General features: G+C 44.6%; 8 protein-coding genes across 14 annotated transcripts; 4 read left to right on the top strand and 4 right to left on the bottom strand.

The window, feature by feature from the left end:
- Positions 1–17626: 17626 nt before the first annotated feature.
- On the top strand, positions 17627–19003 carry tsen15 (TSEN15 tRNA splicing endonuclease subunit). Of its 2 annotated transcripts, none has more exons than XM_030364959.1 (4): positions 17627–17841; positions 17943–18024; positions 18118–18253; positions 18354–19003. In XM_030364959.1, exons 1-4 carry the CDS (start codon positions 17743–17745, stop codon positions 18523–18525), a joined length of 489 nt encoding a protein of 162 aa, XP_030220819.1. In that variant the 5' UTR covers positions 17627–17742; the 3' UTR covers positions 18526–19003. The 2 variants fall into 2 exon arrangements, with proteins under 2 accessions (XP_030220819.1, XP_030220820.1); XM_030364960.1 differs by having other exon boundaries at positions 17629–17841; positions 17927–18024; positions 18354–18948.
- Positions 18878–23058, bottom strand: LOC115549643 (uncharacterized protein C1orf21 homolog). 2 transcript variants are annotated; one of them, XM_030364963.1, is made up of 6 exons: positions 22889–23058; positions 21806–21941; positions 20475–20557; positions 20299–20363; positions 20148–20208; positions 18878–20006 (listed from the first exon to the last, which is right to left on the bottom strand). In XM_030364963.1, exons 2-6 carry the CDS (start codon positions 21894–21896, stop codon positions 19968–19970), a joined length of 339 nt encoding a protein of 112 aa, XP_030220823.1. In that variant the 5' UTR covers positions 21897–21941; positions 22889–23058; the 3' UTR covers positions 18878–19967. The 2 variants fall into 2 exon arrangements, with proteins under 2 accessions (XP_030220823.1, XP_030220822.1); XM_030364962.1 differs by having other exon boundaries at positions 20148–20211; positions 22889–23055.
- Positions 23059–25538: 2480 nt separating this feature from the next.
- On the top strand, positions 25539–28521 carry sec22ba (SEC22 homolog B, vesicle trafficking protein a). The gene is made up of 5 exons (XM_030364956.1): positions 25539–25757; positions 25870–25979; positions 26087–26247; positions 26509–26655; positions 27588–28521. Exons 1-5 carry the CDS (start codon positions 25683–25685, stop codon positions 27740–27742), a joined length of 648 nt encoding a protein of 215 aa, XP_030220816.1. The 5' UTR covers positions 25539–25682; the 3' UTR covers positions 27743–28521.
- On the bottom strand, positions 28385–34318 carry imp3 (IMP U3 small nucleolar ribonucleoprotein 3). The gene is made up of 7 exons (XM_030364958.1): positions 34056–34318; positions 33608–33715; positions 30113–30187; positions 29764–29843; positions 29345–29396; positions 29190–29262; positions 28385–29047 (listed from the first exon to the last, which is right to left on the bottom strand). The coding sequence occupies exons 1-7, from the start codon at positions 34190–34192 to the stop codon at positions 29021–29023; spliced, it is 552 nt and encodes a 183-aa protein (XP_030220818.1). The 5' UTR covers positions 34193–34318; the 3' UTR covers positions 28385–29020.
- Positions 34319–34967: 649 nt separating this feature from the next.
- LOC115549623 (UDP-N-acetylglucosamine transporter) lies at positions 34968–43439 on the top strand. Of its 2 annotated transcripts, none has more exons than XM_030364940.1 (8): positions 34968–35074; positions 37631–37901; positions 38782–38936; positions 39506–39628; positions 40236–40398; positions 40849–40967; positions 41554–41687; positions 41896–43439. In XM_030364940.1, the coding sequence occupies exons 2-8, from the start codon at positions 37700–37702 to the stop codon at positions 41984–41986; spliced, it is 987 nt and encodes a 328-aa protein (XP_030220800.1). In that variant the 5' UTR covers positions 34968–35074; positions 37631–37699; the 3' UTR covers positions 41987–43439. The 2 variants fall into 2 exon arrangements, with proteins under 2 accessions (XP_030220800.1, XP_030220799.1); XM_030364939.1 differs by lacking the exon at positions 34968–35074 and adding an exon at positions 35683–35929.
- A 288-nt stretch (positions 43440–43727) lies between these two features.
- fam78ba (family with sequence similarity 78 member Ba) lies at positions 43728–47974 on the bottom strand. The gene is made up of 3 exons (XM_030364952.1): positions 46675–47974; positions 45970–46249; positions 43728–45119 (listed from the first exon to the last, which is right to left on the bottom strand). The coding sequence occupies exons 1-3, from the start codon at positions 47010–47012 to the stop codon at positions 44877–44879; spliced, it is 861 nt and encodes a 286-aa protein (XP_030220812.1). The 5' UTR covers positions 47013–47974; the 3' UTR covers positions 43728–44876.
- Positions 47975–48218: 244 nt separating this feature from the next.
- On the top strand, positions 48219–57601 carry cmpk (cytidylate kinase). The gene is made up of 6 exons (XM_030364955.1): positions 48219–48506; positions 49871–50017; positions 50700–50852; positions 51561–51637; positions 53128–53224; positions 56623–57601. The coding sequence occupies exons 1-6, from the start codon at positions 48363–48365 to the stop codon at positions 56662–56664; spliced, it is 660 nt and encodes a 219-aa protein (XP_030220815.1). The 5' UTR covers positions 48219–48362; the 3' UTR covers positions 56665–57601.
- Positions 57602–58810: 1209 nt separating this feature from the next.
- On the bottom strand, positions 58811–64598 carry bcl6ab (BCL6A transcription repressor b). 4 transcript variants are annotated; one of them, XM_030364921.1, is made up of 9 exons: positions 64504–64598; positions 62989–63160; positions 62549–62770; positions 61575–62468; positions 61204–61334; positions 60247–60414; positions 59970–60100; positions 59504–59641; positions 58811–59067 (listed from the first exon to the last, which is right to left on the bottom strand). In XM_030364921.1, exons 1-9 carry the CDS (start codon positions 64532–64534, stop codon positions 58930–58932), a joined length of 2025 nt encoding a protein of 674 aa, XP_030220781.1. In that variant the 5' UTR covers positions 64535–64598; the 3' UTR covers positions 58811–58929. The 4 variants fall into 4 exon arrangements, with proteins under 4 accessions (XP_030220781.1, XP_030220782.1, XP_030220783.1 ...); XM_030364922.1 differs by having other exon boundaries at positions 61575–62459; XM_030364923.1 differs by lacking the exon at positions 64504–64598 and adding an exon at positions 63879–64468.
- Positions 64599–68208: the final 3610 nt, after the last annotated feature.

The raw sequence follows: 68208 nt of genomic DNA, 5'->3' as shown, positions 1-68208 counted from the left end.
CTCGTGCGCACCAGATACTTTTAAACGTTTTTTTTTTTTTTTTTTCATGTCCCTTTACGGGTGCCGTACAACTATCATTCTGGGGAGTTGTTAAGCTAAGTATATAAATATGTCCTCAGTTGTATATATAAATTGTGTCTATTCTGTACCCAAGTTCACAGGAGGGAGGCAGTATAATTATCGGTTACATGCTGCCATTCAGACATGCCGCCAGTCCGACATGCCGCCATTCCGACATGCCCCCATTTCGACATGCCCCCATTCCGACACCTTATAGTACCGCCATTCCAACAGTCTATCAATCAGTGGCGGCAACTTCAGGTCAACATTGGGGATCATAAATATTTTGTTCAAATGTTCAAAAACAATGTGACGGGGAGTGAACTTACATGCCCTGGAAATGTATAAATCATCTGTGAAACTTAAAACTTGGACAATTTATTCGTTAGAGTTGGATTTAAACATTTTGGACCTCTATTGGAGTGGATCGGACGAACAGTGCGAATCAAGGAATGGGCACAGTTAACTTCATATCGGCCCAAAGGCAATACAACTCGCTTTACAAAGGAGAAAGGCGAGAATATATGTGTGTGTGTGTGTGCGTGTGCGTGCGTGCATGCGTGCGTGCGTGCGTGTGTGCGTGTGTAAGACGTCAACCTCGTAGACAAACGCTCTTCAAAGCCTACACATATTTGAAGGAGTGAATTTGCTCCAAAATAGATTTGTTTGCTCAGTGGCGTAGCATAGTTGTGCTAGGCCTCGGGGCAAGATCACGATGGAGAGTATGGCCAATCCACTCGACCGCTCCTATGCCATGGCGCTCCTTAGGTAAGTCTTTATCAATTTGAGCTTTGAAAATGACCGCTCTGCCGTGGCTACAGTCACTGGTATGGTGAGGTACAGGAAAAACGCTGTGCAAACATCACTGAATGATGGTGCCAAAGAGCTGTGATCGACAATGAGTATTTTAGCCATATCCTTAATTGATGGTCCTTTTGCAAATTCAGCCTTAAACAAGCTCTGAAGGCAATGAGTTGGCTCAGGAAACATGGGCTTAAGTCCCTGTTGTAGTGATCAGCAAGGCGCTTTGTGTGCTCATACAGGACATCATCGGGGGCACTATTCAGTTCTGAGGGTTGGATAGCCTGGAAAAGTACACTGGTTTGACGCAGGGAAACAAACCTCTACAGTAGCTGGTCGATAATAATGTACAGGCTGGCATTAAATACATTGACCCTGAAGTGACTTTCAGGGTCACTGAACCTCTCATCTTCGCAGAGCTCATCGTTATGCTGGCTCACACTCCTTGCTCGAACTTGGGTGAACTCACATCGTACTCCCCACTTTTGCGCAACGGCTTGAGCGCTCCTTTTGACCTCGGTGAAGTCCTCTCTGTCCTCTCTGCCACGATTGTGTCGTAAAAGTTGCCCATTTCAGTATTGTCCTTAACAGAGTCATTTAGTGCCAAATTGAGGTTATGCGCGGCCCAATGCACGTATTTTGCAAGTGGCTCCATCTCCTTTATACGTGCCTGGACGCCTGAATAGACACCGCTCATATTAGCAGCGCCATCGTATCCTTGTCCTCGACACTTTGACAGGTCAAACCCATTGCCTGTAATGTTGTCGAGTATTTTCGTTTCCAATGCACCAGCTGAGGTTTCCAGGGTTTCTTCAAACCCCCAAAAGGCCTCCCTAATCAAAATATCTGGGTTAGGGTTAGGGTTAGGGTTAGCGTGTGACTCTATAATATCGCTCAAATGTTTCCAGTCTCGCACACCTCTGGCCCATGCATCATTGTAAAAAGGTGCACTTCTGTCTGCAAACAACCAGCAGGGTTCACAATATGCTCTGTCCAAGATGGGCGAATAACGTGGAAGTTTGATACCTGCCCTCATTGTAGTTAGGGAGTGGTCCGCAGGGCTTGTATGGCAGTGTTTCCCCCAGCACTGTGTTGTTAAGGCGGCCGCCTTATCAACAATAGGGCCCCGCCTTGACTACCAATGTATATAAAATAAATAAAAAAAAATATCAAAAAAAAAAAAAATATATATATTTTTTTTAATTATTATGCATTAACAAAGTAGAAAACTCTCGTAGGGAAAGAAAACATACTTCCATCAGGTGTAAAAATAAAGATCAATAATGCATCGGTGTTCACAACAATGGTCGTGACATCAAGCTTTTTTAATTGGGTTAGACCCCCCCCCCCCCCCCCCCCCCCCCCCCCCGCTCCTTGACCACCTTAACTAAGACATTTACTGGGGGAAACACTGTATGGCTACAACATAGCTCCTCACAGGAGTTTCCGGGACCTCCTGAGCACCATAGAGTCCCCTATCGGTCGACCGAACACTAGCAGCAATAGCACCACTGGTCACGTTGCATTCCAAACCTTTGGGATGGAGGGGGGTCTCGGGCTGACCCGTTGACGTTTCTGGTTCAGTGGAGCAGGAGCAAGAGGGCACTGAGTTGGTGGCAGTGGGCTCCAAGTCGGACTCCTGAACATTGCTAACATTGGTGGTGGTAGTTCTAGAAGTGACCGCCGGAGGTGGTAGAAAAGAAAATCTGTCTAATTTCGGCAATTTCGAACTGCGCACATCCAGGTCTTTCTTCTCTTTACGTTTTTTAGCACCACTTTTTAGCTTGCTAAACATTGCAATGGTATGGCTTAGCTTTTAACAATATGTTAGAGTTGGAGACACTCACTCTCAAGAAGACAACCCTAGCATTAACGTGCCAGCACGTAGCCTATGATCAGAAACATCACGTTGATTGGTCGAACAGATTTCCCAGCAGGCCCTATTCTTTTGTAAATGTTGAAATAAAATAAAATAAATGAATTAGCCTAAGTGCGATTGTATATACTTTTTTATTCGTGGCCAAAATATCACTACTGTAACCAAATTACATACATTAAGGAAGAGGAAGAGAAAATATATATTTCGTAAGGATATTTCCCTTTTACTTGTAAAGAACAATTTCTTAATACATTTTCGGATCCAAAAATTTGTCGTAAACCAACCGGCTCAACAACGACTGATTAATGACATGTTGACACGTCTATTAACCTTCTGACCTCCGATTGGCTCCAACCCTAACCCTCCTACTATCCTTGGAGTCAATTCTTTCTATTATTTTATTTATACTTGAGATCATTGACCCCACTCAATGTCTAGAATCTTTCAATGCATGTTTTTTGCTTCATATTTAATGCATTTTAATACTTCTATTGTTAGGGGAGCGATAGCTGCTGGACCCAAGAGCAGAACACGGAGAGAGTACAGGAGTTGGAGTGACGGTGAACAGGTTTATTGAGTAAAACCAGGAGTGAGGCAGGAGGTAGGTTGGAGAGTGGGTCGTATCAGGCTGGAGGGAGTGAAGACTGCAGGCTGGAGGGAGTGAAGAATGCAGGCTGGAGGTGACGCTCCAAAAACTATAGGCAAGAGAAAACAAAGGTTAGGCACAAGAACTCAACAAGAGAAGACACTAGAGAGAGTATACACTGGAGCCAGGAACGAGTAACTAGCACAGTATCTCGAAGTACTATCTGTCGATGACTGCAGGGAAACCAGGTGTATTTGAAGGGGAGTTGATGAGTTGATGCAGGCCAAGTGCAAGCAGTTGAGTGGCAGGCAAAGCACAGCGACAGACAGGGGGTGTGGCCAACACAGGGGGAGAAGAGACAGCACCACAACAGTGGCCATGACATCTATAAGGACAACTACAAAGGTAAGAAGTTGTCTAGAATTAATTAAATTTCACTATAATATTTAAAAGTTTTGTCTCTGAAATAGGAAACCCCAAGGGAACCACCCCCACAGGCAATTAGCATCAATGTTTCAATTGTACATAGACCTATCCAGTGTTCAAGTTATAATCTGAGCTTTGTGGGGGTCTCAAGAATAAATAATAAATTAAATAAATAAATAGTAAATGCAATCATCTTACCGTTACGAAGACAGAGTAGACCAAAGTGGTCTGTTTTCAGCAGGCTTTGGTCGCGGTCCCGGAAACCAAGATGTTGAAGGCCGGTGTGTGTGTCCTTTCTTTAGCCAAGATTGGATGAACGGGAGAGGGTCAAATTAGTCCATAGGAGGCCCATTGAGGTCCACGAACCACAGGGCAGTAAGGCTCCTGACTCAAAGCCGGTTCTTGTTCTTACAGTCAGTGTCGTTACATGCAGATAAAACCCTCTCACACTCTGCGGAGGTCGGGAGAACAGTGTTGCTGGCCACTATACGTTTTTTCAAGGTTTTTCCCTGCCTTTCCTTGCCTTCTAACTTCCAGTCTCTGAACTTACTGACAGCTTCAGTGACGGACTCCCCGAGAAGTTTAGCAAACTTCCTCACCTCACTCTCTCAAAAAGTTTGTTTCTCTCTTTTGGTCAGTGCTGATCAAGAGGCTTCAATATTGTTACCAGCTCACTATCAGGGAGACGCCTGGTCAGATTATCGATTATTGATTGGTAGACCTGAGATTTTTTTATTTTAGGTATAGTTTCGGTGGGATCAACACCTCTGAAGTCGCCGCTGCTTATGCTTTCATTTGCTTTCAGCTCTGTTTTCCCCCCTTGGTCTTTCTTCCTGGCTTTGACCAGGGATCCGTCTCTTTTCTGTAGTTTCAAGAAGGGACTTTGAAGCTTGCGTACTACATATTTCATTGTCGCTAAATCTGCAACAAATCCAGTTGAAGTCAGATGCTTAAGTAAACCGGTGTACTTGGCCTTCTCCACACCAGGACGGGAGACGTCTTCGCCTGCGGACTTAAAGTGATGTGCTAACACCTGGAATTTGTTTAGCTTTGACAATGCGGAAACTGCTTGACGCCCATCTTATAGTTAACACCTGTCCGATCTTCACAATTTGCATGTTTATTCCGCAGCTGCTTCCAATAACTCCCTTGCGTTTTTAGAGGACTGGTGGTAAAGAGAGTAGAGTTTTTGAGATAAAAAACTCTAAATTATTGCCGCCAGCCACCGCCTTTTAAGGAGTCGTTTACGGCTAATTCTAAGCGATCTGCTCCTGAAGCCGAGGGAAATCTTCTTTCAGTCTAGCTATGAGACCTGTCTTCCTCCCGGTTAGTAAAGAAGCTCCGTCTGTTGCTATGCTTAATAGCTTTTTTCAAAGAAATTCTTCGTCCATTCCCGCTTCCTGAAGTTTGTTTTTCAGTGCACTACACAGCGACTCTGAGGTTGTGCCCTGGTCCGGTTCAACGATTTCGAAAAACACATTGTCTACATCCCCATTTCCAGTGAAATCGCATCTTAATCACGTAAGCACGTCCATGAATTGTACTTTCGTCCAGTGTAATGCCAGTCGGGGAATCAAGTGATTTGACATTAGAGTTACATTTCTTTGTAATCTCTCAATGTGCTCAGCAATCTGGGCACATAAATGATCAGATCGGTGAGCCACTCCGACGGCCGCTCCATTCATTTCATTAAGTTTCATAATGGGATGCAACTTTGTGTAAGACAACCTTACTTTAGCAACAGTATAGGCTTCCCTGAACGAATTAGATGTCTCCTTAAACAAGCTTAACTCTGTAACTTTATTCTGAAAAATTGTCCTTGTATTTGAGCTTTTCTATTTCAACAGCTTGTTTATGAGCAATGATGTTGCGGTGTATGTAAAGAATTTTGCATCGTCTGTAGTACCAGAGCTACAGCTGCATATTTGTCCAAGGCCGAGCCCTCACTTGCCTTAATGTGTAGATAAACTTTATTGATCATATTCCTCGGGAATTTCAGTTATTACAGAAATGCAGGCCTCAGATGTAGTGGAAAAAGTCAATACAAATTCAAGTAAAAAAAATATATAAGCCTACAAACCTTTCACAGATTTCCTAGAATACACAGAGGCATTTTATAGTAAGGCCTATTTTGGCAGGTCAAAAGTAGTCACGCCACGTCCTGCTACGCGGTCCAACACCCCCATCTAGTGGCCACTTGACGCCACTGTACCTCCTTTCTGGGGCTCCCCTCCCTGGTAGCCACCTGTTCAATCTCTCTCGTCCCAAACGTTGTCTCCCCCCGCTCCGCCCTCACCTCCACCCAGGGTCATCGACAACCACCCGGCGACCCATGGACAGTCCATCTCCTTCTGGAGGTACGACGCCGCGGCCTGGGACACCAATACCTCATCGACTGGGTGGGGTACGGTCCTGAGGAGCGCTCCTGGGTTCCCCGGAGTCGTATTCTGGATGCCTCGCTCGTCCGGGACTTCCATCGGGATCACCCGTCTGTTGTTGGGCGTCCGTAGGGGGCGTCTCCATCTATTGGCCACTTGACGCCACTGTAGGCCTACCTCATTCTTCCGTCACACCTGTCTTCAATCATCAATCTCCACTTCCTACTTCAGCCGGGGATCTCCATCCAGCCGGCGCCTGTTCGTCGTTTACAGCTACCCAGTTCGTATCGGTCCTACCAGCATTCTCTAGACCCAGTTCAGTGTTCCCGTTCTCTTGATAACCCTCTCCCCTCTTACCTAGTTCTCCATCTGTCACTCTGACTACCTGTCGCGGAACCCCTGACTGCCTGACTACCCGCCTGTCGCCGAGTCCTTGCCTGCCTGACTGACTCCCTGTTGCCGAACCCTCGCCTGCCTGACTACCGCTTGCTTCGCCCCAGCTTGTCACCTACCCCGTGTCCCAATAAGCCCTGTTTCCTTTAACCCCGTCTCGGCCTCCCTGTGTCCAGCGCTTGGGTCCCCTCGCCCTGTTCCTTAGAATATGTGCCCCCCCCAAGCCCCCAATAATTTTGGCTAGGAAAGAAGAAACATGTTCATATAAAATAAAGCACTTGATGGTAGGACAGAGTGTGCATTTTAAGTAGGGTTGTCCCCCTGTAACTTTGGATAGGAAAGAAGGAACATGTTTATATTCTCTTCCCTAAAATGAAAAGGGTAAAATCATAAAAGTAAAAAAAAAGTAAAATGGTACATAAAAAGTACATACAACACTTATACCTTTTTAATTGTAGCTTGTTTTATTCATGGTAAGCGCTTACCTAGGGTTTTGTTACCCGATCCTAATTGGCTGATAAACAGGACAAATATGACCCATTCAGAGTTCAGGGGGTGAGAATGCTGCTATCTTGTGGCAAGGTGAGGGAGTGACGTGGCTGGCGCTGTGGATGTTGTGTTGGCAGAGGGAAGAGCATGTGGGTCGTTGGAGAGGTGTGGAGGGGAGTTCAAAGATTAAAAGTTTAATTTAAGATAATAAAAAGAATAAAAAAGTAAAAGCTAAGATATTAAAAAAAGGATTCCAGATCTACGTCCCTAGGGGGATGAGAGACAGGTGGGTAGCTCAGAGTTCAGCAGAACACGGGCAAGGTGTGTCTCTGTATGGATTAAAGGTGGATGAAAAGAAGGGGATGTTCAAAAATATAAAACATGCATAATGGCCCGAGGTTGGGGGAGCCCAAACGCACCACACAGACGAGGGCTGTAACAGTTAAAATGTTATGGAATGTTATTTGATGGGAATGAGATGGGGCTTGCATCCTCACTGATGCGAACCAAGTGCATTGCGAAAGTCCTGTTTAGACCTGATGGTGGCGCATTGCAGGGGGATAAAGCCTGAGTCAATGAGAGGCAGTGAATATTACATTTTGACGGTAATGTCATTGAGTTTGCAGAAGTCGATACTGGGGTGAAGGGTCTTGTCCTTTTTTGCCACAAAGAACCCTGCCCCTACTGACGAGGAGGAGGGACGGAAAACACCTGCCACGAGCGAGTCCTGGATGTACCCCTCCATAGCCCTCTGCTCAGGCCAGGAGAGGTTGAACGGAGGGCTGCTGGGTAGTGGCGCAGCCGGCAACAGGGCGATGGTGCAGTCGTGGGGGGCGATGTGGCGATGTAGTGGCAACGATAAGGCGCATTGCTTGTCGAACAGCACTCCTAGTTCATAATAGAACCGGGGGACTGCGCTGAGGTCCCGGGGTTCTGGAACGGACTGGGGAGGAACTGCTGCAGGTGCTGATGCAGAGCGGAGGCAGTTAGAAAGGCAGAGTGTGCTCAAGGCGGTTATCTTACCCGTTGCCCAATCGATGCTGGGAGTGTGTATACGAAGCCAGGGGTGACCCAGCACCAGAGGATTCTGTGGCGAGTCAATATGGAACTCGAACAAACGCTGCTCAGCCTCCCGTCCCCGGACTGGGTGATCGAAAGGCTGTCGCAGTGCCTCCTAGAAAGCCTCGTAGGTGGGGGACTCCAATGAGACGCAGAGGCCATGGTGAGTGCTACTCCTCGTAGACAAACAATAAGGGAAGGCGATGGGAGAGGCCTTGGTGGCGTAAGTGAGCGGCTGGCGTTCACCTACAGGAGGAAACCGTTGCAGCCTCCGGGTGGCCCAATGGCATTGGAGCAGGAACGTGGGACTCTCGGCGGGCAAAAGGCGTCGGTAAAAGCGGTCCGGTAGCCGGGGTTAGGCTTGGTGGTAGCCGAGCCTCAAAGGTAGCCAGAATGGACGGTGAAGCAGGTGTGGGCTGAAGCGACCTCTCATAGGTTCTGCATGTGTTCTTCCACCAGAACACCCAGGCGGTGAATCTCCAGGGCCGCTGACGGCGCCACTTGTGTCGGCTGGGGCCATTCTTGGCTAGATCGTGTTGTTACAGCCCAAGTGGGGGAACCCAAACAGACGACACAGACCAGGGTTGTAAGAGTTTGAATGTTTATTTGATGGGAATGAGTGGAGGCAAGAGGCCAGCGGGGTCGGAGGAGGAACCAGGAAGTCGGTGTTGAGGACCCGCGGTGAGCAGGGCCGAGCTCTCTGAGTGGCCAACGACGTGCGTCGCGACCTAGGTCGCATTGGTCGCGACGTAGGTCGCTTTGGTCGCGACGTAGGTCGCTTTGGTCGCTGTGTTGGTCGCACGTCTAGCTGCCGTTTTGGTCGCTGGCTGGCTCGGTCGCTCAAAGTCTATGGGCGGTCCTTAATCAGTTAATTTGCATGTTATTAACAGGTTTTTTTCGACAGTTGAAGTACCAGAAAGGACGAAAGCTACCTACAGCTCTATATTGCTAATATTGTTTTAATATTTCTATATTGAAGTACAGTTTAAAATGATAAAATCGTTGGTCTATCAGTCTATCAGTCAAATAAGGAATTTTATATCTCATATATAGCCTATATATTTGTTTTGTTAAATGTCATTAAGCCTAATAAGGTATATTATGCACAAAGCACTTCGTTATAGAGTGATATATTAGTTGTAATTTGGGGCATATTGAAATAATGTATTTTCGAAATTATACATAGCCTATTTGTTTTGTTAAATATCATAAAGCCTGATAAAGTATAGGTACAAAGTTCTTCGTTATAGAGTTATATTGTTTAATAAAAGTTCAACGACAAAATGGCAATGGCACAGTGGTACAAGTGGTAGTGGCCCTAGGTTGGTAATCATCACAATGGCTGTTCGATACGATCAGGTATATATTTGCCATTTTACTCAAACTCGTAATCGTAATCGGTCTCTTTCATTTGAACATTTTTGTATGATTTAGTACGATGGTATGATAATCATACGACGTAATGACGGGCAGCAACGCCTGGCTGGTATCGGCTGGCTAGCTGCGACGACAGGCCAGCCGCGCTGGCTGCCACTGGCCGCGCTGGCTGCCACTGGCCGCGCTGGCTGCCACTGGCTGCCACTGGCCGCGCTGGCTGCCACTGGCTCTGGCAGGCTGCCACTGGCTCTGGCAGGCTGCCACTGGCTCTGGCAGGCTGACCGACTAGGTCGCGACCATAAAAGCGTCGCGACCCTTTTGGCGGCAAATAGGTCGCAACCAACCAGAGGTATGGCTGAATGAGCGACCTGTGGCAGCCAGCCATTGTCACCATGGCTGCTACCACAACCAAAAGCCTATGTTATCAGTTAAAGGCCCACTATGCAACTTTTTTAGCCAAAATTACATTAAGTATGCAGGTTGAGAGTTATGCTGATGGTTCTGCATCCATTTCTGGGTTGATTGGTGGGTGTGTCATTTACCCATGTCGCCTCTCCAGTGAAAAAGCGCATATGCAACTTGATCTGTTCGGACCGACACAATCCGGATGTGACGCAGCGGAAGTATCCCGATAATGTAGTCAGATTGTAGTTTCGAGAATGCTTTACGGGACAGACACACACCCAAACATGGCACCGGCTAGATATAAACAGCCAGTTGCGAGGCAATTGTTGTCCGAGGTAGGAAACCCAAACGCCGCCGTGTTTGGGTGCATGATAGAGTTTAGATCGGGTTAGATTAAATAATCTCGGATATAAATAACGATCTCATCTCATCGTCATCCGTTTATCCGGGGTCTGGGGCGCGGGGGGAGCAGCTCAAGCAGGGGGCTCCAGACTTCCCTTTCCCGGGCCACATTGACCAGCTCTGACGGGGGGATCCCGAGGCGTTCCCAGGCCAGTGTTGAGATATAATCTCTCCACCTAGTCCTGGGTCTTCCCCGAGGTCTCCTCCCCAATGGACGTGCCTGAAACACCTCCAAAGGGAGGCGCCCAGTAGGCATCCTTGCCAGATGCCCGAACCACCTCAGCTGACTCCTTTCTAAGTAAAGGAGCAGCGGCTCTAATCCGAGTTCCTCACGGATTACTGAGCTTCTCACCCTATCCCGAGACGCCAGCCACCCTTTTGAGAAAACTCATCTCGCCCAGTTTTACCCGCGATCTCGTCCTTTCGGTCATCACCCAACCCTCATGACCATAGGTGAGGATAGGAACGAAGATCGACCGGTAGATCGAGAGCTTTGCCTTGCGGCTCAGCTCTCTTTTCGTAACAACGGTGCGGTAAAGCGAACGCAATACCGCCCCCGCTGCTCTGATTCTCCGGCCAATCTCACGCTCCATAGTACCCTCACTCGCGAACAAGACCCCGAGGTACTTGAACTCCTTCACTTGGGCTAAGGACTCATAAATAACGATAATCGGGTTAAATAACTTCGCATGGTGTGTCTGGTGTGTTTCCAGCATTCGTAGTGTTGATCAGCAGAGAAATAGTCCGCCAAGACGTTGAGGTTGCTTAGCAGCCAGAGACTCTGTCCATGCAAGTGAACGGAGCGTTCACTCTTCGTCATAACTATCAAACCAAACATCCTTCACATTCACCGAGCGAACATTCTGAAAGTAAAATGCACATTTCTCGCTAAAAATGTTTCCATAAACGCATTTAATGGCGTAACTATGTTACTATTTCCACCCAGAAAAAAGAAAGATGTCGGCCGTATGCTTCTGTGCAAGGGTCACTACTATGGTCACTACAGTAACGAATTGCTTTACGGCACAGACCCACAAACACGGAACCGGCTCGATATAAACACAAGTAACTAATGGATTGTTATATTCATCATAGATCAGCCGACTAAAAAGAGACAGAGAAACCCAATGTCGGAGGAACAGAAGAAGAGAAAAGGGAGACAGACCGACAGAGAGGCCAGACACGAGTAAACGTTGGGCAAGCTTTTCAGGAATAGCGTGAACTGAAAGAAAAAGAAGACTGCAAATCAGACGCCGACTCGGCCGTGTTGCTTTTGAAATTGAAAGTACCCTTGGGTGAACCTTGTCTGCGTAATATTCTTGATTCTGATAGTCTCTGTACACATGTGTTTGCTCAACCATTTTTTTGAGCCCTGTAAAAATGGTTTTCTCGACCGTTTTGTTGTGAGCCCTGTTTGTTTCTAGCTTGCTTGGTTGCAGCCATATAAACACCTTTGTTTCCATGGGTGTTTTGCTGTTCGTATGTCTCGTCCCCCAGATACAGACTGAATCCCCGAATCCAGGTTCTTGTTTATTTCGATTATTAGGTTGGCCAAACCTCTTACACTGATTGTTCTGTTCAACCTAAGATAAAATAATTATAACCTAGGGTATAAATTCTCCCCGTCAACTATAAAAAATTATGGATTTATGTTTATTGCAATGCAAATACACCATTTTAAAAATGTATAACCTTGCCTACACTTTATGAACATCTATTTCGGACATGGCTCCGCGCATTCGCCGGCTTCTTTGAAAACAAATGCACATGGCTCGCGTAGAAGAGCATGGGGAAGGGACGTCAACGAGTTGTTACGACAGTGTTGTGAAATATCTACTACGAAGCTTTAGGGGGCGCTGTGTAGAGAAATGTGCGTGCCAAAACCAAGAAAACAGCGAAGAAATGCCCGAAGTTGCATAGTGGGCCTTTAACATCTCATTGAACAGAATAAATATAGGCTACGTGCGTCAGTGTAATAAAAACGTACATGCAATAATATATAGCTTAGATATTGATAGACCAATATGCCTTTTTATAATATAAAAATAAATAGGCCTTTTGGTCTATCCATCTATAATTAATTTTAAATTAACTTTGAAATACAGTGATGCGTATGAATTTGTATTGATTATATTGTAGCCTATAGCCTTTTCTTTTTTAAATGTCAAAGACTAATGAAATATCCCATGAAGCAAATTATAGTGTAATATAGTTCTATAAAAAGTGTAACGGTGTCTATCATAAAAGCCATAGTGGTGTCATTGATTCTAAGTGTAACGGTGTTTCCCTTGTTAGCCACAGTGGTGTAAGTGGTAGCGATGCTAGATTAGTTATCAAGGGTTCGTGGGTTCGAATTTATTCACAATCAGATAGATTTTTGCTCTTTTAGTCAAACTTATTGACGCTGGCTATGGCTGGCTGCCACAGGTCGCTCATTCAGCCATACCTCTGGTTGGTTGCGACCTATTTGACGCCAAAAGGGTCGCGACGCTTTTATGGTCGCGACCTGGTCGGTCAGCCTGCCAGAGCTAGTGCCAGCGACCAGCGGCAGTTGCCAGCGGCAGCCAGCGGCTGGCCTGTCGTCGCAGCCAGCCAACCGACCCAGCCAGCGTCGCAGCCCGTCATTACGTCGTATAATTATCATAACATTGTACTAAATCCTGCTAAAATGTTAAAATGAAAGAGGCCGATTGCGTCAATAAGTTTGACTAAAAGAGCAAAAATCTATCTGACTGTGAATAAATTCGTACTCACATCCCCTTGATTACTAACCTAGCATCGCTACCACTTACACCACTGTGGCTAACATGACCAACTGGTACACCACTGTGACTTCTATAATAGACACGTTACACTTTTTATAGAACTATATTACACTATAATTTGCTTCATAGGATATTTTATTAGTCTTTGACATTTAAAAAAGAAAAGGCTATGCAATATAATCAATACAAATTCATACGCATCACTGTATTACAAAGTTAATTTAAAATTAATTATAGATGGATATACCAAAAGGCCTATTTATTTTTATATTATAAAAAGGCATATTGGTCTATCAATATCTAAGCTAGGCTATATATTATTGCATGTACGTTTTTATTACACTGACACACGTAGCCCATATTTATTCTGTTCAATGAGATGTTAACTGATAACATAGGCTTTTGGTTGTGGTAGCAGCCATGGTGACAATGGCTGGCTGCCACAGGTCGCTCATTCAGCCATACCTCTGGTTGGTTGCGACCTATTTGCCGCCAAAAGGGTCGCGACGCTTTTATGGTCGCGACCTAGTCGGTCAGCCTGCCAGAGCCAGTGGCAGCCAGCGCGGCCAGTGGCAGCCAGCGCGGCCAGTGGCAGCCAGCGCGGCCAGTGGCAGCCAGCGCGGCCAGTGGCAGCCAGCGCGGCCAGTGGCAGCCAGCGCGGCCAGTGGCAGTCAGCGCGGACAGTGGCCTGTCGTCGCAGCTAGCCAGCCGATACCAGCCAGCGTCGCAGCCCGTCATATAATTATCATACCATCGTAGTAAATCATACAAAAATGTTAAATGAAAGAGGCCGATTGCGTCAATAAGTTTGACTAAAAGAGCAAAAATGAATCAGTCCGTGGAGAGAATAGAACACCGGCCTTCAGGATCAATAACTTAGCGTCACTATACCGCTTGTACCACAGCTTGCGCCACTGTAGCATTGATTTCAAACTATTCCTCTTATATTAAAGTATAGCCTATCGCTCTATAACGAAGAACTTTGTGCATAATATACCTTATTAGGCTCAATGACATTTAACAAAACAAATATATAGGCTATATAAGATATAAAATACAATTAAATAAATTATTTGAATACGCCCCAAATTACAACTTATGTATTTAATTGATACTGATAGACCAACGATTTCATCATTTTAAACTGTACTTCAATATAAAAATATTAAAACAATATTAGCAATAAAGAGCTGTAGGTAGCTTTCGCCAGAGAGCATGGCTTTCTGGTAGGCCTACTTCAACTGTCGCAAAAAACCCGTTAATAACATGCAAATTAACTGATTAAGGACCGCCCATAGACTTTGAGCGACCGAGCCAGACGAGAAAACGGCAGCCAGACGAGCGACCAACACAGCGACCAATGCGACCTACGTCGCGACCAATGCGACCTAGGTCGCGACGCACGTCGTTGGCCACTCGAAGAGCTCGGCCCTACTGCCCGCGGTAGTGAGATGGTGTTGATTAAGATGATCATCAGGTGTGTCTGATTGGGGCGGAGAAAGGAGGAGTCCGCAGAAGCTGGAGTCCACTAGCTCCTCCTATAACATGTAACACACACAGACAAACCACACAGTGAACTTAGCACCCGATAGGATCCATGGCAGACGACGTAACAAATATAGCCTACCCCGATTATAGTCCCTCGAAACCCCCAAATAAGCCTGAAAAACGCCACGAGCAGTAGACTAACTAAACATATACAATTAAATAAAACTACTGCGTTTTAAGCTTTGGACCAACGTTATAGCCTACTAAATGTTGGTGTGAGACTGGGTTTAAGTGATTCGTTTTCAGTTTTTGAGGAGGTCTTCAAAAATCCGAAAAATCCGATTATTGTTGTGACGTAGCCATTACTCATGCACCCCGAACTCCATTCTGAAGTCGATAAAAAATCTCCACATGAAATACATAGGTTTAAATGTCGTTTTGTGACGTGTGGCAGGCGCGTCGTTAGACCTGGGCATTCGGGGCTATAGCCCCGGATCTTTTGGGATCAGCCCCGGATCTCTGCCGTAAAAAAAATAATAATAATTAAAAAGAAAACGTGTATATATATATATATATATATATATATATATATATATATATATAATAGCTGCTTTCATACACGTAAGTACTGGCTGCTCTTTTGAATATATGCTGCATTGTTGCAGCAACATTGAAGACGATCGCGTTGACTTCTGCGGTCTGTTCTGCCTCCGTGCTGAGTGACAGCGGCCGCACTTATCCCGCCTCCTGCGAATTTACGTAATATCCCTCTCCTTGCAATGCCGGCGCTGGCACTGGCCGCGGGAGCAAGATGTTATTCAAACAAAAATGCATCAATCATTGTTTTATTCTTTCATTACACAATTTCTTTCATTCTTATAAATAAAAAAATAATATAAATACATATATAAATCTAGCCAACTTGGTGTCGCTAAACAAATTCTGGTGTTGCCATGGCAACACCCTGGCGCCCGCCACTTCTCAGAGGTCTTCTCAGGTCAAGTACAGTTATAAAATATCGTTGATAAGAGATGGATATAAGAAAATTCTTTGGGAAGAAAAGGGCAGAGCAAGAACAAGCGGTGGAGAGTGTGGCATCATCTCCCGCAACCCCTGATGAGAACACTTCGATCAGCTCAGGTAGTTGAAAAGCAGCCAGTCGATAGCTTAATTTTGATTGATTAATGCTGGTCTGGTGTTACTACCTAGTAGCTAACATAGTAGCGCCGCCTGTCTTGTCTCTCTAGTGGTCGTTCATTCTAAAACACTACAATCTTTTGAGAAGCAAATGGTTGCAGCCTCTATAGGCTTACTGTGGCGCTGATGTGAGTACTGTATGCATGCTACTCATAGAAAAAAATCGGAGAGGGTTGGGAAACAGTGGGTTGACAATCCATTCTAGCTTGGTACCTCATTTTGAAATCCCCAAAAAGGAAACTACACATAGGACTGTTCTTTCAATTTTTAATACATTGCTTTGGAGGTTTTCAATCTAACATCCCAATGGTTTGATTTTACCTAAGATAATTTCTTTTATTTTTTAAAGCATCCACAGCAGCCATAATAATGAGATTATGAGACAATGAGAATGAAGCGGCAACAGTGTGACTGTGCAGTGTGAGAGAGATGGCTTCAATGGATGACCAGGGTTTGGTGGTGGCGTTACCCAGGAAGGGCGGCTGTAGTTAACTGCAAGCAACAGAACATGAATAGTGAAGTGGAGGAAGGAGTCGAAATGAGACTTCATTAACAGATTCATTTACAGCTCAGATTTATATGCAGATAAGCTTCTTACACAACTTGCATACAGCATAAGCAAGTAACAGAAACAGTCTGGGAAGATTATTTGTTCATTATTTAAATCTACGTCCTGGCTACAGGTCGCGTGATAGCGCATATCATTTCATGCAAGCGAGTGTTTACTTCCTGGTTACAGGTCGTGCGATAGCACATATCATCTCATGCGATCTTAAAGAGAACATGACGTGAACAGTTTAGGAACGCATATTCCGGGAAAACATTAGAACTCTGAAATGCTGACTAAATATAAAGCATGTTTTTATCTGAAACATTAAACCTACACTGACAACAAGTAATAACTTAAAAATGAAACATAAAAGCAGACAACTACTTACTTGCCGTTGCCTGGCTGGGGGAAAAAGGTCCGTCGGAGCAGCGATGGCTTCTTGACATCGGGTAGGTGCATGCAGGCTATATAGGCTATTCTAATGTCTCATTTTTGCTGATGGTGCTGATAGGCGACCTATGTGTTGGGGGCGCCCTTAATTAATTAATCAATTAATTAATTAATCAATTAAGATACCGTAGCACGAAGGAGTCAGGATGGTGCTCCCCCCCGGGCTTAAGCCCCGGATGTTTTCAATTGCTAACGACGCGCCTGTGTGGCACGAAACGATCAGAGAAACGCTCCCATTCAAAATGCATGGGTTGGGTCGTGTAAGGGTCTAGGACAGGATTAAATATATTAATCTCGTTATACTGGGAGACGGACAGGAAAAAAACTGTCTGGCATAGTAAACAATTGTTTAGTATGTACTAAACGTGAACACTCCAAAAATAAACAAGATAACACTTTGTGCCGGGATTTATTTGTTTTTATCAGCGGTTTATTTATTTTTTTAAGAGTAACGAGACAGACATTTTACAATGAAAACAATATCCTGAGTTTGAGATCTCAATCATGGGAAATTGCCCAATATCCCGAGATAGCGAACAAATCAAATTGCCTCAAATTAGGAGGTTCACATGTAACGTATAGGCTACTAATATGTGATGTGCACTGTGCACAGGTGAAGTGGACGATAGAATAGCCGATACTATCATAGCGCTATCTATCGTTGAACTTCTGAACTTCATAAATGTATAAAAGTGAGATTTAGACCTCTGAATTAGATGTTGTTTAATTTAACTTTCTTCCTTAGCTCTCTGTTGGGTTGTTACTATTATTCAACTAAATATTTAGCATATATTTAGCGTTTTGTGGTTAAATATATTTATAAACATAATCCATGGATACATATTTTGACGGAAATAAACGGCGGGGATAAACCCTTTTATTAAACGAAGTCCAAGCGTTTGGGAAAACGTTTCCACCCGGATACTTTATCATGTTGCGCATCGGCAAACCAATACAAATGGCTCGAAGCAGAACTTGTGGACACATGGCCCGGTCCCAAGCGTTTATGTCATAAAGATGTGTTTAGGAATGAATTAATGAATGAAGTCACCGAGATGACGGAATCAACAGATACGTTATGCGTTGATGATGTTGATGACCTTTTCCCTCACAACTGGATCCTTCACCACCCAATGGTAAATGCAACAGAAAATGATGACATCTGGGATATCAATTACTGTTGACTAACAGTAAAAAAATAAAATATCTAATGTTTTGAAGTTCCCCTCCTTATTAGTATCTGCGGATGCAGAGTTTGGACGTGGACGACGGTGCTCAGGTCCACGCAGCTTTCCTTGTTTACATGGATCTAACCGAGGGTGAGTCTGACCAGCCTGCTCAAAGTCCTTCACAACTGTCTTAAATGAACGATGCCTGTCCATCTCAAACATCGGTTTATTCTGCCGTTCTAGTGCGTCACTGGAAGGACGTTTCTAGCCTTAAATGTCCCGAGCTACAGGTGGTGTTGTTGGAAGGACGGGAGAAGGAGGGGGCCCCCATGCAGAGCATCCTACCCCTTCCCGTTCACCAGTATCTGAACCACAAAAGGTGACGTAGAAAAGTGCTCAAGGTAGTATTGTTTTGTAAATCCATAGATTCGTGTTTTTTGTCCCTATTAATTTTCCCCTTATCTTTTGTATTTCCTAAGTGTGCGTACCGTCTTGGGCCGCGGCTTCCCTGTGTTGCTGTGTGTGGTCGCGTCTGACTCCACCCTGGTTTACCAGAGGATGACTGATGGCTTTGTGACGCCGGACCCTCCCGCTGGCCAAATCCAGGACCACGGTCGCCGGCAGCACCGCAAAAGACACCAGCAACATTGATCATCAGAGAGCAGAAAGTAAAGCACTGTTGCAATCCTGTTTTGGAACCATGGTAACGAACCATGTTTCCATGATCCATCCTTGTGAAGTAAAAATGAGACAGAAAATTGCAGCCTGTGTGAGGGGAACCCTAATGGTTTACTTTAAATCATGTTGGAAATTATATTTTAAGAGAAAACAAAGCCATGGGTGATGTTCATAAGTATGGCCAACTGTGACGAGGACTGGAATGTTATTGTTAAGGATAGAAACTGAAGGCACTTCATGTGCACATCATATAGTCGATTATCGTTTTAGGCGCATAGCCTTGGTTGTCTTGTTGTGAATTAATTTCCTATTCTGAATCCCAATGTCATTGGCCTTGGAAACACTTTTATTTTTACAAAAAAAACAAAAAACAAATCAAACATACTTACAAAAACATTCACTGTGGCATTATTCTGGTGAGAGAAATACAGAAATGAGAAAGAAAATGCAACTTATGTGTATATTTGCGATTCAAACTGATACTGGAAAGGGGCATTATCTGCCAACTGGTAGTGTCTGCAAATGTGAGTGCGTCTTCTCATTTCATGGTGGTAAAAGTGAGGCGAAGACTTGACTCCATGAGACCACAATAAGTACAAATGAACCCTGAGACTTATTTGAAACACCCTACACCTCAACATAAATAGACATGGACGGGATAACACATATGTACATTTATGGCTGACATACTGTATAAAATACATACTGTATAGAAGGGTAATACTGGCAAAACAAAATGTTTGGAATGCAAGAAGTGCACTACCCATTGATTATTATTCTTAAACATGGTTGCATTTAGAGATTACATCATCTTGACAGCTAGGGACGTTACGTTCTGTAGTTTTGCTGGATTGACATTGGGAATACATTTACATCTCCTGCAAGTTGGTTTACGCTAACACCGATAACGTCAACGCCCTCGCGTCTTGGGTGCTATTCATCAAGTCCGCTAACGATATTGGAGGGGGGTGAATGCGTTCCCAGGTTGCTTTGTGTCTTATTCCTCGTATTGACATGGTTTTTATTGTAAAAGTAAAGGTGTCCTTGTGCGCTTCTCAGGGTAGGATGTGGGAAGGACACGGCAAGACGTTCTAAAATATTCTAGCAAAGAGTCCTCATCACCATGATGACGAAAGCTGCTCGTGATCGGAGAACCCTGCTTCAGGAGTCCAGGGGAACAGCCAAGCAGATATTGAGGTGCTAACGACCCCCCCCCCCCCCTCCTCCAAACAAGGGGTTGCAGGTAGAAGAGAAACGGTGAAAAGGTGCTTGAGTTGCAGTCAGTCAACCATGTGTTCTCAGTGGGCTCGCCTACAAGGGGCCAGCGGACATGGGAAGGTGTCGGGACAGTTCAACCCCCATGCCACTGGCAGGACTAGAAGGTCCTCTTGACACTAGAGGGGCAGACCACAGTGTTATGTCAGGTCTTCTCCTTCAGAGCAGTAGTCTTGCCCCTGTGTAGGGAAAAACAAAACAAGACATTTTTTATTTTAAAGGGTGAAGGAATACACTAATCCTAGGCCTTGTATGTCGTTTGGAATAGATAAAAGGGGGGCTGGAAATGACTGACATTTAAACGGTTTTCTTAGTTTTACCTTTTCAATTTTCTCGTCTAACATACGGAAGAATTCCTGCTGGCTCTCTGAGGAGTGGATGCTTCTGCGAGGAATCGGAACAGCAAGTCAGTCAAAGAGATATAGCGTCAATCATGAGCAGCTTATCATCGCCCAGGTGTCAGGCACTTACAGTATCTTTCCATTGGATCCATTATCCTCCGTGTGCTGGCCTTTACCCAGCAGGGCACTTTTCTCCTGGGCACATTCGAACAACACAATAAAAGCACAATCAACACCATTTCGAAACACAGGGAAACGGCGGTTCTTTGTAAAACAGTTGAAACACCAGTTAAGACCACACCGTACCGTGCAGTCCTCCTGACCGTCCTCTCGCTCCTGCTCCCCGCCGGCATACCTCTCTTGCTCGGCCCCTTTCATCCTGTACTCGTCTGGGCCGCAGATGGTTGAGAGAACAGGAGTGGTGAGTGAAAGAGAATGGGGCGAGGGACGAAAAGGGAGAGAGGAGAGTTAGAAAAGAAGGGAGCATTGAGAAAAGGGCGAGAGAAAAAAACATGGCGGTGGAGGCTCTGTTCACGTGGGACATCAGCGGCACTGTATGGTTAAGGCGGCCGCCATAACAACAATAGGGCCCCACCTTGACTACCAATGTATAAAAATCTATCTATATATATATATTTTTTTATTATAATGCATTAACAAAGTACAAAACTCATAGGGTAAGGAAACATACTTCCACCAGCTACAAAGAATAGAGATAAGAATGGAATTTAAATGGCAGCGGACCCCCCCTGCTCCTCGACCAGCTTGATGCCCCCCACCCGCCCCCGCTCCTCGACCACCTTGACTAAGACATTTGCTGGGGGAACACACAGGGTGGGCTAGCTGTGGACCCATCAGCGGTGGGCTAGCTGTGGACCCCTCCACTGATCCACGGTGGGCTAGCTGGACCCCTCCACTCATCAGCGGTGGGCTAGCTGGAGCCCTCCCCTCATCAGCGGTGGGCTAGCTGGACCCCTCCACCCATCAGCGGTGGGCTAGCTGGACCCCTCCACCCATCAGCGGTGGGCTAGCTGGACCCCTCATCAGTGGTGGGCTAGCTGGACCCCTCCCCTTGTCAGGGCATATCATCAGCAGAATCCGGCTCAGTGAGGCCCCGCTGCCCCCGCTACTTGGCAAAGTAATTATGTGCTTGCATTATGACGCTTAGAAAGTAAATCCTCTTTCAACAACGGTTGGCAGCTTACAACCATTTTTTTCCTCTTCCTCATTCTCTCTACAAGGCTTTCTCTTCCACTAACTTGGAGGGAAAATTAGAGAGTAGAGCAATATTGCAGGGCAATATAATAGCTCTAACCCTACTAACTCATTTCTCAGGGCTTCTCAGCCATGCATAATCAATAAATCTGATTATATTTATGTAATTTGTGAGTATTATGAATCTGCCATCAGTTGAAATTAAACAAAGTAGATTTGCTAGTAACTAGAATCTGGCCATGATGTTTGCACAACTACATACATTATTAGCTAGTATACAAACTTGACCTTTTCACAAGGTTCGAACCTGATACGGTGTGAAATAATTTTGATGGAGACAAATTTCTGGCCATATCTGCCGCACCCATGTGTATCCAAGGCGGATAGCTGGCAGGGGTAACCGTCTCCACCGGTCCACTCACCTGAGAGGATCTCCCCATTGCTCTGGGCTTTATTCCGGCCATCTTCACCGTTGGGCACGGCCGACACCTGCTTGGCCGAAGTGCAGCCCATCTCCTGCTTAGCCGCTCCCCTCACGCCGGGGCATTATAGGCCGACCTGGGGAGGGGAATACGGCGGGACCGATGACATGGATCACGGGTATTGAAAATATAAGCATGGTACCGGAAATTCCTCACGTGTAAAAAAAAATAAAAGATCTTTAATAGAGCTAGATTATAGGAAAAACGAAATGAACAGTTGATCGGAGAATCAATTATTGCAATAGAAACAAAATACAACCGGGTGACCTATAGATTTTAGCCGGCTCATTCACTGCAATTGATGCATTTCTCTGGGCAGACCCATCACAACACACGGTGTCGCCAGCTGCACCGTAGGCTGCACAATGGCTCTTTCAACATATTGGCCATGCCACGGTGCCAGCACTCCGGGAAATGTTATGAGTGAATGGGGGGTTTCTCTGCCACTTAGCAGATGAATGTGTCCGCGCACAATCAGCCCCTTCGCTCTCTTTAAAGGCCCCAAACACCAAGACCGATCTGAAACCCTATGTCTAGACGTATACAGCAGACAGCAGTAGTAGTTCTTGCATAGAAAATCGCCCCAAGAAGGAGTGACGCTCCAGTCCGAGATCTGGATGGTGAACCCCCACAGCGGAAACACCGGGCTACAGTCAGCTGGTCTGGTCACATCTTAATAACCTGATATAGCAAATCCAATATGTGAATTATAGATAAGAGCTTCGGCTACTGACGACACAGCATATGAACTGACCTACATCATTCACCACAACACACCATTGGAGTTGACCTGCATTAATAGGGTTATAATATCTGTTATACCACTTGCAGAAGCAAGGCCTATCAATTGATAAGCGGTGTTATTTTAACAGATCTGAAGCGATTGAACAACAAGCAAATTCCTTTTAAATACAAGAAAATGCGGAAAAACAACCGTTGCGGAGCCATATTATAAGACATGCTAAACCACACACACAGACACACACCTATAACAAAACACAAGCTAATGCAAGGTAACATTACCGTTTTGTGCAGGATTTGTCCATGGATAATGTGAGCCTACGTGCTATTTTAGTGTAAAGTATAATTTCGTGAAGGCTGTAGGCGAGCGCCCGTATCAAGAGAGCGCATCTGCATCTCACAGACCAGAGCAATCGAGCAGCGTTTGTCGGTCAGCTCAGAGCCAGAGAGAGAGAGAAGAGTTGCGACACTCTGTGATCTCGCCGGCGGGGTGGTCACGTCGTTCATGTTGCCTCTATAGTTCCAAACACGCCGCGCCATGTAATTGAATCGTAAATATAAATTAAAAAAAACACATAGGCTACCCAAGTACTTTCCTGAATATTGTTGCATATTTGTAAATTTGAGTTTTACAATTGGAGTGGAAGGGTGGTCTGTTCGAAGACGATTCAAGAAGTCAATTTTTGCGCAACTAGACTTTTGGATCTCCTTGATTTTTCTTGTAATTCCGATTCAATCTCCGACGACACCCGTGTCAGAGAGCGATTGAGAAAGCAGAGTAGAAACAGTCCATTTAGCATTTCGTTCCCAATGACAACTTCTTCTGACGAGGCAGGAGCTGACCACACTATATATATATATATATATATATATATATATATATATATATATATATATATATATATATATATATATATATATATATATATATATATATATATATATATATATATATATATATATATATATATATATATATAGTGTTAACGAGAGGAATACGGTGAGGAAAGGAGACAATTAAAGTAGTGATACAAATAAAGTGGACCACTGGTTAAAACCCTCCAGCTAATGCAGATTTCACTGCCTAACATCTGCACGTACGCTGCAAAGGAGGATGCCGCATGCAAGCTGGAGCCAGGAGTCAAGTGTTTGAGATGCTGAGTGGTTTGGAAAAAAAACTCTCCACATATATCAGGCTCAGGTTTGTTGAACCAAAAACAAGTGGGAACAAGAATGACTAAGAACAACGAAGCAAACATACAGCAAGTGTGAACAAGCAAAGTAGAGCCAGGGGGTATCAAATAAAACAAAGTAGTCATGTGTGGAAGAAGAGCAACAAATGTGTGAACAGGTGTGCGTGTACATCTTATTTGAAAAACAAGAACAGGGAGGAATATTTTAAGTTATTAATAAACAAACAAAATACATCAGGCTGAGGTTAAGGATAGCGAAGTGCATCAGGTCATAAGGAAGGACAACAATCGCAGCCGTCGCCGCCGTCATCACCAGTAGTCGCCACCACCAACAGCCGTCGCCAGCACAAGCCGCCACCACTAGCTGCAGAAGTCGACAGCACCATCCTTTACCACAGCAACCAGCTCAGGCAGCCATCGCCTCTAGCAGCAACAACCTGCAACAGCAGTGTTTGCCAGCTCAAGCCACCAGTCACCGCCAGCAGCATCCACCATCAGCAGCAGCCACCAGCTAGAGCACCAGCAGCCACCACCTGCAGGAGAGCGAAAATAATTAGACAAGACCTTGAATAGCCTGTAGGTCAATGAGTTTCCCCACACATGGCCGAATTGCTGCCAACTTGGGGAAGGGATGGACGCTTACATTATGAAAAAAATAATGACACTGTCTGTGTCATACCATTTGAAAGCTCTGACTTATATTTTTTGTGTGGAATAATTTGTATTCATATATGTAATCCAACAGCCTTTACAGGGGTATAATTAAAAGCAACCTTATTTAGCATCAGACATGCAGTACTCAGCTGACTAGCTAACACCGTCAGGTTCAGCAGATTAAACCCGTCGTTATTCAACCTTATTGATCCTAGTAATCCTACATCAATAACTGACTAAATAAAAGTTGTCAGTGATTCAGTAGGCTACTTAACTTCACGGTGCAGTGATACCTTCACAGCTGGCGAAATCGAGCTGACTATAGCAGGCAATGACTGAAAATCGGTCGTTTACCAAGATAATATATATATATATATATATATATATATATATATATATATATATATAAATATATATATATAATTACGCTGTGCCGGTCTGTGGACCCCTAGAAGCGGGCTTTGAAATATTTTCAGAAAAAATAGATAAAATTACAATTTAGGCTATAAGTCATGTTATTTCCTCCAACACTTGCATGCCATACACTTAAATCTCAGGTGCCTTTTTCTTGTGTTTCTCTTATGAATTGTAGTTTTTATAATAGGCCTATTATAATATTCATGCTGTAGCTTAAATTGTAATTTATTAATTATTATTTTTTACCGAAAAACATTTGGAAAACGTTGAAAAACAACGGGGAGAAAATCGAGTAGGCTACCGGTCCTCCAAAAATGTTTAGGGATATGCCGGCCTTTGGGGTTGCACCGTACGGTACACCCCCCATGGTTTCATAACATGGAGCCTGTCCTGTACGGTACACCCCCCCGGGTCACTATGGAGCCTGGTACATTGCACCTAGGGTTAAAGGCATCAAATCACTGTTAATAATGAAAATAATTCCTGAAACAATAAAAAAGTGTATGTTTTGTTTTATGCAAATACATTTTTGATTCATGAGTAGGCCTATGTATTGCTGATCATATGATTGTTTACAACATTATTTGAGTGACAGTGTTTTTTAAATGAACTTAGTAACCTTATATCTCTTAACTTGTAGACATGAGTTCCTGCACGGAGCCACTTGGTCGACACACGCCACATTTCCGGTCAACTTTTTTGTTCCTGTATCCTCAAACTTGACAGCTAACACCGGGAATTTTCACCCTTTACTTTTTGACCCAGGATTCGACTAATTGTTGCAAAAAAACCAACCAAGGTTATCCGTTAAAATGGTTTTATTCACGATGATCGCCCGTGTGGCAGACGGCCTGCCGCTGGCCGCCTCCATGCAGGAGAACGAACAGGTAAGGATGGAGTACCTTCACCACCATCTCATATGGTCATGTTGTCGGAAAACGTCCATTCTGTGGAATGAGCAAGTAAACCGCTGTTCTGTCCCAAACCTTGCCCCATCAGCCAGGAAGAGACCTGCAGAAATATCAGAACCAAGCCAAACAACTGTTCCGAAAACTGAACGAGCAGAGCCCTGACAGGTGTACTCTGGAGGCCGGTGACGTGTCTTTTCAGTGAGTGCACAGAAAGGGTTATACATGCGTTTAAACAGCCCCCCTTTCACATGGCAACATTACGGATGACTTTTGACAACAATAATGTAAACAAAACCTTTTTCCAGCTATTTGATAGAACATGGCGTGTGCTACCTGACCCTCTGTGAGGCTGTTTACCCCAAGAAGATGGCCTTTGGGTTCCTGGAGGACCTTCAAACTGAGTTCTATGACAACTACGGCAGGAAAGTGCCCACAGTAACCAGACCATATTCCTTCATTGAATTTGGTAATTATAAAAACGTTTTACACGTGTAGTGTCAATCATGAGCAGCTTATCATTGCCCAGATCTGGTCCCTCAAGGTGCTCCATGCTTATATACATTTTACACCTTTTTATATATTTTAATTAAACTGGTCCATATATTCTCTACATTAATTTGATATCTTCTACAGTAAAATCAAGCTTTCCTGTCAAGAAAACATTATCTGATTTTGATTATTTGTTGTAATTGACCGTGACGTTTTCAACACGTGTCCACTAAACTAGACACGTACATTCAGAAGATGAAGAAGTCCTACATTGACAGCAGGACCAGGAGGAATTTTGGCAGCATCAACACAGAGCTACAGGACGTCCAGAGAATTATGGTGGCTAACATTGAGGAGGTTCTGCAACGCGGAGAAGCTCTCTCTGGCAAGTACACTTGGTTAACTTATCAATTGATTTTCTCCATTATAGTCTTTTAGATTATTCTTAGAAGCAAATGTTGCTGATACATAACCACACTTTCACTGTACCATGTTTTAAGATTTGAATGTATCTTTCTAAAAATAGACGATGCACATAATCAACATACATATGATCAAGATTTAGATAGGTGGTTGATGGAAAGAAGACGGGACGAAAAATACATAACAGGACCAAACTTTGCAAGTTATAAAATGTCCACAGTATTGCTTTAAATTACCACACTGCATGCATTTTTGAACAACCAATAATCTGGTTATGGCGGTGTTGGCAAATGAAAGAAGAGATGTTATGTCAATCTGTTGGTATGGGGTTCCAGATGTTAGGGGGCAGTATTCTTGGAGGCCCTTTTTTAAAATGTATATGAACAGAGTGGAGGGAGGCCAAATACATTTTTTTTATAGCAGAGGTTTTTTTATCGCAGACCTTTAGTGTTTGCCAATAGCCTTTCAATTGGCTTTAGTGTAGACTCGCAAGCTTGCCCAGCTAGTGAGACGCAATCACACATCCCCAACATAAAAACTTGAAGCCTCCATGGTAAGATTATATATTATGTACTGGACCTTTTCCAGATTAAATCAGATTCTGATTGCCAAAGTCTTAATCTTCAGAACAGTGATCTGTCGTCCCAACGGTCGTGAGGATGAACAGCATTTTACTTGACTCTAGCTGACCAGCAGCTTGACCAGTAGATAACCCAGCTCTAGCCCCGCATTACTTTCAATGTTTCCTAACCAAAATATGGGTAGAAATCTCATATGAAGATACATGGGTTTATCCTCAATCTGTTAATTATAACCTTTTTCATTAAGTATTGAACACAAATGGTTAATTTATTCCTTGTCGCTAAGATGCGTGAATTTCCTCTTTTCTTCCAGCCCTGGACACTAAAGCCAGCAATCTGACCAGCCTCTCCAAGAAGTATAGAAGCGATGCCAAGTACCTGAACACCAGGTCCACATATGCCAAGGTGGCTGCCGGGGCCTTGTTCCTCATCACACTCATCATATATGTGCGTTTCTGGTGGCTCTGAGGAACCATACAAAGGACTAAGGAGTGGACCCATCTACCATCTCGCCTTTCGAAGGCCACCAGTTACATGTGTTTTCCTTTACTATTTACGGCTATACCTCTTTTACAGCAAGACAAGATCCTGTATGGGGCGATATTTGAAGAGTTGTCAGTTATAGTATGTTTACATGAACTACTTCTCTAACTCGTTAATGATGTGAAAGTCATGTGTGCCGATTTGTAAGAAGGGTACCCTCTATCCGTGGAAACCCTGGAAGATATGTTTACATGTTCCACATGTACACCAACCCTCTAACCCTACTACTGGGTTAGAGCAGCAGGGTGTGAAGGGGCTAACCCGTGAATATTAACCACCTTGGCTACCTGCTAATCTCAAGATTGATTATAGATTCTGGCAATAGATTCACCCGACCAGTTATAGATCCAACCCCATTCATCATCAGCAATGTTTGTTACAATATTGACAGTATAATTTAATTTCAACAAAACATCCATCTCAGCCAAGCTGAATTTCAACAAAGCATAATAACCTTTTGGAAAAGAGCCACATTTGTGGCGGTTATTTGAATTTGAAAAATCCCTCCATGAAGCCAACACAGCTTGCTGGACAGCTTGAGAGATAGGCCTAACACAAGCCGGGTTATTCAGGTTTCAATGTAGCCCCTGTTTTATTGGTTTAAAAAACAATTGTATGCAATGGACTTTTTAAATATGAGGACACTGTGACGACTTAAGTTTACAAAATAATCGTAGAATTATATAAAATGTGACCAAATCCTGTTTTCTTTGTTGTTACGCATTGCATTTAAGTCAGCAAAACTTAAACGTGTTTTACATATATGTACAGTTACAAAAGCAAGAACAATTTTGCCATTTCGAAAAGTACACAAAGGAATGGCAGTAGAAAAATGATGTCACATAACGTTGAGTAACGGGAAGGCATTTCACATCAACATAGATTTGGGCGCCTAGAATCCACTAAGGAGATGGTGTAGGCCGACATGTTTGGAGCAGTCCATTCAGCATTAGGCCATCTCTAATGTTCCTTGAGCATGAATAAACGAACATCAAGGCGCCTCTAGGACAAGGCGAATGTCATTCCTGTTCTTGACGCTCTTTGCACGAGTGGAGGGAGGGAGGGAGTAGACCTCGAATTTGAAGAAAGCGCTAGCTTAAACAAGTTTTCCGGGCAAGGCGTGTTCACCATTCCCTCTCCAGACCAATAGCGCTCTGGGTCTTTTGTTCATGGTAGTGATGGGTGATACTCAGCATGGGGACTCTATACCACAAGGTCAAAGTCATCCCTCTGAAAAAAGAAAGACAGAGGGACAACTATTAACCGACATTTACTGCAAACACACGACACATCAGTGTGAAACTGATGGCACACACATCTGTACATGAAGTAGATATTGAAATGAACCACTTGAAACAAAACAGAATCGAACCTCGTCGTTGTAATTCATGACATGCTGCTTAATCTTAGAAGAGTCAACCCATGTCACAAAGTCTTCCATGTTCCTGAAAAGCAATAAATCCATTATACTGGGATTATGATGGGTCAAAACAATTGGGTCAAATGTAGTTTTTAAATTACACTGACCTTGTAATGAGGAAAGCTGGGTCTGTGATGATCTCTGGTCCAACACGTACATCTAGACATGCGGTCAAGGACCCTTGACTAAAAAATATATTTTGGCATCTAGTGTTGAGGTTGCAGATTGACACATTGAATTTAGTGTGTACAACCGAAGGTTACAAGAAAGCTTTCCAGACGCCATTAAGTTGTATATAGTGCATCTGTAAGGCGGCCATTACAAAGGGTTGATATGTGTCAATAGATCCGTTTATTTATTGTAAAGTAAACTTGCGTGCTTCTGTCTGCTACTGAACCGTTTGGAGTACAATAGCTGACTGACTCCTTTAGATGCAAACTCATTTTACAATTTCAAGAAACTGCTAACAAAGGCACAGGCAGAGCTCCCAAAAAAAAATAGCCATTGGTTCACAAGCAAAGGATACGTCCCTGATCGATGAAGGTGATGGCTGTCTTGAGGTTCTGGGCCATGCGCAGGTTCACCATGATGCTGGGCAGTCTTCTCCTGAGGAGAGGCATTCAACATCAACCACCGCAGGATTGGACCGTCAAAGCTCATGATACAGGCACATGCATTTTTTTGAACGGCAGTTGTAGAGTAAGGACTGAGACACTTCATCATTCAACTGGAGAACTGCGACTTGGCAACAAACTGGTTTCAGTGTGGAGGTGACATTGACGGGTTGGAGTTCAACTAGATTTGTTTCCCCAACATTTCACAGGTTCAGCCCCATCTGTGTTTCTGAAACCCTCACAACGATGCTCCTGTATTACCTGCAGAATGAAGATGCGGTCACCTTCTCCGTGAGGGCCAGACTCAGTTTGGTAGGAATCAAACCTATACAGTATCTGAAATGAATAAATACAAATATTCAAAACAATGTTTGTTCAAAGTATAGATTTAGATCAGAAGTACTTAAAAAACAGGAATTTCTTCCAAGTTCCCCCTTTCCAGTTAATGTTAGCTGTACGATCAGTAACCGAATTGGGATTAACCTTCAAATACTCAAATGGAGTTAATCAATAAAACGCAGAGACCCCTTAGTCATAATGCTGAATGGACATGACAGCATTTATGAAGTACATGTTATCTTTTTGGCACCAATTTGATGACCACAGACAAAAGAAATAGATAATTGTATCCAACAATCCAGGTTTCTTATAGCCAATCAGAACATATGTTTTCAATATCAAATCAGCCAGAGCCATGGATTTAGCAACCAATTGGAGTTGCAGCACAAGAGACCATTTATGATGCACTTTTAAAAAGGTAAATTGTTAAATACCCAGATTGTATATTATCAGCACATCTGCATTAATGCATGTAACTGGATTATCCCCACTAAATGAGTCGGTTTTAGGGAACATTAACAGGTAATAGTTAAGGCTAATGTTAGACAGTTAGTGAAAAAAATTAGCATCATGCTATTCTCAAACAGCCTATTAATAGTTAATTTTGTTCCCTTAATGGCATTTCATTCAACACTGTTTTATAGAGAAAAGGCTTCTAAAATGGTTAAATATAACATTGTGCGACTAGAGGGGTGAATGAGGATATACACTAGTAAAATGAAACATTACTCAATAAGGAGGAACAGAGCTATTTTTGATACATCGTTATTGAGAGTACATATTTACATTTCTAAACATTGTAAAAACCAACCTTATGGGTTGAGCGTGGTTCTGAAATAATAAAATATTTCAGAACCTGAAAAAAAAAAATCGTATTTTTTCCTGTCTTCCTGTGAAAAAAATGCAAATGCAATTTTTCCCAGTATTTCGGAGACATTTGCATTACTGTAAATATGTGCATAGTAAAAAGACAGCTCAAATTAATACATTTATGTGGTTTTATGTGTCCCGCCTGGATGTGATTAAATGGAACATTTCAAAAGCTGATTCAGCCCATGCAAGATAAAGATACATTTATGATTCTTTTCAAGCAAAAAGTGAACATAAGGTAAATTAAAATGTAATATATTAAACATATCAATGTCAATATAAATAACTGCAGGGTACATAAGATATTTAACTAGAAATATTAAACACAATATCATAGTTCTGCTGATGTTGCTGATTGGATATCGCAAACCTATGTTCTGATTGGCTATAATTAACTAGTGGGGTATTCCACGAACGGAGGTTTAACAAACAGAGAACTCTAGGTTGATTGACCCTGTGCCAACTAAACCAGAGCTATCAGTTCCACCACACGGGTGATGCATTGGTTCAATCAACACAGGGTTGGTTAACACAGGGTTGTGCGCGTCCACCCCAAACCTATAAAGACGTGATGTATGGATCATGGAAAGCCTGGTCGAAATGGCGAAACGGGCCGCTTATTTCAATGAAATGGAACTCCAGGTTCTCCTGGAGAGCTATGACGAGGAGAAGGACATTATCACAAGAAAAGGGAACGCTAAAGCCTCTGGAACCTGGAGAACCAAAGCCTGGCAGCGGATCACTGACTACGTGAATGCGCAAGATGTCAAAAGCATGATCCTTAATTTTTGAGCCATGAATCCATCAATATCCAAGTTAAGCATACTTAATGTTCCTACCACATAACCCTTTTCTTCTAAAAAAAACTTGTACTCCGATGGCTCCCAAGCGGTCAGCGGATCATACAAACTTAAGCTTTTCCCACCATCATATTGGTATATTTTGTCAGTCCAACATTTAAATTGTCATACCATATTTGTCACTCCTGCATTTAAATATGCCCTTTTTTTTAAGCCAATCATAAAAAGACAGACAGTCGGCAGACGGGATCTGGCCCCCGGGGGAGGGGCTGGCAATAGACATACATTCAGGGCGCCCTGGTATGGAAGGGGGTACCTGGAGGCCATTTGAGGGTACCCCACTGGTTGAATGAACTGGTTTTTCAGTTTTTCTTGTATTTTAGATTTTGTTTGTCTTCGAAGTAACACATGCAAACCGTGTGCGTGCCGCAGCGCAAATGTTCCAAATGTGTTTTTTTTGGTAACTGGGTAGAAAACCTAAAAGTGACAATTCACCAACTTCACAGATCAAGATGGATCAGTGCTTGTAATGGAGCCGCCGGCTACGATCGAACATTCTCCAGTGGATGTAAGTCCGTTAGGACTTTAATACTTTCTGTTGTAAGCGCCTCTCAGCATACTCAGCCAATATTGCTCTTTGTATGATAGGAGGCCGATGAAAATCTTGGTCCGGCATCTCCAACATTATAGCCTAGATAAAACTACCATTTGCAAAAAACGGAGGGCTACGCAAATAGTCTGGAGTGAACTGAGGCCAGGTCTTTGATTGGTAGTGTTGGCTATGTAAGGCTATTTAAATATATTAAAGATCTGCGCGAGAATCTATATCTCTCCAGCAAAAAGTCATCCGGGTGCCAAGATGTCGAGCCGTGGTCTTATTAATCGCTCAGGTGGATTGCACAAATAATTTGTGCTCCGATTTCACCTCTCATCAAAAGGGCATGCCATTGTGAACCCACAAAATTTGCGGTGAACACAGGTTTAAATACCCAAAACCGGGTTATGTTCCAAACTTAACCTGCGCAAAACCTGCTCCGACCAGGTTTGTTTCAGAGCATATTATGTTTCTATAGTAACTAACATACCGTGTTCATTTTGGAACGGAAAACCTAGGGTTACCGCAAACCCTGGGTTACCGCAAACCCCGGCTTTGTGGAAAACCCCTCTGGTGTCTGGTTTGTGTATATATTTCTCCGTAGTCCCGTAAAAATATCCCAAAATTATGTGTCTCAATAGCAGGTTGTATCCACTAGATGAGAAATGTGCGAAAGCAGATCCGCCACTCACAACAAAAAGGTCTCACAGTTGAAAGAAACAACAATGTGCATTAATATAGATAGATGTAAAAGTATTTACTATTCGCAAATCTTAAATTAGCATTGTATAGTTTATGCTTTCATGCAGCAAACTATATTTACATGTGTGTACATTTACACCCTGATTTCCCTCCACTTGAATCCCATTGTGTTTCGTCATGAAGCGAAGGCACCAGTGCAGGGTTGTGTCTAAGCGACTAAGGGAGCCTAGCATCACAAACTTTCAGTCGCTATTCCTGCAGAGTGTACCCTATTCGTTAAAATATGAGTCTTATCTGAATGCATTTAATATTGGCGAGTTTACTGCCATTAAACACAATCAGATAAGCATTTGATTTTCACGAACATGGCACTCCATGGAGGGAATGGCCACGTCCTCATGGCTGGCGGCTGGACTGTGTCTTCTAAGCAACACGCTGTGCAGCACTTACAGTTTCTCCAGGAGCTGGGCTGTGCACTGAGCTCTGAAGCCGTCCTTCTCATCAACGTCACGGACCTTCTGGGCCAGATCTCGGATGTTTCGGCTGAGCTTGTTGTACCTGACACATGGGGGATGGGACAAGTGTGCTGTTAGTTGTACCGGACACATGTTATACCTGACACAAGTCTACTGTTAGTTACACCTGACACTGATCGTTATACCTGAAACATGTTATACCTGACACATGTTATACCTGAAACATGTCTGCCGTTAGGTGGCACTGTGAGATGCAGATGTAGGAGTAAGTTTGGCGAGAATTATAGCACTGTGAGGTTTACATGTTACGTGCTGATGAAGTAATTCGCATTTGTTAATCGATATCACTAAATTTAAAAATAGATGGATGATCATTTTTGATTCATAATGATATGATGAACACGGATGAGTAGGTTGCCTACTTTGTGTAATCCTCTCTCTTCTCGATGTGATACTTCCGGAGCACTTTGACCTCATGCAAGTTGTTGTCCACTTCCCAGTTGATAAAGTCCACCTTTTTCAAAAGCTTCTCCTCGTGAAATTTCAATTTCCGAACCATTTTGACCGTTCAGTTTACCAGAGACTAAGATATATTTGTGATTGAGGGGTGGTGCTGCGATGCGAGCAAGGGAAGGAAACGCATGTGCTGTTCTTCCTCGAAAGGGGACGTGTTTCCTTTATCAGGTCACCAGTGCTACAGCGCCCTCTAGCGTCCTGTAAATACTATACATGTTGTGTTGGTAACCACTCGGAATGATATATATATATAATTATTTATATTAAACTATTATTCGCCGAAGGCGAAGCGAATAGTGGGGAATAGCCCCCGAGACCGAAGGACAAGAAGGTTATTATTTGTTTTTATTAGCGGTTTATTTGTTTTTATAAGCGTGACGTAGCCTACGACCGTTTACACATTTTGCGATATATTACAATATCCCGAGTTTGAGAACTCAATCATGGGATATTTCCCAATATTCGGAGACAGCGATCCAATCAAATTGCACCATCTTAGGAGGTTCACGTGTAACATAATAAATATATCGATATATATAGATATATTTATATTATTATTATTTAAATTTAATAAGCCAAATACCTCTTGCCAAATACCTCTTGAGAAGCTATTAATACGGAGATGTTGGGTATTTGACAAATACCCAACATGCCACCCGGTGGAAAATGGGGATGCATTCATTACAAATACTATTTGTAATGAATGCATCCCCATTTTCCACCGGGTGGCGCAAAATCTATGTTTTCTACCAAGATTACTTCTAGAGTAAAATAGTTAGTAGGACGTGGCCTCCATGCGATACACTTTTTCTTCCCGCAATACACTTTTTCTTCCCGCAAGTCACCAAGAGAAACGGACGTGATAAATACACGGAGCTATGATACAATTTTAAGGTCCTCAACTCAGATTCAAAAATTCGGAAGGGTAAGATTATTATTTCCCAATTATATTTTTAAGATCATGGATAATTTCGAAAACATTATTATTATTAATTACGTTTTTCTTTGCAAGAAAGATTGTTCGTTTCTAATTTATTTGTATGTGAAGCCAGTTCCTATTGTTTGTATTCTACCTCCCATTTCTATACCTACATTTAGTGCATATACAAGTAGCCACAACATATATTTGCTTCTATTTAAAAAGATTAGAATATTATGATCGAGATTTCCTGATTCTGCATCAGGAAATCTAGATGGCATGCATGACTTACAAGTCAGCCACTGTAGAACCAATGAAGGAAAGATAGTAACGCATCACCCCCCCCCCCACACACACACACACACACACACACACACACACACACACACACACACACACACACACACACACACACACACACACACACACACACACACACACACACACAGGTAGACATAACAGTGATACATGCTTAGGCTTCAGATGCCTCTCAGAAGTTGCGGTTCTTGTTGCAGTAAGCATGCCTCTTCGATTGGTACCCTCCCCCTCCCCCTCCTCCCTCCCCTAAGGAGGTAATTTATCATCTGAAGGCGCACGGCAACGCCCCCTATTATGATCAAAGCATTTCCCACTTTTTCTTTGCTGTGGCATTCTAACATGTGACGTGGTTCCTCGCCAACATGGCCACCAGATAAACTGGTTAGTGCTGTAGTTGGAGGGAAAGCGCTGCGATAACTAAGAAGATCACTGGCGGTTTCCCATGCAACCAAGGCTAGGACCAACATGTCTAAAGTAGATATGGAAACAGATAGCTCATTGGAAGTCTGCTGTAATGAAACCACTAACAGCAGCAGCAGCAAGGTATGGACTCAGCGGTGTGTCTATACCTGTGTTGGAATTTGCCTGTTACAAATTGTTGTTTACCTTACATAAACAACAATTTGTAAACAAGTAGCGAGGACAGGCCATTAGTAGCGCTCGGACGCTTACCTGATCCATGCGCTGGGCAAGGTTAATTAGTAACTTGTGATTGAAGCGACGCACAAAAGTCCTGCTAAGCGTGTCATAAGAGAAGTTTGTGGTTAATACAGCGCTGGTAGTTGCAGAAAAAGTGTGAATGAATAGCCTATTACATTGACAGAGATAGGACTATATGTCAATGGAATGCCGTTTCTATGCAGACATTAATGTTCATTACTTACATTTCAAATGCTTATAAAGAGATTCTGTATTCAATCAGAAATAAGTAGGCCTAGGCTATAGTATATTTTTTCTCAAAATCCTCATTTAGAATAAAATTAAATAACTAACTTCAGTAGAGTGAAAAATCTTCCTGTAAATGTAACTACATCGACAGGGCAATGTCTTTCTGTGTGGATAGTGTTAGCATTTAGTCATTTTGACTTTGCTTGTGCAGCCCTGCCCAGTGGTCCGCGGAGCATAAGGGTCCCAGTGTGTGCTCCGCGGACCACACCTCTCCTTTCACTGCCATGTCTGCCGGCTCCCTCGCAGCACATCCACGCCTTGTGTTGCAGCCTTTACTCTGGGGCACGTCATAGGTTCCTTCTGTATGAGATGGCCACGTCAACTTTGAACCTCAGTCAGTTAACACAAAAAAGTCAAATTACATTTTGGATAGTTATTTTGTAGTTGGGGCAAGAGGTGTCTAAGCAAGAGTCCAGGAAACATGCATTAATGCACTCAGGGGCGCCGCTAGGGATTTTGGGCCCCATGAAAAGAACAGTATAATAATTTCTGTATTATAATTTCATCATCATTAGGGGCCTCTCTGGGCCCCCCTCCATCATGGGCCCCTAGAATCAGTCTCCTTTACCCCCCCTTTTCGGCGCCCCTGAATGCACTCAAGCAAGCTGCTCACTGTGGTTCTTGACGCTAGTGAAGGCTCTTGCCGTTAGTGTCTGTGTTTGCCGTGCCTGTTGCTTTTTGGGGTGGGGTGATTGTGTTAACGGCGAGTCAGGAGACCAGGAGGTGAGGTGAAAAAGTAAATAGCCGCCACTGAGCGTGTATAAATAGTAGCGTTGAGAAACTGCCTTCTGTCATGAGATAAGGAAGGCAAAATGAGTATAGCTTTTATTGATGCATGCGTACAATTTGCATGTGTGTATGTGCTTGTGTGTGTGACTATAAACCGTAATATCATATCATAATCGTAACTGATAAGAGCAATGTCCTGCATAGGCCGACGCCAAACATTCAGGTTACTACTCTATTCTTACCCTTGTCATTCTCTCACGGCTTGCTCTGGTGTATTACCTCAGAATTTGAATCTTACTGTGCCTGAGGACAGCCCCTGGAGAAATATTTCTGGGTTGAGGGTCCGTGATCAAAGCCCTTCTGTGCACTACAGATGTCTTGCAGGTGGTCAATTTAGCTCAAGGCCTCCCTTTGACAAGAGGAATGTATTGATGCGGCGAGGGACAACAAGGCTGTGTCAGGAAATGCTATCCTCCCTGTGTAGTATAATTGCAGAGTCTTTTTCTTCAGACTAACTTTTGTATACTTCCTTTAACCCCTCACTCTCGCTCCCTCATCAACCCGTAGGAACACCTTATCCCCCCTGACTCCAAGGAGCCTTCGTCTTCCCGTTCCTCCAGCGCCTCCGCGGGCACCATGACGTCGGCATCTCAGTCCTCCAGGATAAAGTACCTGTCGCTGGGCGTGCTGGTGGTGCAGACCACCTCGCTGGTGCTCACCATGCGCTACTCCCGCACCCTGCCGGAGGACGGCCCGCGCTACCTGAGCTCCTCGGCCGTGGTGTGTGCAGAGGGGCTGAAGATCCTGGTCTGCTGCCTGCTGGTCCTCAAGGAGCACAGTGAGTCAGGGGTCAGAGGTCAGGGGACGGGGAGGTCTGGCCCTCTCCCCGCGCTGTTATGGGCAACAAAACAGACAAGATAAGATAATGGAAGTAAAACCAGTGAAGATGCGACACTAGAATAACCTTGACACTAATACACTGTCGCAAAATAAAGTTGACCGAGGTGGAATGTTCCTGAAACACCCCGCCGGCCATTATGATTGGCTGTATATAATCTCCTTATTACATGGCTAGCTTCTAAAGAAATCAATATTTGACCAAAAATATAACGACAACAAAAATGTTATCTTCTGGATTTAAAAAGGATTTTATTACTGGAATAAATGTCCAAAGCGTCCATTGCAACTATCTATTATCAAGAAGCAGTCTGCTATACTGAAGTAATGGACCGCTGCTGCCATATTTGACCAATAAACATTGAGTATCCATATGCCAGTGAACCAGTGAGGGGAGGACTCCTGGCTTGACTCAAACCCGTGTTATCATTGGTCAATCAGCTCCCTGTTCCGATTCTGCCTAAGGGCATTTAGTGTGAGGAAGCCGGTCAAGAATGTTCACAATAGTTATTCAGCACATTTCTTACTTTACTCGGGTCTTTGGGAATCATTGTGCGTCCATACAGAGTTTGTAATGGCTAGGCTTAGGGCTGTTTACATTCCGGGGCATCGCCACAACAAAGGGATTCTGATTAACTATATCGGTCACGGATGTTTCAGTGAAGCCAGGAGATGGGGTTTGATTGTTTGATCGCATAATGTCTGCAGTAAAGTTGAACAGATGCACGTCTAATCCAGCTGACCCGGACTAGGGTGTGCATGCAAACATCCTGGGAGGGTTTATGGAGCGCGTCCTAACCCGTCCACGTCCTGACCGCTAGACTTCAGCCTCCGGGGCTTCCAGCAGCTGCTGAAGGAGGAGATTGTCCACAAGCCGCTGGACACGCTGAAGCTGGCCGTCCCTGCAGGGATCTACACGCTGCAGAACAACCTGCTGTACGTGGCCCTGTCCAACCTGGATGCCGCCACCTACCAGGTAGTCGGTGTGTGGGTGTGAGTGTCGCTGTGCGTGCCGGTCTTTCGAGGACGGTGTACAATAGGTTTTATCCGCCCATGTGTAAATAGCAACCTGGTGTTATTTGCATTGTATTGAAATGAGTGAATCATTCCCACGCAAGCGGCCGCAGTCCTCTGCTTGGCTTGCTGCCTAACCCTGTTATGGAATATGAGGGAATACATATTTTGGGTGGATTCCTCAGAGCCATAGCAACAGGACGACTCTGTGACTTGTGACTATCAATCTATTTAAGCAAAAGTGGGTCGACAGTAAGAGAAAAAACATAAACTACACTGTCCTGGCCCTTCCTAGATCCTTGCGTTCCTCCAACTACAGCACTAACCAGTTTATCGGGTGACCACGTTGCCGAGGGAACACGTCACATGTTAGAATGCCACAGCAACGAAAAAGTCGAAAAACGTTGGTGTGTGTGTGTGTGTGTGTGTGTGTGTGTGTGTGTGTGTGTGTGTGTGTGTGTGTGTGTGTGTGTGTGTGTGTGTGTGTGTGTGTGTGTGTGTGTGTGTGTGTGTGTGTGCGGTAACCACCAGGTAACCTACCAGCTGAAGATCCTCACCACGGCGCTGTTCTCTGTGTCTATGCTGGGCAGGAGACTGGGCCTCTACCAGTGGCTGTCCCTGGTCATCCTGATGGCGGGCGTGGCACTAGTGCAGGTACCGACCACAGAGTACTGCGGCCCTCTTTTCCCAGCGGCCATCTTAGTTCTCAATGCTAGCTGGATGCCAAAGAGGGCCTTGAGCGGAAAAAGGCCAGAAGGTGATTGGTCGGAGGATTGATAAAGAGAATTAAAGATGTTAATCCAGGGCTCCCTTGTAAAAAGAGATTTCAATATCTCAATGGGATTTCATCTGGTTAAATAAAGAAAAATAAAATAAAATTGACAGATGGTAATTAAGGCTAATTCTAATTAGAACAATCTATTATCTTTAAATTATGTTTTAATGATGTCGTAATTGGGGTTATCCCTATGTTCCCCGGGTCCTATGTTCCCCGGGTCGGGGAACATAGGACCCGGGGAACATAGACGCGCTCCCTCGTAATTAGTCATGTTTAGCAATGTATTGAAACGTGCAGCCTCTAAGTTGAAGGCGGTTTCAATGACGTTGCCATTTTAACTTCAGTATTCAAAACAAAGTAGTCACAACACACAACAAGTATTGGCTTACTGGCTTACGTTAAGACATTAAACAATGTTGTCTGCCAAGACCAGCACGTCTTTCCATGTTTGACGTGTCCCAACACGCTAATGTTGATTGACAGTGGCCCAGCGATTCCCCGGCGGAGAAGCTGTCGGCGGGCTCCCAGTTTGTGGGCGTGCTCGCGGTGCTCATTGCCTGTGTGTCCAGCGGCTTCGCTGGCGTCTACTTCGAGAAAATACTGAAGCACACCAAACAGAGCGTGTGGTTGCGCAACATACAGCTAGGTGAGCGTGCGTGTGTGCGTGCGTGTGTGTGTGTGTGTGTGTGTGTGTGTGTGTGTGTGTGTGTGTGTGTGTGTGTGTGTGTGTGTGTGTGTGTGTGTGTGTGTGTGTGTGTGTGTGTGTGTGTGTGTGTGTGTGGAACAAGGTGATCAAGGTGATTAGGTAAATCCTTCAGTTTCAGTTCACTTTATTGGCAACCCTTTCTTTAACAAATACAATGACAGAGGTATTACTCATTGGGACAGAGTTAGATTATATATATATATATATATATATATATATATATATATTGTAACAGATGGATTACTCTCCTGTCAAGCCATTAAGCAGTAAGCCAGTAAGGTTTATTTGGGCTTATTTTGTGTCAACAAAAAAGTACAATGCCATAAACTTCATCTCATCACTCTCTTCCCTCTATCTTTCCTTCCTCTGCTGGCTCCTTGGCTCTGACAGGTGTGTTTAGCTTTGTCTTCGGCCTCTTCGGGATGATCCTCTACGATGGAGCGAGGCTCGTGGATGATGGGATGTTTCAAGGCTTCAACACTATCACATACACGGTGATCTTCTTACAGGTACGATCAAGTCCTCCTTTGCTGTGTGGCAGGATAGTGTAGTCATGACCAGGCCAGTACTGAACTCCCAGCCCAAAGGTGCCGTGTTCAGACCCCAGTGTCTGCAGTCGGTTGCCTGTGTGCATGTTTAAGAAGGAATGTGGCTCAGGAGGTAGAGCGTGTTGGCTTGTAGCCGGAAGGTTGCTAGTTGGATCCGCAGCTCCTCCTAGCTGGGTGTCGAGGTGTCCCTGGTCAAGACACCTCACCCCAACTGCTCCCGGCGAGCTGGCTGTCGCCCTGCATGGTTGACAACGCCATCGGGGTGTGAAAGTGTGTATGAATGGGTGATTGTTAGGCAATATTGTCAAGCGCTTTGAGTGGCCACTGGTTAGAAACGCGCTGTATTAATGCAGTACATTCACCATTTAAAAGACAACTTTGGGACATTTCCACCTGGACCCTATTACCCTATTATCACCGTGCCGATACTAAGAATCAATATAAGGTAGGTGTCATCATTGTGGGTGTGTGAGTACGAGTAAGAGAGTGGCATGACTGTTAGTTGTGTATCTTGTATCTCTTCAAACTAACAGAGGTGCGTTTGCAGGCTGTGGGCGGGTTGGTGGTAGCTGCTGTAATTAAATACGCAGACAACATCCTTAAAGGTTTTGCCGGGTCGCTGTCGATCCTCGCGTCCACAGTCATCTCCTTCTTCTGGCTGGGGGACTTCGTCCCTACCAGGTAAATACTTGCAAGGTTCTCTTCGAAAATACCCTGATGAATGAATGACCTGAGGCTGCTACTTCACACAATTCTCTCTCTCTCTCTCTCTCTCTCTCTCTCTCTCTCTCTCTCTCTCTCTCTCTCTCTCTCTCTCTCTCTCTCTCTCTCTCTCTCTCTTTCTCTTTCTCTCTCTCTTTCTTGTGTGTGTGTGTGTTTGTTTGTGTAGCTTCTTCCTGGTCGGTGCATTGCTGGTCATCGCCGCCACCTTTCTCTACGGCCTCGAGCGTAAGCCAGCCCCTTCGCCTGTCAAAGTCTAGGTGTGGATACTAGAAGAACCAAGTGCCTCCTTCACCTACTTCATCATCAGGGACAGTTTCTGCCCTCTGGTCCGCAGTGGAACCGGGAGAAGAGCCATGATCAAGTGTCCCGTTGAGATTGACCAGATCTCCAATAACCTGGTCCCAATGGCAATGGGACCAGCTAATGTTACTGCTGACTTGCACAGAAGAAGAAGGGGGGCGTAATAATGGCATTAACTATTTTTAATATTATTGGGTCTTGAAGAAACTGTAATTTGTATTTGGGTACTGAAGGGAACTGTTCTGTTGTTTCACACACACGCATGCAAACACGGCATGGCACGCATTGTTCAATACTTGGAAAACAAATCCAGCGTCTACCCATGAACTGTTGCTACAATGTGAATGTTTTTTTATAGGTTAATATATTTAAAACCATTTATTCATGTTTAGAGAATTTAGGGTGTTTTTTTTCTTGTACTTGTAAGGGTTCTGATGGTAATGTGTATTTCCTACAGGGACATGCATAGAGAGCAATTTTATAAATGAAGTTGTCGAATGTGTTCTGTTACAAGTCGATTGATGCAGGGCTGGCAGCTCACTTAAAATGTAATGAATTCATTGATAAATGTCAGAAGCGCATCACATCCTCTCCTTTCACATGCATGCACATACTGCCCTCAACCACCATCTCCGAATGCCGGAGAGCAGGGAATGTCCTTACTCGCCTCCACGGCAAGAGATGGAAGTTGTAAGGACTATTGAGATGGGGACATCAGAAGGAGAGGTCACTCAGCCTAATCCTGTTTAAAACAAGATCTCGCTCTTGTGAATTAAGTCCTTAGCCTTTTCTGTCAACTGGTATCGCATGGCATTAATACTGCCAGGGTTGAGGGTTTGATTTTCGAAAAGGCCTCCCAGTCTAAGAAAACATTCACTCACGATACAGAGACACTTTGGATAAAAGCGCTGCGCTGTTTTTGTGTATGAGCAGAGAGAACCGTTGCAGGGTAGCGGGCCACAGATGGACAGGTGAGGGCTCCCCTGAGCAGGGCAGATGGAGGCTGAGTCATTGGACTCTAGGGGTGGGATAAGATGGGGGTGGGAGGGGGGTACTTGAAGAACATGAGGCAGTGATAGGTTGACATTTCTTTTGTTGGTTCTTCTTGGTTATTCAACTAGTTGACAAGATTCCTGCTAAACTGAATGAAGTGTGGATATGGCGTGTTTGTGGAGCTGTTCCCTCCCTCCCGGGGACTACAGATGTAATTAAGCTTGCAGCAGCTCTGGTGCCATCTATGCATTATACACTGTCCCTGCGAAATTAACCCATCAAAGAATCGAATAAATTATTAAATGGGGCTGTTTCATATCTAATCACACATGATCAATGACTGTGAATTGAGGTCTCTCATGGACAGTTTCTATCTGCAAATGTTGTCTTATACATTAAAAGTTAAATGTATTATTGGTCAAAGTAAGTGTACTGCTTGTGAAAGAAACAAAAATGTACCCCCCCCCCATCATCCCCATATAGCATTACGCAAGTATCTTTACATTGAGCTAGCCCCCCCCCCCCCCCTTCCTCTGGCTGTAATCCGGATTCAAGAACCTTCCATCCAGCACTGATGCTATTACAGTAGTAAGTAGTCATCAACCAACACCTCATCCGTTTGTTGCTAGCTTGTGGATGTTTGGTGGCAACAATCCAAATCATGCACTTGGCACTTGAATCATGAAGAACTTTGAAACAATCACATAAATAACTTAATCTTTTATTCAATGTGGTAGCAGCACACCCTTCCACGACCTGTAACTCCTACAGATATCCTTACACCGGAGCCAGGAGGTACACAGAATGTAACTCTTATGAAATATCAATGGTGAAGGAATTCAGTAAACTTACTTAACCTTTATAAACCAGTAACAATAAATCTAAAAGCCTTTAATTGATGCGCACCTTACTTCCAGTTTCTAATTATTTGATAGACAGGTGATGATTCCCATTCCTTTCATTCCAAGCTGCTGCTCTACAAACTGTTTGTGAATGGTATTTATGGATTTTCAACTTATAGTGTACGGCGGATATACTTAAAATGTTTCTATCTTTATAGCTCTGAATGTGTCCATGGAAAGTGGTACTCAATGGAATATAACTTTTGAAATTACCCGCAGCAAAATAAGAACTTCGCTTATAAATGAGATATCAATGAATAACTACTTGAATACTGTAGATGGGAGTACTTTTCCCGAAAATTAGAGGACAACTGTTTTCTGACCTTCCAGGTTGGGATTCGTGAGTAATTGATCAACTGACGGCGATTTTGGGGCTGTGGTGGTTCTTACACCACAGAGATGAGTTTCATCCCATCGCTGGATGTCCAAGTCAATGCACATTCACCTCCATCCAAAGCCCCATCAGCAGGTATCAAGTTGTAAAAATAAAGAAAATAAGGAGAAGTAACGCCATTTCCACGCCGCTACAACACCGTTTAACTTCTCTTTCTCTTTCTCCCTCATGCAATTAAATACAATATGATGCGGGATGCAGTTCCCTTTGTGGCACACACACTGGAGCAGAAAGTTGGTTCCCCCTGGCCCAAGGGCAGACCGTCCGCTGGAATATACCAGAAGTGGCCCAGAAGCCAAACAGAGCTTAATACAACGTCGAAGGACTGGCTGGACACACGCCTGCTGCTACTCTTGGCCCTCCTGAGTGGGCCAAGATTAACTACTTCCCTGCTCTTTTTGTCATAATGCGCCAATATACACGAACCAAAAACCAAAGGGTGAGCCCATGGTGCTTTTGAGCCGGGGTACCCTCGGTCCGTCCGCTGTCTCTCTCTCTCTCTCTCTCTCTCTCCCTCTCTCTTTTATTTTGCGCTTTTATTTTATTTATTTTGCGCTTTTATTTTGGCGGGATGACCACGAGGGGGGGCCCTCGCCGGGGCCTCCACATGAGCACCTGGGCGTCGTTGGCGTTGGGCCGGCCCAGCGCGTTGGGGGGGATGGGCTCCTGGTAGTTGAGGATGTGGGGCTGCTCGTGGTGGGCCCGCCCCACCAGGGAGGCCCGTGAGCCCAGCGGCCGGTCGGGGTCCACGGCGATGTCCACCCGCATGCGCCAGCGGACCGTCTGCAGCACGATCCTCTCCTGCAGGGTAGGCGGACGTGGAGAGGTCCCTTTACAAACCGAGGCCTGGAGGCTAGCAGGTTTATCTCTGTACTAAAGAGGCTTCTCTTCCTAAAGCCATTTCAGCCTCAGCCGTGTTACACTCAGCGGTCTGAACTTCTTAATGAGTGGATCCATAAGGAGACAGACGCCTTCTCTATAGAGGGCGTCCACCTCTGGTTCAGATCCTGAAAACTTTATTCATTATCCATCAGACAGTGGGGCAAATAGTGACTCTGGAGTGGTGAGAGAGCCAGAGACAGAAACAGAGGATTCTAACCAAAAAGCAACAAAAACACAGCGCAAATGCATGTAAAGCACAGACAAGAAAAACAAAACAGAATCATTTAACGTGCAGCAAGTTTCCCCACAGAGTGCGCCTAACCCAGGGGCCAGCAACCCGCGGCTCTGGGGCTGAATGTGGCTCCTCCACCTCTCTACAGTGGCTCCATGTTGCTTGGAATATATTTTTAATAAATACATTTTATCTATATTTTTTTATCTCAAAGGGATCACCTCTTATTTTGAAGATCACGGTGGTCCTATGACACTAAAATAGCTCAATAAATTGGTTTTAGTATTAGGTCAACCAAAATAAACGTCATATCCTACACCCCCACATTTCATAAATGCAACCAACTATAGTCTATTGGTTATTTTATATGTAGTATAACTAAACACAAAACGTGAGACGCTGTGTTATCTTCATTTTAAGGGTCGAACAGGTCTCCAGATGGATTTATTTTGGTGGGAGAGGGACCAGAGATGGCTCTTTAGGGCGTGAGGGTTGCCGACCCCTGGTTCAACGGTGGTTCCCGTGTGTCCGTAGTACCTTGGTGACGGAGTTCATGGCGACCAGCCAGGTGATGAAGCTCTGGTCGCGGGTGATGTGGGTCAGCATGGGCGTGTTGCTGTTGCTGATGGGCACGGCCCAGGTGACGCTGGGGTAGAAGTTGTCGTTCATGCAGACGGTGAGGCGCGAGGCCTTGGAGGTGGGGCCGGTCAGCGTCACCGTCTCCGTGGTGTTGCCGTACCACGGGTAGCTGCCGCCGTCCGAGTCGCTGATGGCCTTCACCCGGCCCTCACGCAGCTCAGGGAGCTCCCAGCTGGACCTGGGTGTGTGTGTGTGTGTGTGTGTGTGTGTGTGTGTGTGTGTGTGTGTGTGTGTGTGTGTGTGTGTGTGTGTGTGTGTGTGTGTGTGTGTGTGTGTGTGTGTGTGTGGATGGGCAGCAGAGCGTATGGGACTTTTCAGAAACACAGGTGTAACTCAAAATGCGCACAAACACCACACACACATACACACACACACACACACACACACACACACACACACACACACACACACACACACACACACACACACACACACACACAAACACACACACACACACACACACACACACACACACACACACACACACACACACACACACACACACACACACATCTTTACAACTTTCACCTAAACTTGTGGGTGATACTTTATGAAGTCCCCCCCCCCCCCATACACACATCTCTCTCTCTCTCACACACTCACATGCCAATGTCCCCGTAGGTGTTGTAGAACTCCATCTGGGTGCAGGCCTGGATCCAGCCCACCACCCAGGTCTCGTTGCGGGGCACCGGGGGCATGACGATCCCCGCGGAGGCCCGGAAGTACGGCGTCTTGTAGCGGAGCACGATGGGCGAGTTCTCCTCGATGACGGTGGCACACTGGTCGATGGAGGCGGAGACCTCGTACACAACGATGTTCTCCCGCCGGATGCGCGGCTTGCATGCGATGCTCTGGAGGCATCCCATGGTGCTCGCGAGCAGCAAAGTACTTAGCAGAACCAGGTAAGAAAGGTGCCCAGGACCACGAGCCAGTCCGCTCATTGGTTCGTCTCCGATTCGACCCTTGCCTCGGAGAAGAGCAGGTTCAATCTCCCGAGTGTCTCCTCATGTTTGAATGGTGCTGGGTCACGTTAAATACCAAGACATTTCGACCTGGAAATGAAGGATTGGCGGGGGGGGGGGGGGTTGTTTTGGTATAAAAGTAAGCAATATACAGCTTTGTATATCTTTTTAATTCAATGTATTAGTGAAACGGCTTTGAGAGCGGGGGGAAGGTAGCACTGAGCTCCGCAGCCTCCTTCCCCCTTTCGGTGTGCCGAGTGCCGCACTGCCCTTGGTGCTTGTCCCCAGAAACTGCGATCCGGCCTCCCCCGGGCGGTTCTGCAGGACCCCTGACGACCCCTTTACACCGCCTCGAATCCCTTCGTCCGGCCGCCGCGCGTCGGTGCCCCTCGATCCTCGTGCTGTGCTGTGGGCTCCGTGTTGTCATGTCAGGAGACGACGGGGGCAGCAGGTGCGTCAACGAAGGGCGAGATGCCTTTTGTTTATTAGCCTACATTCGCCCGATGCCCTCAAAGAGAGGAACCGCTGCAGGACGACCACGAGGTGCTCGCGCGCTCCATCCCGGTTGATCCGGTGTTGTGGCAGAAATCAATGCAATCTCGGCCAATAATGTGGACACACCGGGTAAAGGATGGGTTTGAATTTAACGTCTGCCGTGCAGCACACGTCCATTCTTGAAACATAAGGTGTGCATGAATGGTGTGTCGTGAATGGATGCACCGAGGGCGCGTACGGAAAATATCCAAACCTTTTATCCAGCGCACGAGATCGCCTCGAGGAGGTGTGCTAATAAATCAATATCCTGTTTTTCACCTTGTCAACATCGTCGCTTCTAATGACCCAAGCCCAAAGCATCCTTCCCTGGTCCGTTAGCCGGGCGGTTCAGTGTCGACTTGGTGCTGATGCTGAGGAAACAGGGCAACGCGAGGGAGGGGCGTCACCCGACCTCTGCATCACGAAAAAAAAAAGAATGTGCAAGTGGGCGTGTCATCGTGGCGCGTGGCACGCCCATCTGCGGTTCTAATCAGTGTTGCCAGATTTGGCCAGATTTCCCGCCCAATCTGGCAACCCTGGCTCTTGAGCGCTGGCAACCAGGCGCTGGCAACCTGCAGTCAGGGTTGCCAGATTGTGAGGGAATTCTGGCCCAATCTGGCAACACGGTTCTAAGTCGCTGCCCACGTCAATCACGGAAGTGCAGCAAGCGCTTTGATCGCGTGACGTCATCCCAGCACTGACACGCATTCACTGTCCCTTCAGTCTGCGCTCAGGACTCTCTCCTTCGTTTGTCGTGGCTGTATTTTATCTCTCCGTGGCTTCGCTGACCGGTTTATGGTGCTCCGCTCTGTATTCGCTCTATACCAGCAGGTTCCAAACATTTTGTCCCGGGTTGCGGTGATGATGAAGCCACAGGTTGTGTTCGTTTTGGGCGGCCCCGGCGCCGGGAAAGGCACCCAGTGCACCAAAATCACGGAGGTAGGACGTTTAGCCCGGGTACATGTGAACTCGGGCAAGATAGATTGCTCAGATAGATTCATGTTACTATTGTCGGATGAAAAAGTTGAAGTTCGAATGTTCAATTGGTTTAATTTACTGTCAAATAACGCACTTCCGGTTGTCCTCTGTTAGCCGGCTAGTTAGCCTCAGTCTTTATTGCTGGTCCTGGTCCTGACCACTCTGGCTACAGCCAGTGCCAGTGGGAAATCTGGTCCGGTCTAGCAACACTTTTCCTGGTATGGACCAGTCCTTATAGAATGACAATTATTTCACCTTATCCTCAAAAGGAAACCATCCTCTCATCCCAGAACAGGCTCAGTATAAACTATTGCAATTTTTCAATTGTACTATCGACCTAAGTAGAATTTAGGGGAGGAGGAAGAAATGTGTAACAGATAGTGTCCAGAGTGGAAAGGCTGCTTCCTAAACCCCCATTAGAACCAACTAAAGTCAAGATATCCCTCATCCAAGAGTTTCAGCACTCTACAAACGATGTGTGGCACCTGGACTACCAAAGAAATCCTTGAATCAAGTGTGCAATGTGTTCACAAAATGGCCACACCACATACTGCCCTTAACTGTGTGGGATGTTGACCATGTTAATCGATTTTTGCAGTTATAAATATGTATCACAATAATTTTCCCCATGGGAAGGTTTCATTCATATGAAACGAGGGTTACACATGAGAAAAATAATTGCCATTTTGATTACCTAATGAAATTAGCTAAATAGACAAATATGTGTTCAAGTGGAAAACGGTTACTATTGTTTAAATGTCCGCAGCAAATGTAGCCAAATAAATTATGTTCATATTTATACCTTTTTATATTGACAATGTGTGTATGCTGTCTTCTGTTTGATTTGATAGATATGTCACAACTCTTTATGAGCTATCTATTTATTTTTGCACTGTTGGAACTTGTCATTTTAGGTCCACGCACTAAACTCACTGTTGACCGTTACTTGGATGCCCAGACCACCGGATTTAGAATCTGTCAACCCCTACATAATAGGGGTTGTCTTAAGAAATAAAAAGTTTCAACCACATCAATTAAATTGATAGGGAGCTGTCTTTTTAATTTATCTAGATTTGAGCTGCTCCATAATACATAAATCTTTGTTGTGTTGTCACTAAGTGACAGATAGGGGTTTCTGGCCTTAGAATAGCAGTGGATCTACCAAACAAACCTGAAGGGCTGTTGAGTATAGAAAACTCATTCATATGAAAAAGCCTGAGTCTTTCCGAGCCATAAATTCTTTACCTTTTTTTTTTTTTGCGCTTTTCTCATTAAAGGCAGCATTCATAAAAAAAATTCTCTCTGCTCCGGTCTCTCCCTCCCAGAACTACAGCTACACCCATCTGTCCGCCGGGGACCTGCTGAGGGGCGAGCGGGCGCGGGAGGGCTCTGAGTTCGGTCAGCTCATCGACAGCCACATCAAGGATGGCAAGATCGTCCCCGTGGAGATTACCATCAACCTGCTGAGGAAGGTCTGTGCGTCCCGCCGCGGGGAGGACAGTTTAATGTGGCTCCGGCCGCTAGATTTAAAAAAGCCACCACAGTTATGTCCTTGTAAAGCATCCAGTCAGATGTGGTAAGAAGCAAGTTAGTTACTTGGTTTGAAAAGTTAAGTGACAAAAGGGCAAAGTTGCAGGGTTGTTCTGTTAATTAAAATCCCAGTTTCTGGTCGACTTCTGGAATATTCCATCAGTGTGCCACTCTTTGCTGAGAAGGTTCCTTCATCAAATGTTTGTTTTTTTCTTCCTTAAAATATTTCTTTTTTTTTCTTCTGATTTTGTTCTTTGAAATATCAGATGTGTGATTCATTTAAATTGCATATTTGTATTGGTATTTTTCGGACTTTTTTCTTTTTGCTGTGATGCTCAACAAAATATAAAATAAGAAAATATTTAACCTTTTTTCAGGGAAGGCCATTGAGAGCAGGAGAGACGCCCTGATTACAACATAAAACTAAAAACTGAAATACAAACATACAATAGATATAAACAGTAGGTCAAACATCACAACAACATTTCAATACATGTAAATAATACAATGCAAGAATGGGACAAATAAGAAAGCAATTTAAAACACAAGCAATGCTTATTGAATGCGACTTCAATCATCCCCTGAGCGTCTCCATGCTGACCCTGCCTCCGTCTGGACCCTCAGGCCATGGAGGAGACCATGAAGGCCGATGAGAAGAAGTTCCGCTTCCTCATCGACGGCTTCCCGCGCAACGAGGACAACCTGCAGGGCTGGAGCCGCGTCATGGAGGACAAGGCAGATGTCAAGTTCGTGTTGTTCTTCGACTGTAGCAACGAGGTACCGACACCCGGCCGTCACCGCATTGTACAATATCTGGTCTGCGGGGTTTTCCTACTGCGTAGAAGCCCCGTCACAAGAAGGACCCATGTTGAATGGTTAAACCCTTAATCGAACCCTTTAACAAACTACAATCCCAAGAGCATGATGGCCTTGCGATGTAGCGCGACACGTTTACTACTGTGTGTTTGTAACAGTGGTTCCCAGCCCTTGACTTTAGGTCTACAGATTCATGGTCAAGAACTTACAGATTCATGGTCAAGAACTTAGATTCCTCTACCTCATATTCCACCTCATGCAAGTAGCCTGCGGTGTTTAGATAGATACACATGCAGTGGCTGACCAAAGAGTGCCAGCACCCCTTTATACACGATTACTACTGCAAGAAGGCCGGAGTCGGTAGAAACAGTCAGCAACGCTGCTTATTCTCCCGTCGTGTTTGTTGAGGAAACACACATGAACCAAACATCAATGGAAGACATTACAGTGGAAAACCTAAGATGGAACGCACCAAGTGACCCCCCCTTGATAGGAAAACCGCCATAACATATTAACAATCATCTCTATTATATTTTGTTTTATTTTTTTACATTTGTCTATGTCAGGAATAAAATCCCATGTACCAACCCGCATAACACAGGTTGAGAAACGTTGTCGGTGTTGTTGTATAATAAGGCACGTCTGGTAAATACTGGGTTATTCCTACAGGTTTGTATCGACCGATGTCTGGAGCGAGGCCAGCACAGCGGACGTACCGACGACAACAGAGAGAGCCTGCAAAAAAGGTACCTTCATTGATTCTCCTAAAGCGGTGAGCATCGTGTTATCTACAGGTACACTATCGGTATTGGGGACCAAACCAGGTACCTTGGAGGTGGAGTGGGAGCAGTCGTGTAGTCTATTTTATTGTAGTGAGTATACTGTGATGATACCCTCCCAGCCTCGTACAAACCCATCCCACTGGTACGTGTACGTGTGTGGCACTTATGGGGTGTCGCACCACACTCACCAACGCAGGGGTCTACAACCCGCTGATTTAAGAGTATAACGATTAACAACAATCATGGAAAGCTGGGTAGGTTTATCAGTTTTAATAACAGTATGAACAAATAGAACACAAAAATGACAAGTTGTCCTTTGTATATCTATAGTAGCAATAGCACATGCTAAACAAGGACAAAATCTACTCAAAATAATTTAATGAACTGTTTACAACCATGGCTAACCAGTGCATGAGAAGGAGATGACAGGAGACTAATGTTTCACTCTTTCAATTGCTCTAATTTGAGCTCTTACTGTAGTTATCTAACATACCATACAGTAATTTAATTGTGTAAAATTGTGAAATTACTGCACGTTAAAAATGACCATGAATTAGCTATACTCTCATTTGCATAGTGATTAACATTCTGAATTTCAATTGTGTATACCAACTGTATATGTTGGCTGACATTTACCTAACTTTTTTTCCCATGCCTGTTTTTAAATTCCCTAGCCTGACACCCAGTCTGAAAGGCTGGACAGGGGTTCTCATCTAAAAGTAACAAGGAGATATAAAGTGGGATTAAAACATTGTCTTCTGTTGACTGCTTGTTATGTGGTTTTCACATTAATATGGGAGGACTAGACACACACATGCGCACGCACACACACACGAGAAGGAGGGGCTCGGCCAGCAACTAACGTGCAGAGATGCAGGGGCAGCTTTGCGCTTCGTAACAGAGACAGGGCAGAGCGCGAGCGCGCAGGGGGAATTTTATGAATGGTGAATGTAGGAGATAACTTCACCTGCTTAAATTATTTTATTGCAGTTATACCCAACCGGTATTTGCGAAAAGTAAACACAGAAGTGAAAGATGTGTCACAAGACGATTGATACGTATCCGTGCACATTTTTAAGTGGGTATACGCAAATCCTGGTGCGTTCCTAGTGGGTATACGGCGTATACCTGCGTATCACGTAGACTACACCACTGAGTGGGAGCCATACATCCTAATCCTGTCCCTATCCCGCTCCTATATGTGTCTTTATACAAGGCATCCTTGCTATAGCAGATGGGCCTCAAGCATCCGTAGCCTGGCCAAGCTAATATTATAAGCCCTTTCATAAAGAGGAATTACCTTTAACATTTTTAGATGCAATAAAACGACCACAGTTGATGATTTCATGACAAAAGGCGAATATCAGCATATAGAAGCTCAATGTCTGGATCAGCCTTTGTGTAGCATATGAATTGCTGTATCTGCCTCCACATGTTTCTTCCTCCTGTTTCAGGATCCAGACCTACCTGCAGTCCACACGGCCAATCATCGATCAGTACGAGAAGCAGGGCAAGGTGCGCACCGTGGACGCCTCCCACAAGGTGGATGAGGTGAGCGAGCCGTCGCAAAGCATGGTAACCAAGGGAACAGGCAGGGGGCGGGCCCATAGAGAAGAGCTCCCCACCAGGGGGCGGGCCTCCCTACCATGGGGCGGGCCCATAGAGAAGAGCTCCCTACCAGGGGGCGGGCCTCCCCACCAGGGGGCGGGCCCATAGAGAAGAGCTCCCCACCAGGGGGCGGGCCTCCCTACCATGGGGCGGGCCCATAGAGAAGAGCTCCCTACCAGGGGGCGGGCCTCCCCACCACCAGGGGGCGGGCCTCCCCACCAGGGGGCGGGCCTAACCATATAGATAGATAGATAGATAGATAGATAGATAGATAGATAGATAGATAGATAATCAATCACGTACTTGTTTAATATATTTGATATATTAAATTGTCATAAAGTATTTTATCTATATTTAAATCTATCATGAGCTCCCCCTGCTGGGGAGTCCCGCCCGTGTGTGTGTGTGTGTAGTATCTCGCAAAAGTGAGTACACACCTGACATTTGTGTAAATATTTTATTAAATCTATTCATGGGACACTACTGTCAGTGTACAGCTTGATGTATAACAGTGTCAATGTACTGCCCCTCAAAATAACTCAACACAGCCATTAATGTCTAAACCGCTTGCACCAAAAGTGAGTACAACCCTCAGTGAAAATGTCCAAATTGGGCCCAATTAACCATTTCCCCTCCCCAGTGTCAAGTGCCTCGTTAGTGTTAATTGGTCTCAGGTGTGAATGGGGAGTTGGTTTGTTCAATTTGGTGTTATCGCTTTCTCACTGGTCTCTGGAAGTTCATCATGGCACCCAGTGGCGGCTGGTGGTCAAAAATGTTGGTGGGGCACAGTAATAGACAGAGGGTCTGGGGTTCCCCCCCCCCTATAAAAGAAATTGAATTTAATAGATTTTATTTCCTGTATTCTGGTGCATTTTGGGGATGGCTACTTCCTATTATCTATTACTAGACCCCGAAGACATTTGTTTTGAGAATAATGGCTGGCTGATGAAGTTATTGGCTGGCCAGCCGGCTCAACCAAAACCTAAATGGCTGCTGCAGCCGCCAAATTTTTTATGGCTACAAATGGCTGAAGCGGCCACACTTCATGTCTATGTTATACTGATTTACTATATCTCAATATTTTGACCATTAAATGCCTTCAGTAAGACCTGGATTGGGCTTTGCAAGGTTTGTTTACCGGCGTTGCGTGTTCCAACGGTTTATTAGGTTTCTAATAAATCGCTGTCTAATCAATACTTCATTCACATTCGGAGTCAAAGCCCTACTATGTGATAGAATTATTACTTGATGCAAATAATTCTAGCTGGCTCAGCCAAAGTTGATCAGATGGCGGCTTATTTTGGCTTCTACAATTATTGGCTGGCGGCAGCTGAACTTCAAAATGGTGCAAATGGCGGCGCCTGGCGGTGGCTTCGGGGTTTACCTATTGCCTACTATTCATTCAGATTTATAGCCTACATCCTGACTTGCCGGGCCTGGACAAGCTTACACTGCATATACAGACCTACTTTATGGCCATTCCACCAGCCATTGCTATTTGACCCATTGTTGTTATTCTGATATTGAGACAAATCGTGATCACTGTCCTATAGCGTCCATTTTTTGTGAGTCTCAATGTCTACTTCAAATGCAGTTAGAAATATGGGACAGTTGCTTCATTTTGTTTATATGCTACAGGCCGAAAGACTAAATTAATATGTAACTTACTTGTTCCTTTTAAGTATAACATTGCTTGGAGAGTCCAATTCCTCCACTGAAAAGGGTGGAAAGTGTTTACAACTCTCTACTAGTTAGCGATCTGTCTCTTCTCGACATGTAGTTGTGTTGCGCGAATGCTGCTGAGGAAGGTAGCCTATTTGATTGATTCTCTGAATTGTCCAATCATGCGGTGATAACAAAAAAGAAAAGCGATACCATTGGCCTGGGGCTCACTGGTGCGACCCGAGGGCGAATTTTCTTGCGCCAATGAAAGAGGAGGTCTTTGAGGAGGGCTTTATTTAAAATGACCAATAACTAGCCTAGCACAAATCATTGACGTTCAGACGCATTTAATTGGTTGCTGGCAGTGACAAGCACATCACACAATTAAATGAGGATAAACGCTATGTATTTTTGTTGATTTATTTTGTATTGATAATAGTTGATTAATAGTTGGCAGATATATTCAAGTGAATATTTCACGGAGGGGTGACGCCCTAGCGCCCTCTATTGACCCACCGACACTGATGGCACCTCATGGCAAAGAACTCGATGAGAATCTTAAAAAAAGACAGGCGTCAGCCTATCAGTGCTCAGGCTATACGCCGCACACTGCATCAAATTGGTCTGCATGGCTGTCGTCCCAGAAAGAAGCCTCTTCTACAAATGATGCACAAGAAAGCCTGCAAACAGTGTGCTGAAGCCAAGCAGACTAAGGACATGTGTTACTGGAGCCATGTCCTGTGGACTGATGAGACCAAGGTCAACTTCTTTGGTTCAGATGGTGTCAAGCGTTTGTGGCGGCAACCAGGTGAGGAGAACAAAGACAAGTCTGTCTTGCCTACTGTCAAGCATGGTGGTGGGAGTGTCATGGTCTGGGGCTGCATGAGTGCTAGGGTAAGCTACAGCACTGGGGAGCTACGGTTCATTGAGGGAACCATGAATGACCTGGACTGCCATGTACTCTGAAATAATGAGGCGGAGCATGATCCCCTCTCTTCGGAAACTCGGCCTGGGTATACCAGCATGATAACGACCCCAAACACTCCTCCAAGACGACCACTGCCTAGCTAACGAAGCTGAGGGTAAAGGTGATGGACCGGCCGAGCATGTCTCCAGACCTAAACCCTATTGAGCATCTGTGGGGCGTCCTAAAGCGGAAGGTGGAGGAGCGCACGGTCTCTAACATCCATCAGCTCTGTGACGTCGTCAAGGACGAGTGGAACAGGATTCCAGTGGCAACCTGTGAGGCTCTGGTGAACGCCACGCCCAAGAGGGTGCTGGAAAATAATGGTGGCCACACAAATATTCACACTTTGGGCCCAATTTGGACATTTTCACTTATTAGGGTTGTTCTCACTTTTGGTGCCAGCGGTTTAGACATTAATGGCTGTGTTTAGTTATTTTGAGGGGACAGTACAGTTACACTGTTATACAAGCTGTACACTGACTTCTTTACATTGTATCAAAGTGTAATTTCTTCAGTGTTGTCCCATGAATAGATTTAATAAAAGTATTTACAAAAATGTGAGGGGTGTACTCACTTTTGTGAGATGCTGTATGTATGTATAATTTTTTGGTGTGTGCCTTGTTGCTGGGCAAATGGATTGAATCGGTGGGGGAAACCCTCCGATTGACCTTTTAAGTCCTGTTTATTCTCTTTATTTTTGTGTTTTCCTCAGGTGTTTGCTGACGTGAAGGCTATCTTAGACAAGGAGGGTTGAGTGCCGCCAACTGCCAACATCTGTGCTCTTCATTTAACCTTAGATTTGTATTTTTATTCAATGCGATTACACTCTGTCCATTTGTAGCACTTGCTTTTTCAGTCCTTCTGTCTTTTTGAAGATGCTGTAATGCTGGTTGAAGAGTGTGCGCTGTGTGAATGGTTATGTATGTGCGTGTGTGTCAATAGATCAACTGATCAATAGATCAAGGCCTTTGCATAGGAAACACTAGTTGGGTCACTGCGGCATTTATAATCCTTGTGCTAAGGGGTCTGGTATATTCTGGGGACGTAGGTTCATAATATTTCCATGTAGACGGCGTGCCGTGGAGGAGGGGACAAGTATCAAGCCTTCAGACCAAACAGGTTATTTTCTAATGATGACGCACGGGGCAGACCTCCATCTCTTTTTTTCTCTTAAGCGGCCAATGGCGTTCACCATTGATCAAATTAACATGTACAACAACCGTCAGGGTGGTCTGACTGAAGGAAACAGCACGGGAGAGGCGCTTTAAGGTTTGATTGGTCCTGGTGTTCAAAGGAAGGGATTTATTTTTGGGAACAGTAGGATTGTGCGCTATTTACAAACGAGTATATCATGAGACTTAACCATACCGAACTCCAACTCGATTCCTGCTCTTTTTGTGCCATGGCTAGTCAGGCCTTTTCTTTTGATTAAAAAGGTGACATTTACCTGTTGCAGTGTAACTAAAATCTATGATGGCCATGGGAAAAAAGGATGGCTTTGTTTCCACATGATCTGAGGGCAAATTAAACAATGAAAAACGTATGATTGGCTTGTTATTCAAGACTAATGTTTCATGTTAATCATATTTGGATTATGATGATTGTGTTGTAGATATATCGGAACGAGGTGTTGGAAAATAAATGCATTTTGCCTCTATGAAATATGAAATAAATATGAAAGATACATGAAATATGGCAAGTAGATGTGCTTTTTAACGTGTAATAGAATTTCAAAACAATCTAACTGCAACTAAATCAGCGCTTGGAAGTTCTAAATCATTGATGTCATCTTGCTGCTGAGCCAGCAGATGGCGACATACTAAAACTCAAAGGGTGAACTAGATATGAAGTTCCACCAAGAAACGTTTTAACTCCTTGGAGGAATGTTGGACTCCTGAGTGACTCACGTTTAACACCCGGGCCCTGCCCTTAATTCCCCTTGCCCCTTGAACCATCAGTGCCCTCTTTGTTCAGACACGTGCTCTTTTTGGATTGTTTAATCACTTATTAATCAAATGGCAATTATCTTGAAGTTCAACAGTGGGAAAGTAGCCAAACATGTCAGCACCCTTAAAACTAAGCTCCAGCCAAGTTGGAAGGATTCCTGCCACTCTCAATTATCGATTTGCTCATGTTTGTCATTGAGCATTTAGCCTATTTTGTAAAAGAATTGTATCACAACAGATTTTTTTTCATAATGCATTTATTTTATATATATAACTATATAAACATTTATATAAACTCTGGTTAAAAACAAATACATTGGATACTGCTTACATTCCTGAGGATGTTTTAGCTTGCGCTCTGGTGTATTTACAGCTTTTTACACTATTTAAAATAAGCTTGACAACAAGTACCAGACAAGCGTGTACAAAACAACTCTTAAGGCACTGTCAATATACTGCATTTGTACAAGAACATCTGAAAAACGTACACGGTAATTTTTGCTCAAAAATAAGGAAATATCTATCGCAGTAAGACATGAAACATTAGCAAAAAAACAAAACTTATGAAGTCTGCCAGCAGATGGCATCTGCCCATATAGATAGACATATATTATCTTTTACAGAAAATAAGCTAGCCAAGAAACGAGGCACCTTTCAGCACTAAATCAGGGCAGGGCCCCTCTCCTCTCCACATTTAGGGTAGATAACACTGCATCACCACACTTTGATCAGGAATGACACATTCCTTTAACAGCAACACTGCCTCCAAACGATCACGCACAGTAAATACACTAACAAAATACACACAATGCCACAATCCACGTGTGTACATTCAATATTGGTCATTCTCACAGAAAAAGAAAGCCACATACATTTCTCGTAACGGTCAATTTTTGCAAGACCCCATACAGAGTGAATTTCTTTAACAAAGGCAAACATAGGATATATGATTGCCTTTTTTTTTTTTTTTTTTAAACACCTTGTTCACATTTAAGAGAAAATACAACACAGTTGTAGATTACTAAGACCACCGTTTTGTTAGAACATCTTCCAGGGGGCGGGGGTAACGGGGATCAGGAGGAGGCAGAGACCCCCAGGGCAGAGGGGGCGCGGCGGTAGGGGGCCTTGGTGTTGGTGACCGCCCCGTGTTTCTGCCTCAGGTGGAGCCTCAGCTGGCTCTTGTGTCTGAAGTGGAGGTCACATTTCTCACACTGCAGACGGAAAGGAGGAGAGAGGGATTGTGTGTCAATTAAAAAAATATTTGTTCTACAGCCGGTAATTAACATGCATACAAAAGAATATTGAACCAAACCTGCAGACACTCTTGGTATTTTGGTCTGCTAGGTGCCCCAACAGGGGAACTAACAGAAACTACAGAAATACCCCAGGAAATACTACCTACTACTACTACTACTACTACTACTATGAGTTGATAGATCGGAAAAAACAACTTAGTTTCTCTGCAGTGTCTGGGCTGAGCCAGGTTCTCAGAGCGTACATTGCTTTAGGATTAGCGCTGGTGGCAAAGAGCTTGTCCCTATTGATAGCCAGTTGATTCACAGGGGGCAGAGAAGGGATTTGCTCGGAAGGGCTTCACCAGCTGACAGAGCATTACTGGGAGAGAGAGGAGCTCAGAGGGAGGCTTACATGGTAGGGTTTTTCGCCCGTGTGGATGCGCATGTGGCTCTTGAGTGTCTGGAGGTGGCGGAAGTGGGTGCCACAGATCACACAGGGGTACGGCTTCTCCCCGGTGTGGATCAGCACGTGAGCGCGGAGGTGGGCCACCTTGGGAGGAACCAAGTTCATACATATGTTAATGACCTCATTCAAAGTTTGCTGATAAAAAAAAATTGAACTCCTTTCTCAGATCATTACTTTGGGCTTATTAAGGAATTGCACCAAGGGCGAAAGCAAATCAATGATTTGCCAAAATAACTGATCGAATTGAAACAATTTAGTCAATGTCAACGGTAGACACCATGAAAGTGTCATTTAATGTTAAGGAGGGCAGAGGAAACCAGGCCAATAACCAAAATAAAGTTTGATAAAAAAGAGGCAAAGAACCGTTTCCTTTGGTTTTTGTTGTCATTGGACCAGCGCTCTTTGTACTCACTTGTACGAAGCGTGAGCCGCAGGTCTCACACTTGTACGGCTTCTCTCCTGAGTGGATACGCGTGTGGGTCTTCAGGTTGGCTGGCCGGTTGAACTGCGCACCACAGATGTTGCAGTGGTACGGTTTGGCCCCTGCAGAAGGTCAACACCAACAACACATGAATAGTTAAACATTTGCATTGCACAAGTGGTCAAGTGGTCGGCAAAATGAGTTTGTGTTCATATTTTAATTTGAAAGCCAATATTACGCACACACACCCCGAGTGTGGGAGCCTTACCAGTGTGGACCGTCTTGTGGCTGGCCAGGTTGCCCTTGTAGCGGAAGGCGGCCTGGCAGCAGTCACACCTGTAGGGCTTGTCGCTGTGGTCCTGGAGCATGTGGCTCTTCAGGGAGTCCGCCTCGGTGAACTTGGAGTCACACTCGTTGCAGAAGAACGTGTGGCTTTCTGAACAAAAAAAAACCGCATCGTTAGACAGTTGGTACCGTGATTACGCAAATATAGGCCGCGGCGTGTTTGCACATTTTTCAGACAAATGACGGTTCTGTAGACTTTACTTATGCACGCCAAGTTTGTGACACGATCAATTTTCATTGAATGGTAATCCCTCCCCGACGTAAACAGGTTGAGTCCCAGTCTAATAATAACTGTTGCTAATTGGGTAATATACTCCAATTCAGATTAGGAATTGGTATAGGCCACATTGGGTGAACCAAATAGGCCTATATACTTTTTACCGGCCCGATGACTTATATTTAGACTTAAATATAACCTTGCACACACAAGATAAATGGTTGCAGTCTTGAGCCCTGAATGTAATCCTTTGACACTGTCCTGTAAAGTGCACAGAAATCCTTCGATATAAACATCAGTTATCCAAAGGCTTTCCACAGACTCATTGATTTGTTATGCTGCAGCTTTTCAATGCAAAATCATGTGAAATCAAGTTCAAATCGAAAGAGTGTCTGAGTGTTTGCAGCAGTCTCAGCAACACGTGGGGCCTCGGACCTGATTTAATGTTCTTTATTGGGCACTTGTTACTGGGGCCTGTACACGTGTGTGGCCTGGTACAGGTTTGTTTTTATCAGGCCTTAGTTGTTAGTACGTTCGTTAACGCATGATGTGGTCTGAATTCGCGTAGTTCAAACAGTTCAAATCGGTAGGCGTGCCTTCGAGGTCGTTCCATTTCCTCCTGAATACAGGGAGGCTCTGCACTGCAGTGGAAGAAAGCCTCACCAGAGCTGGAGTGGTAGTTCTCAGAGAGGGCCTTGTTGGTGTCCTCACTGCTGTAGGAGCCGGGGGAGTAGGGCTCCATGTCCCCGACCCCCTGGGGGCTGTCATAACCACACGACGAGCATCTCAGGTGGCTGAAGGAGCAGAACACAGAGACCGCCACACATTGCATTACACACCCCAGACACCAGGATTCATCTATACTGGGCCAGCAGGCAGGGTCTCTGGTCATTCCCCAAACTAACTGGGTCTATTCGCTATGCTGCGTCAGTGACTAGGGCGCTCTGGAACAATAGATTTGAATCTCAATGAGTGCGATTGATGTGGACGTGACGGTGATTGGCCACGGCGCGCGTCAGCCCAGCAGCCCTCACCTGCTGTCCCGGCAGCTGCTTTCAGCGCGGCGAGCCATGGGCGACACGGGGAACCCCCGGTCATCTGGCCCCGCCTCTCCGGCCGGCCCCTCGCCGCTGGTGTCCGACGGCCCGCTCTGGTAGTGGCTCGACGACGTCCCGAAGAACTCCCCGCCGCCGCCGCCGGAGCCCTCGGCCCCGCGCTCGCCGCCGTCGGCCGCCTGGTTCATGACGATGAAGCGGTACTTCTTCCAGTTGCGGGCCTTGGTGGCGGCGGCGGCGGCGGCGGTGTCCTCCCCGCCCGCCGAGGGCCTCTTGAGGCCGAGGCTGGCGTTCCTGCTGCTGCTGGACTCGGTGGGGGAGTTGGGGTGGCCGTCGGAGCGCAGCGGGCTCTGCGGGCTGCAGATCACGCCCTTCCCGAAGCCCGGAGTGGGCGGCGCCAGCGGGCACTGGACCGCGCCGGGCTCCTCCTTGGCCACCGCCGCGCTCCTCCTCAGGCTGGCCTCGCCGTGGCGGGTGGAGCTGGGCGTGGGCGGGGCCACGGGGACGTTGGCACCGGGCGGCGAGGAGGGGCAGGGCGTCTGGGACGACGAGACCCCCTCCCTCGGGAGGCCGCTGAGGAGGCGCGCCTCCGCCTGCTGCTGCTGCCGGCCCAGGACGGCGGCGGCGGCGGCGCGGGGCGGCGCGGCGTAGACGTGGTACGAGCCCGAGGTGTTGATGCCGCTGACCACGCTCGGGGCGTAGGCGGCGGCGGCCGAGCCCTGCGGGGGGGACACCGTGTGGCTGGAGCGCAGGTTGGTCTCCGTCTCGCCGAGGGGCCGCAGTGCCCAGACCTCCTCGGCCGACAGACCGCCAGAGCCGCCCAGCTCGCCGTCAAACTGCAGCTTCAGAGAACTCCGCAGTTTCCTGGAGACACTTTTTAAATGAGTACAATCATCAACGAGGACGATGTGTGTTCACACGTGGTGTATGAGCGCCACGGCGAGGTCCGTTACCTGGACTCGATGAACCTCTGGCAGGTGTCCACCACATGCTCCATCTGGAGGTAGAGGGCTGTGCTCATGGTGGCCTCCACTAGGTCCTCATTCAGGTTGATTCTGGACGTGTACATGAAGTCCAGCAGGATGGAGAAGCCCGTGGGGTCCACTTTGTGGTCCAAGGTGACCACGCTGAGGTCCGCCTTCTCAGGGTCCATGAAGATAGAGTAGAAGAGCCCACTAAGAGCACGAAAGGGGGGTTAGACACGACATAGGAATCTTCAACTGTGCCGTTATCAATTTAGCATGATTTCCCAGAGACCGCCATTTTAGTTTTATTTCCTCAAATATGCCACCGATTCCCATAGTGGTGCTAGGACAGTTAAAGTTGACAAAATCATAATTACTACAATGAACAGCTGATAAAAAACAACCATGAGTATGTGATAAGAGCGCACCTGCATGCCACCAGGATGGTCTTGTGCGTGCTGAAGCGCTGTCCGTCCACCTGGATGGTGACGTCTGTCAGGATGTTGCGGCTGCGGAGGCGGTTGAGGTTGAGGAGGACGTCTCCCGCATGCCGTGTGAACTGTATGCAGCCATCAGCTGTGGTGGCCATGCCGTCGCAATCTGGAGGAGAAAGGTATGGGAACCATGGAAATGTTAGTAAATCCATATCCTCCAAGCCATACCGGCCTTCCTTGGCACAAAAGCTTAAGCAAATCATGGGAACATATTTAATTGGGATATACAGTTGTATTTTTTTTTAACAGCGTTCAGAACGTGTTATGAACTCATGTGACCGATAGAGATCGCTGTTGTAAAGGCAGAAACGGCAGTGAAGCGGAGCACTCAGAAAAACTTTATTTTTCAGGGTAGAATATCAAAAAGAAAACTCCAACACCAACATAGTAGCTTTGTTATCAGGGTTACGTTTTTTTAAAAAGCACATCGCGTTTGCTAACCATTTTCTCCGGGCGCCCACAGCTGCACAACTCAAACGATAACATGTTTTCCTACGAAGGGAAAACTCGACGTTGCTTTGAACTTGAGAATCCCCGTGTGAACATTATTATACATTATTATAAGGCTGGTAATGATCGGGCTGTCAGTGTCCAGATATCACTCGATCGAGCGGATCTGCGGCTTTCTGCCCGGTGTTGTTCGAGGCAGTATGCCACCAGTGTGTTTAGCTTTGAGCACATTCCGTCCCGGAGCAGATATCTGTGGCCAGTCGACCCGCAGGTTTCCTGTTCCGCGATACGAGCACAGCACACCTTATTTTCCCTTTAGCGTTCAACGCTACTGACACACGAGAGAAACACGTTATTTATATCTGAAATGTTACCTATGAGCCAGATTGGTGAGATCTTGTTTCCTTCTAGGACTCATGCTGTATTTTTACGCGTGGCCTTCACTTACACACTAGAAGTTTAGCATTAGCAGATGAGCAGGCTACTGTAACAAGCACCTAACATTACACTAGTCTGGCTCTGCAAAGCGGGCGAAAACGGGATAATAGTTCAATAATAAATCGACTATGAAAACATAGGAAAATTCAATCAATACTGGAAATAGGATGTGCACGCCAATTAAAAGGCAATCCGTATAATAATCTGCCTGGATAAAATATTGCGCGGCAGTGCAAGACATGAGGAACTCCGTCCTGTAAATAGATCCAACATATAGCTTTTAAGAGCCTAACACTGCAGACATAAGAAAGATTGTGTTAAACTTCCCTAGCACGCCCTCACTCAGAAGTACAACGTTAGGCATCCTAGGGTTAAACATCCAAATATACACTCAAGTTCAGAAGTTAAACTATGCCATCTCAAATTAACCTATATTCATGAACAGATTGAATATTTCTAATGTTTATATACAAGCCCAATAGCTATCAACGCAGCCAAATGCGCATCTGCAAGTTCATAAGTCCCCTGACATAATACTGAGAAAAATAGAAAAAAAGTCACCTTGTAAAAGGTTCCTCGAAACTTTGTGCATCACCAGTTCTGAGAATCCAGTTCTAAGAAACACGAAGGTTCAATTCTCGGAATTTCAGCAGAAGACCAGTCCATTCCTAGAGAGGGGGGGAGTACATTTTGGTTGTTTGTGGCATTGCATAAAGAATAAGTCGTAAATATTGATGAATGCATGTGAATAAATTATAAAATTGAAATAATATTACATTGTTTATATTAATGTTAATATGAAGATAACAATTGTTATGTTCATAGAGTCAAAAAGTATTGGACACCCCTATAGATGGAACGATCCAAATGCAAGGTCATCTGATCCAAAAGTAGAGCTTACGAGGTACTCTAGGAGTATATGTATATTACCTTACTATGAGAAAATATGTGTTGAGGCCAATCGTCCTTATCGATGTTTTTCCACTGGCTCTCTTTTTATTAAGAATTTCCTTGATTCATTATTTTTTCCTCTTCGTTTCATGCTATGGATTAGCAGCAGGGTTTTCCGGATATATGTGTATTTGATTGTTTATTATGGGAAGTTTTGGACGCAGTCTACACATAGTGAATCATAGCTATGATTTGGGGTGTTTTCTCGTATTATCCGTGGATGCATTTCGCTCTGGCTCATGGGATCTTTATAAACAAGTAATTATAGAAAATGCCTTTTTGTTTTAATAAAACAATCGACGCTTGTTCGCTCTGAAAAATATCAAGACCAAGACTAGAAGTTAAACTTTTTGCTAAAGTGCTATTGCATTTTTCGAGATGATTAGCTTCTCTTTCGTGGGCAAAGGATCAAAAAAAGATGACAATGTCTTCCAATTTACACCGAACTAAACAGTTTGTGGTTGGAAAAAACTTTGCAGCCTCTTGCTGAAGACACAGCCCTGGCCATGTCTTTAAGAGACTGGACAACAAAGTTGACATTGTTTGGCATCCATCTACTAATATTAAATTATTGCTGTCAGCCAACAAAGAGGGGCATTCCAGGCAAACTATACAAACTAAAGCAACCGTTCAGGAGGAGATAAGTCAAACTCCTTTGCAAATGAAAACATCTGCTTCACCAGTCCAATTTGACAGGTTTAAATAACAGCAGTGCAGGTGGCCATGGCAACTAAAAGGTCTATTTGTAGTTTCTCCTGCTTTACTCTTATTTTCTCTCCACCTGTGGTTTTGTTCATCTCCTAAGTAACTCCACCAAACAAGACTGGATGCTTAATGATCCAATTATATCAGAAAGCACAATTGTGGCTGATTAACAACACTATTTGTGGCTTAGTGTTGATGTGGGCCATGTTTTTTCTTATCTCGCTGGTATTTTCCACTGAGAGGGAAAGACATTTTGTAACTTTGTTGTTTTTTTGTTTTTTCTGCACCTGAACCTGACATATCAAACCTAGCAAATGTAACAAATAATCCTAACTAATGCATTAAAGGTTAATTAGCTCTAAATTACAGGTAAGCCCAGGGATCAGCATTTTAAAGACACACAAACATATTTACACAAAGACGGTCCAGCTTATTCAGTTTGCAGAGACTTTATGTCAATTAGAAACGTTAAGATGTATGATTCTTAATTACTGCTAGGGTTTTTTAGAATCTCTATAAAAAGTAGTTAACGGTGTACCACAAATTACATTTGCATGAGTCAATGATTTATAATTACCACATTAAACAAAAACATCTCAAGTCTTTCAGGCGTTATGGGCCCTAGAGTATTGAACCTAAGACCAACACTCTTCTTTGGATTTGAGTGTTTTGTATTTATATGTGTTTCTGTGTCATATTCCACCTCCCCCCTCCCATGAGCTGGCCTGACCTATAAGTCCATACGCACGCAAATGTCAACATGCCTTTCCTAAAACATGACCCGGGCACATGGTCGGCTGACAGGGTTCAGAGGTAACGCAATTCAAGAAGAACCTCGGAGAAACCCAAGCCCCGGTCCCAGAAGATAAAACAAAGTGAGAAGGGCTTTTTTTGGTCAGTGGGTGAGTATATGTACCATTAATATTTAGTCATAGTACTTGTATAAAGGTATTACTCAATAAAGATCCCCAACTGATCTAGACTGTGGTCATATCCTTTACTTGGCCACACTTCATTGGATCGACCCATAATACACTCTTGAAATCAGTGTGGGCACAAAGAAGTTCTTTGATGGACTAAAACATGTGATATCTGTTATGTTGGCGGACATCGCATAACAACACCTCAGGACAAACCTCTGGGGTCGTCCCCCTATCCAAGCGACTGCAACATGAGGGAAATCAAATGTGGTGGACAATTGCTGGGCTACCTCTGTCCTTCTTCATACTGGGCAAAAGCTAAGGGCCCTAAGCTTGTAATCCGCAACTAGTGAAATTAACCATAAACATAGGATCAATATACACTGAAGCAGACCTTGAAGCTATGATAAATAGCAACTGAAAGTTGACATAAGTATTAGAATATCAACCCAACTCTTTGAACTGTTTAACCTGTATCATAGCAGATCACTAGCATGCAAAAAGGGTTAGCTTTTTCAAGCACCTTTTCTGAACAATCTGGTTTGAGGTTAATAAACAATTATATACCTATTATTAATTGACTAGGGCTTGCTACTTTAACATACAATATGATAAAAATATAAATAATGACATATCTAATGATTACATTCAGCTTGAACTGGATACTAACAGGTCTCTCTGCCTCTTGTTAATATGTTACACATGGAAATATACCAGAGGGCCTTTCAACACCTTGGTGAGTTCTCTGTTGCTGTGTTTTCTTCGTAACACAGCTTACTAGTGCCCCAAGGGAGACTCCAGTGTGTGTGTGTGTGTATGTGTGTGTGTGTGTGTGTGTATGTGTGTGTGTGTGTGTGTGTGTGTGTGTGTGTGTGTGTGTGTGTGTGTGTGTGTGTGTGTGTGTGCGTGCGTGTGCGTGTGTGTGTGTGTGTGTGTGTGTCTGTGTGTGTGTGTGTGTGTGTGTGTGTGTGTGTTTGTGTGTATGTGTGTGTGTGTGTGCGTGCTTATCTGTGTGTGTGTGTGTGTGTGTGTGTGTGTGTGTGTGTGTGTGTGTGTGTGTGTGTGTGCATGTGTGTGTGTGTGTGTGTGTGCGTGTGTATGTGTGTGTGCATGCTTATCTGTGTGTGCATGCTTATCTGTGTGTGTGTGTGTGTGTGTGTGTGTGTGTGTGTGTGTGTGTGTGTGTGTGTGTGTGTGTGTGTGTGTGTGTGTGTGTGTGTGTGTGTGTGTTTGTGTGTGTGTGTTTCTGAGAGAGAGATAGTGGCTCATTATTTTGTATGATATATTATTTTATAAACATATGAAACAAAAAAATATTTATTATATTATATTCTTATATAATACCATTAAATATACCATTATAAATGCATTAAAACATTATAAACAAGATAATATATTTGTGACTCAAATAGATTTGAATAAATAATATATATATTTTATACAATTTAAACTAAAATATTGTTGAGGAACTTTTAATTAGAATTTGATTGAACTTTTAATTTTTTTAACGAACGGCTGTTGGTTCTGTCTTCTTGGCGTGCACTGAAATGCCTTTCTCATTTCCCTGACAATAAATAAACAGCGCAAGCAAGTGAAAGATATAAATAAATATATCAACATAATAATACGATGGTCAAGGGAAGGTTACCAATAAATCACTTTAACACAATGCACCCTAAAAGCTTTGAGA

Source organism: Gadus morhua, chromosome 8, assembly GCF_902167405.1.
Source record: "Gadus morhua chromosome 8, gadMor3.0, whole genome shotgun sequence".
NCBI lineage: Eukaryota > Metazoa > Chordata > Actinopteri > Gadiformes > Gadidae > Gadus > Gadus morhua.
The sequence above is the reverse complement of the archived record's forward strand: the minus strand, read 5'-3'. Positions and strand labels throughout refer to the sequence as shown.

What these genes read in the sequence shown, in the direction of transcription:
- cmpk (XM_030364955.1), top strand. Translation starts at nt 48,363, where the DNA reads ATGGTGCTCCGCTCTGTATTCGCTCTATACCAGCAGGTTCCAAACATT. An exon ending in AGTGCACCAAAATCACGGAG is followed by an intron (nt 48,507 to 49,870) that starts GTAGGACGTTTA and finishes TCTCCCTCCCAG; the next exon opens with AACTACAGCTACACCCATCT. An exon ending in TCTTCGACTGTAGCAACGAG is followed by an intron (nt 50,853 to 51,560) that starts GTACCGACACCC and finishes TTATTCCTACAG; the next exon opens with GTTTGTATCGACCGATGTCT.
- LOC115549623 (XM_030364939.1), top strand. Translation starts at nt 35,852, where the DNA reads ATGTCTAAAGTAGATATGGAAACAGATAGCTCATTGGAAGTCTGCTGT. An exon ending in TGGATGCCGCCACCTACCAG is followed by an intron (nt 38,937 to 39,505) that starts GTAGTCGGTGTG and finishes GGTAACCACCAG; the next exon opens with GTAACCTACCAGCTGAAGAT. An exon ending in ACACGGTGATCTTCTTACAG is followed by an intron (nt 40,968 to 41,553) that starts GTACGATCAAGT and finishes GTGCGTTTGCAG; the next exon opens with GCTGTGGGCGGGTTGGTGGT.
- LOC115549643 (XM_030364962.1), bottom strand. Translation starts at nt 21,896, where the DNA reads ATGGGCTGCACTTCGGCCAAGCAGGTGTCGGCCGTGCCCAACGGTGAA. An exon ending in ACGGTCAGGAGGACTGCACG is followed by an intron (nt 20,364 to 20,474) that starts GTACGGTGTGGT and finishes GAATGTGCCCAG; the next exon opens with GAGAAAAGTGCCCTGCTGGG. An exon ending in GGATCCAATGGAAAGATACT is followed by an intron (nt 20,212 to 20,298) that starts GTAAGTGCCTGA and finishes GATTCCTCGCAG; the next exon opens with AAGCATCCACTCCTCAGAGA.
- sec22ba (XM_030364956.1), top strand. Translation starts at nt 25,683, where the DNA reads ATGGTTTTATTCACGATGATCGCCCGTGTGGCAGACGGCCTGCCGCTG. An exon ending in GCCGGTGACGTGTCTTTTCA is followed by an intron (nt 25,980 to 26,086) that starts GTGAGTGCACAG and finishes ACCTTTTTCCAG; the next exon opens with CTATTTGATAGAACATGGCG. An exon ending in ATATTCCTTCATTGAATTTG is followed by an intron (nt 26,248 to 26,508) that starts GTAATTATAAAA and finishes CCACTAAACTAG; the next exon opens with ACACGTACATTCAGAAGATG.
- tsen15 (XM_030364959.1), top strand. Translation starts at nt 17,743, where the DNA reads ATGAATGAAGTCACCGAGATGACGGAATCAACAGATACGTTATGCGTT. An exon ending in TTACATGGATCTAACCGAGG is followed by an intron (nt 18,025 to 18,117) that starts GTGAGTCTGACC and finishes CTGCCGTTCTAG; the next exon opens with TGCGTCACTGGAAGGACGTT. An exon ending in CAGTATCTGAACCACAAAAG is followed by an intron (nt 18,254 to 18,353) that starts GTGACGTAGAAA and finishes GTATTTCCTAAG; the next exon opens with TGTGCGTACCGTCTTGGGCC.
- imp3 (XM_030364958.1), bottom strand. Translation starts at nt 34,192, where the DNA reads ATGGTTCGGAAATTGAAATTTCACGAGGAGAAGCTTTTGAAAAAGGTG. An exon ending in GCCCAGCTCCTGGAGAAACT is followed by an intron (nt 30,188 to 33,607) that starts GTAAGTGCTGCA and finishes TATTCATTTCAG; the next exon opens with ATACTGTATAGGTTTGATTC. An exon ending in CCAGCTTTCCTCATTACAAG is followed by an intron (nt 29,263 to 29,344) that starts GTCAGTGTAATT and finishes ATTGCTTTTCAG; the next exon opens with GAACATGGAAGACTTTGTGA.
- fam78ba (XM_030364952.1), bottom strand. Translation starts at nt 47,012, where the DNA reads ATGAGCGGACTGGCTCGTGGTCCTGGGCACCTTTCTTACCTGGTTCTG. An exon ending in ACCTACGGGGACATTGGCAT is followed by an intron (nt 46,250 to 46,674) that starts GTGAGTGTGTGA and finishes ACACACACCCAG; the next exon opens with GTCCAGCTGGGAGCTCCCTG. An exon ending in CCATGAACTCCGTCACCAAG is followed by an intron (nt 45,120 to 45,969) that starts GTACTACGGACA and finishes CCTACCCTGCAG; the next exon opens with GAGAGGATCGTGCTGCAGAC.
- bcl6ab (XM_030364921.1), bottom strand. Translation starts at nt 64,534, where the DNA reads ATGCACAAAGTTTCGAGGAACCTTTTACAAG. An exon ending in ACCATCCTGGTGGCATGCAG is followed by an intron (nt 62,771 to 62,988) that starts GTGCGCTCTTAT and finishes TCGTGCTCTTAG; the next exon opens with TGGGCTCTTCTACTCTATCT. An exon ending in GCGGCTCACGCTTCGTACAA is followed by an intron (nt 59,642 to 59,969) that starts GTGAGTACAAAG and finishes GTTCCTCCCAAG; the next exon opens with GTGGCCCACCTCCGCGCTCA.